Raw genomic sequence first — 71218 nt, 5'->3', positions numbered from 1 at the left:
CTGGGCTCCGGCTTCAGAGATTTGGAGTTGCTTTGTCTGGGGTAGACCTGAAATCAGAATTTTTGAGACCTCCCTCTCCACCCTAACATTTGTTCTCATGTGAAGCTGGCCAAGGCTGGTCAAGTTTTGAGGGGCTTAATCAGTTGGAAATTAGGGTCACTTGGAGAAGATGGCAATCTGTCAAGTCCAGGTTCTGGCGCCAGTTCAAACCTGACTGGGGTTAGTGTCTGCATTGTCATCACGCTCTTAGTTCATGGGGTGCCTGACACATGGTGTGTCCACCCTGCCTGGAGCTTCCTGGACCTTGACCCCTCTGTGTCTGGGACCAGTTTGGACCTGTTGACACCCAGCTATTCCACATCTGCTCTGCCACGAAGGAAAGTCTGCACAGCACTATCACAGCCACCTTGACAGCCTTCCTGCCACATTTGGGGAACATCTGGGAGAAGAAGAGATCCAAAGCAAGCCTGAGTGGAAATTTCATTAGACTCAACTGGCAAAAGATGAACAAATATGCAGAACACAGGGAAAGAACCAATAAAAAGCAATATGAAGACAATGTATTGGGGAGCTAACTTTCAAGGGCAGGATGGTTGGTGGATGGTGGCTCCTATGCATTGCATACTTCCTGAATGTGAGGAGCTGTTATAACTGGGTGGTGCTATGGTTAAGTGCTCAGCTACTAACCAAAAGGTTGGAGGTTCAAATCTACTCAGAGGTGCATTGCAAGAAAGGCCTACTGATGTAGTTCCAAAAGATCACAGCAAAACCCTGTGGAGCACAATTCTACTCTGAAATGCACGGGGTAACCATGAGTTGGAGTTGATACCACAACTGGTTTTATACATAGTCACTTAATCTCACAGCCATAGGATAGGTACTTTGCTCCAGGTTTACAGATTTTATTTATTGTACGTACCATGGCCCAACACTGGTCTAGGTGTTTTACAAAGATTAATCCTCTGACAGCTCTAAGCAGTGGGTATTATTTTGGCTGTCATACCACAGATGAGGAAACCAAGACACTGACAGTCAACATCTGAGCCCAGGTCAGTTGACTTAGGAGCCTCTGCTCTTGACTCAGCACCAAACTGCCTCTGCCACAGTTTGGGCCAAAGCTGGAAGCTAGCAAGTCTGAGTTCAAGTCCCAGCTCTTCCCTTGAGATACATTGGCTTTGAACCCAGCTTTGTGAAAGTTCCAAGTTCTCAGGGGGGTTTCTGTCAATTTGTAGAGGCTCTCACTCTCCTGACCCCTATGTCCCAGCCCTGGGCTGTGTACTGTTTCCAGTTCTGCTCTGCATCCACCCATCTCAGGACCCCTCACATCTGGGCAGCCCTCAAAAGCTTTTAGTGAACAAAGTAGACTATACCAAATTCTACATAAGGCAGGGGTTTCAGGATGAAAAAACTAAGATGTGGCTGGCTTTCCAAAGTCCATTTTGTGCTCCCCGACTCTATATAGCCCCAACATTCTTCTCTTCCCTCCCACATTTTTCGTGGTGAATTTAAGCTCTTCTCTCTGTACTGTGGTGTACATCCACCCCAACTTCTCCCTTGTTGGCCTCCTTGGCCACATTGAGGGAGAAAGAGCCAACCTCTCTTCCTTTCTATCCCTGTACTTGTCAAGGGTTCCTTATCATGAAAGCGTTTTCCACAAAGACACCTGGTGAATAAGCACTCTACTTTGTGCTCAGAAAATGTTGGTTCTTTCTCCACTCTACTGGAGGAGTAAAAGCACAGGATGAGGAATGAGAAGGCTCCATCATCTGCTGCCTGATGGACCTGAAGGAAGTCAAGTTACCTCACCTAGCCCTAGTTACTCATCAGTAAACTTAAGACCAGAGCAACTACTCCACTCTTCTGAAGAATTGTCAGCTTCTGGTTTAGGAGGAGCATTGAAGCCAGTTCTCAGTTTTCCAGCCCTCAAACCCAAGGACAGGAACAAGAAAGGGGTTTAAAAACAAGCAAAGCCAAATAACAGCAACAGCTTTCACTGTTCAAAGGGAAGAAGGAGGAATTCAGCTCACTGCAGCAAAGCAGAACCTGACTTCACTGCCTAGAAACAGCAGAGGGAGAAGACAGAAGTCAGAGCTCAGGAATGCCCTCATCAATATTGTCAACAGGAGAGGGCTGGAGGAGAGGGGTCAGCTGCCCTCATCAAGGAGGTGGGAATTTCAAAAGAAGTTGGAACTTTTGAGGGCAAGATATGAACGGCAGCAACTGCCAGAAATAAATGAAACTGGAAAGGAGCAAACACTCTTGGGCTTGGGGAGGCACCTGAAGCCTAGGGCTCTCTGGCCCTGGACAAGGTAAAGTGAATTCCTGCACTGGACAATGAGCAGAAGCCAGCACCTAGACTTTCCCCTTAGAAGAGCACATAGGCTGGCTTAGTCCTCCCCTTTGTGTTACCCATCATTAAAGGGCTACAGATAAGGCAGGGAGAGAATGGAGAATAATTCACCTGAACTGTATCAGGACAAGGGAAAGGCCTAGCAAAAACTGACCAAGTTACACATAAGCGAAACGGAGGTAAACACAAGCAAACCCAGCATGGATCTCAAAATTACACCATGGTCTTTCTCAGCAGGTGAATGACTAGTACTAGTCCAGATGCAGAGGGAACACATGGATTCATTACCTGCAATTGATACATTAAGATATTAGGGCTTAATATTATCAGGGAACCCAGAGGAAATAATTCGAGAAGCTGGACTATATGAGGAAGAACGTGGGATCAGGATTGGAGGAAGACTCATTAATAACCTGTGATCTGCAGGTAACACAATTTTGCTTGCTGAAAGTGAAGAAGACTTGAAGTGCCTACTGAATGAAGATCAACCTTCAGTATGGGCTACACCTCAATATAGAGAAAAAAAATCCTCACAACTGGACCAGTAAGCAACATCAGTCAAGAAATCAAATGATGCATTGCATTAGGCAAACCTGCTACAAAGGACCTATTCAAAGTGTTAAAAAGCAAAGATGTCACTTTAAGGACTGAGGCGCCCCTGACTCAAGCCATGGTGTTTTCAATAGCTTCATATGCATGTGAAAGCTGGACAATGAATAAGGAAGACCAAGGAAGAACTGACTCCTTTGAATTATGGTGTTGGCGAGGAATATTGAATATTCCATGGACTGCCAGAAGGAAAAACAAATCTGCCTTGGAAGGAGTACAGCCAAAAAGCTCATTAAAAGCAAGGATGGAGAGACTTTGTCTCACATACTTTGGACATGTTATGAGGAGGGAACAGTCCCTGGAAAAGAACATTATGCTTGGTAAAGTAGAAGGTCAGAGAAAAAGAAGAAGACTCCCAACAAGATGAATTGACACAGTGGCTGCAACAATGGGCTCAAGCATAGCAACGATTGTGAGGCTGGCATAGGACTGGGCAGTGTTTCGTTCTGCTGTACATAGAATCGCTATGAGTCAGAACTCATAGAACATAACAATAAAGAGGTCTTTTGCAGCAGATTTGCCCAATGCAATACGTCGTTTGATTTCTTGACTGCTCCTTCCATGGGCATTGATTGTGGACCTAAGCAAAATGAAATTCTTGCAACTTCAATGTTTTCTCCGTTTAACATGATGTTGCTTATTGGTTCGATCGTGAGGATTTTTGTTTTCTTTATGCTGAGGTGCAATCCACAATGAAGGTTGTAGTCTTTGATCTTCATCAGTGCTTTAAATCCTCTTCACTTTCGGTAAGCGAGGTTGTGTCATCTGCATATTGCAGGTTGTTAATGAGCCTTCCTCCAATCCTGATACTGTGTACTTCTTCATATAGTCCAGTTTCTCTGACTATTTGCTCAGCATACAGGTTGAATAAATACGGTGAAAGGATACAACCCTGACACACACCTTTCCGGACTTTAAGCCATACAGTGTCCCCTTGTTCTATTTGAACATCTGCTTCTTGGTCTATGTACAGGTTCTGCACAAGCACAATTAAGTGATCTGGAATTCCCATTTTTTCACAATGTTATCCATAATTTATTATGATCCGCACAGTTGAATGCTTTTGCCTAGTCGATAAACCACAAGTAAACATCTTTCTGGTATTCTCTGCTTTCAGCCAGGATCCACTTGGCATCAGTGATGATATCCATCATTCCACATCCTTTTTTGAATCCTGCTTAATTTCTGGCCCTTCCTTGATGATGTACTGCTGCAACCACAATTCTGCAATCTTTAGCAGAATTTTACTTGTGTGTAATATTAATGATATTGTTTGATAATTTCCGTATTCTGTTGGATCACCTTTCTTTGGAACTGGCAAAAACATGGTTCTCTTCCAGTCAATTGGCCCGGTAGCTGTCTTCCAAATGTCTTGGCACAGATGTGAGTGCTTCCAGTGTTGCATTCATTTGTTGGAACATCTCAATTGCTACTTCGTCAGCTCCTGGAGCCTTGTTTTTCACCAGTGTCTTTAGTGCAGCTGTTACATTTTCCTTCAGTACCACCAGTTCTTGATCATATGCTACCTCCTGAAATGGTTGAAGGTTGAATCTGTTCTTGAGGTGGTCTCTAAATTCAGGTGGGATATACTCAGGGTCATACTTTGGCTCTCCTGAACTTGTTCTAGTTTTCTTCAGTTTCAACTCGAACCCTCTATTGTGATCCCTGTTAGAGTGGTCGGTGGTGGTAGCCAGGCACTATCTAGTTTTTCTGGGTTCAGGCTGGTGGAGGCTGTGGTTCTTCTGGTCCATAAGTCCTTTGGACTAGTATTTTCCTTGTGTCTTTGATTTTTGTCATTCTCCTTTGCTCCGGAACTGATGGGACCAACAGATGTATCTTTGCTAGATGTTTTACCAGGCAAAAACAAGAAATAAAAGACATACAGATTGGAAAGGAAGAAATAAAACTGTGCCTATTTGCTAATGACATGACTGCCCTATGTAGAAGAACCCAAGGAATATACAAAACTATGAGTTCGGCAAGGTCACAGGATACAAGATAAATATTTTTTTAAAAATTGAATTTCTGTATCACAAAACTCACAGGAAAAAAAGACAACAAACAATGCAATTTGGAAATGAGAAAAAGACAAACATTTCACTAAAGAGGATATATAGATGGCACATGAGTATACAAAAAGATGTTCAATGTTATTATCTGTCACAGAAATGCAAATTGAAACCAATATGAGATATCATTACACACCCATCAGGATGGCTAAAATTAAGGATAGTGAGAACACCAAATGCTGACGAGGATATGGGGCAACTGGATCACTCATATATTGCTGGAGGGAATATAAAATCGTATGGGTACTCTAGGAAACAGTTTAGTAGTTTCTTATAAACTAAACATGCAACTACCACAAAACCCAGCAATTGAACTTGAGAGCATTTATCCCCAAAAAATGAAGATGGGATCATACACAAACCTACACACAAATGTTTATACAGCTTAATTTGTAATAGCCCCAAACTGAAACAATCCTGATGTCCTTCCATTGGTGAATGGTTAAAGTATGATTCATTGATACCACGGAATACTATTCAGCAATAAAAGGAATGAACTATTGATACACACACCCTGGATGGGTATCCAGAGAGTTATGCTAGGTGAAAAGAACCAATCACAAAATGTCAAAATCATAAAAATGGAGAACAGATTTGTGGTTACCAGTAGATAAAGAGGTGAGAGTGGAAGGGAAGTGGGTGTGGCTATAAAAGGGAAAAATTGGGGATCCTTGTGGTGATGGAACTGTTCTATATAGAGACTGTATGAATGTCAATGTCTTCGTTGTGACATTGTAGTATAGTATACCGCTGGGTAAACTGGGTAAAGGTACACACGATCTCTGTATTATTTCTTTTCATTTTTAAATTTTATTGCATTTTAGGTGAAAATTTACTGTGCAAATAAGTTTCTCATTCAAAAATTTATACACAAATTGTTTTGTGACGTTGGTTGTAGTCCCCACAATGTGTCAGCACTCTCCCTCTTTCTCTTTCCACCCTGCCTTCTCCATATCATTCGTCCAGCTTTCCTGTCATTTCCTGCCTTCTTGTCTTTGCTTTTGGCCAAGTGTTGCCCATTTGTTTTGGTATATTTGATTGAACTAGAAGCACATTCCTCACGTGTGTTATTGTTTGTTTTATAGGCCTGTCTAATCTTTGACTGGACTTCGGGAGTGGCTTCAGTTTTGAGTTAGCAGGATGTCCAGGGGTCATACACTCGGGGGTTCTTCCAGTCTCTCTCAGACCAGTAAGTCTGGTCTTTTTTTTGTGAATTTGAATTTAATCCCTGTCAGAGTGGTCGGTGGTGGTAGCAGGGCACCATCTAGTTCTTCTGGGCTCAGGCTGGTGGAGGCTGTGGTTCAACTGGTCCACAAGTCCTTTGGACAAATATTTTCCTTGTGTCTTCAATTTTTGTCCTTATCCTTTGCTCTGCTCTGGACATGATGACACCAATAACTATATCTTAGTTAGCCACTCTCAAACTATTAAGACCCCAGAAATTACTCACCAAAGTAGGAAGTAGAACATTTTCTTTATGAACTATGTTATGCCAATTGACCTAGATGTCCCCTGAGACCATGGTCCCTAGCTCTCAGCCCTAGCAACTCAAGGTGTTTGGATGTGTCTAGGAACCTTCTACGACTCTGCCTTGGTCTAGTTGTTCTGTCTCCCCCTGTATTGTGTGTTGTCTTTCCATTCACTGAAGTTACCTTGTCTACTATGTAGTTAGTGATCTCCCCTCTCACCCCTTCCGTCCCTCATAACCATCAAAGATTGTTTTTTTCTGGGTGAAAACCTTTTTGTGGGTTTTTATAATAGTGATCTCACACAATTTTTATCCTGTTGTGATTGAACTAATTTCACTCAGCATAATGCCCTCCAGATTTATGCATGTTGTGAGGTGTTTTGAGGATTCGTCATTGTTCTTTATCATTGCATAGTGTTCCATTGTGTGTATGTACCGTAAGTTATTTATCCATTCATCTGTTGATGGACACTTAGATTGTTTCCACTTTTTGCTATTGCTGCAATGAACATGAGTGTGACAGCTCTTATTTCTCTAGGATATATTCCTAGGATCATATGGTATTTTTAGTTTTTTAAGGAGATTTGATATTGTTTTCCATAGTGGAAGCCGCCAGTGAAGTCGTCTGGGCCAGGGCTTTTTTTTTTCATTATGGCTTCATTCTATTCTCTTGTTGTCTATCTGTTCAGATTTTCTATCTCAGCTTGTGTTAGTTTAGGTAGGTAGTGTGTTCTAGAAATTTGTCCATTTCCTTTAGGTTCTCAAATTTGTTGGAATATTATTTTTTCACAGTATTCTATTTTGATCCTTTTTATTTCAGTCGGGTCTGTTGTAATGTCCCTCAACTCATTTCTTATTTGGGTTATCTGCTTCCTCTCTTGTTTTTCTTTTGTTAATTTGGCCAAAGATTTGTCAATTTTGTTGATCCTTTTTTAAAGAACCAGCTTTTGGTTTTGTTGATGTTTTTCATTTCTTCTGTTCTCTATTTCATTTATTCCTGCCCTAAGCTTTATAATTTCCTTTCTTCTGGTAGCTGTTTCTTATGCTGGACTCTTTCTATTTGTTTGAGTTGTAGGGCTAACATTTTTATTTTGGCCATTCTTTTTTAATGTTTGCATTTATTACTATAAATTGACCTCTGAGCACTGCCATTGCTGTTTACCAAAGGTTTTGGTGTGATGTGTTTTCATTCTCATTTATTTCTAGAAAGTTTTTTATCCCCTCTTTGATTTCTTCTGTTACCTAGTGGTTTTTGAGCAAAGTGTTATTCAGTTTCCACGTACTTTTTTTTTTTTTTTTTCCTTGCTCTTCCTGTTATTAATTTCTACTTTTATGGAGTTTTGATCAGACAGAATGCTTTATATATTTCGATGGTTTGGATTTTATTGAGGGCTGCTTTGTGGCCTAAAATGTGGTCTATTCTGGAGAATGTTCTATGTGTGTTGGAAAAGAATGTATACTTTGTTGCTGTTGGGTGGAGTGTTCTGTATATGTCTATGAGGTCAAGTTGGTTGGTTTTGGTCTTTAGGTCTTCTGTATCTTGTTCAGTTTCTTTCTAGATGTTCTGTCCTTAACCAAGAGAGGTGTGTTGAACTCTCCTACTATTATTATGGAACTGTCAATTTCTCTTTTCCATGCTCTTAGAGTTTGTTTTATGTATTATGGAGCACTGTTGTTCAGAGTGTAGATATTTATTAAGGTTATATCTTCTTGGTGGATTGTCCCTTTAATCATTATATAATGCCTTTCCTTGTATTTTATGGTTGATTTTGCCTTAAAATCTACTTTATCTGATATTAGTATTGCCACTCCTACTCTTTTTTGGTTACTGTTTGCTTGATATGTTTTTTTCCATTCTTTGATTTTTATATATTTATTTCTTTGTCTAAGGTCTGTCTCTTGTAGACAGCATATTGGTGGGTTGTGCTTTTTTTTTTTTTTTAATCCATTCTGCCATTTTCTCTCTCTTTACAGGTGTGTCTAAGCCATTTACATTCCATATGATTATCAATAGGTAGGAGTTTATTGCTGTTATACTGTGGGTTTTTTTTTTTTTTCATTTTTTTGTGGTGCTGATGTTTTCTTTGTTCCTCTTGTTTTCTGTGCTGAGTTCCTTTTTTTGGTGGATTTTCTTCTCTTTCATTATAGATTTTGTGTTTACTGAGACTTCGTTTTTCTTCTTTTTTATTCTGATGAGTAGGTTAACTTTCTTTGTGGTTACCTTAAAATTTATCCTTATCTTCCTAAGCTCAAACCAGCATTTTAGTACTTGATATTGGCTTGACTTTCTCTCCATTTGTAAGTTTTGTACCTATACCGTTTATTCCCCCTTTTATTGTTTTGATGTTGTTGTCATTTACAGATTGATGTCTCTGTTTCCCTGGTTTAAGTCTTTCAGTTTTGTTTTATTAGTGAGAGTTCTTTACGTAGGCTGGTATCTGGCTGATTCTGTCCTGTGTCCTAGACTCCAGTTGTTGTCTGATATTGTTGGTTCTCTAACCAAAGGACTCGCTTTAATATTTCTTGTAGGTTTGGTTTAGTTTTTACAAATTCCCTTAATTTTTGTTTATCTGAAATGTCCTAATTTTGTCACTGTATTGGGACAGAGTTTTGCAGGATATATTATTCTAGGTTGGCAGTTTTTTTCTTTCAAGGTTTTATGTATGTCATCCCATTGTCTTCTTGCCTGCATAGTTTCTTCTGAGTAATCAGAGTTTAGTCTTATTGTTTTCCCTTTGTAAGTGACTTTTCATTTTTCTTGAGTTGCTCTTAGCATTCTTTCCTCATCCTTGGTTTTTGCAAGAGTGACTATGATATGTCTTGGTGACTTTCTCTTGGGGTCTACGCTATATGGACTTTGTTGAGCTTCTTAAATCGCCAACTTTTTGTCTTTCGTGATATTTGGAGAGTGTTCTGTCAAAAAATCTTCAACAGTCTTCTCTGTGTTTTCCATTTTCTCCCCCTGTTCTGGAACTCCGATCCTACAGAAATTTTTGCTCTTGATTGTGTCCCACTGAGTTCTTAGTTTTTCTTCATTTTTTTCTGTCATTTTTCTTCAAACACAGTGGTGTCCATGGATTTGTCTTCAATCTTGCTGATTCTGTCTTCCATTGTTTCAAATTTGCTCCTAAAACCTTCCATTGAGTTGTCCATTTCAGAAATTTTGTTGTTAATCTTTTGGATTTCTAGTTGCTGTATTTGTATGATTTCTAATTATTTATTGTGTTGTTTTGTTCTTGTATTATTTTCCTGAATTGTACTATTGCTTTGTCTGTGTCTTCCTTGATTTGGGCTATATTTTCCCTGGTTTTGTCTGTGTTTTCCTTGATCTCTTTCAGAGTCATAAATATTCGTCTTTTGAATTTAATATGAGGTAGCTTCACTGCCTTTTTTCTACTGGAAGTTTATCTGATTCATTATTTTCCATTTTCTCTGTAGCCATCTTGTCCTGCTTTTTTATATGTTTTTATATTGTCTGCTGTCTCTGAGAGATTAAGGTATTATTTTCTTTATTTATTGATTGTATGTTCATTTGCTTTGTCCTGCTTATTTGTTTTGTTTTGATGTGTCAGGGCAGGGGGAGTGGTATGGGCTCAGTTTGCACCTTTCAGCAGCTGATTGAGTGGCAGGAGGGGAAGAACAGTGCAGGCCTAGTGTGGTGGCAGGGCTGAGCCAGGGACACTCTAAACACGGTGACACTGCAAGGGTCAGTGGGAATGGGGGTGTGGTGTATGGGGCTAGGTGGGAGGAAGAAAGAAAAGAAAACAAGAGGAACAAAGAAAACATCAGCACCACAAAAAAAAGAAAAAAAACCCCACAGTATGACAGCAATAAACTCCTACCTATTGATAATCATATGGAATGTAAATGGCTTAGACACACCTGTAAAGAGAGAGAAAATGGCAGAATGGATTAAAAAAAAAAAAAAAGCACAACCCACCAATATGCTGTCTACAAGAGACAGACCTTAGACAAAGAAATAAATATATAAAAATCAAAGAATGGAAAAAAACATATCAAGCAAACAGTAACCAAAAAAGAGTAGGAGTGGCAATACTAATATCAGATAAAGTAGATTTTAAGGCAAAATCAACCATAAAATACAAGGAAAGGCATTATATAATGATTAAAGGGACAATCCACCAAGAAGATATAACCTTAATAAATATCTACACTCTGAACAACAGTGCTCCATAATACATAAAACAAACTCTAAGAGCATGGAAAAGAGAAATTGACAGTTCCATAATAATAGTAGGAGAGTTCAACACACCTCTCTTGGTTAAGGACAGAACATCTAGAAAGAAACTGAACAAGATACAGAAGACCTAAAGACCAAAACCAACCAACTTGACCTCATAGACATATACAGAACACTCCACCCAACAGCAACAAAGTATACATTCTTTTCCAACACACATAGAACATTCTCCAGAATAGACCACATTTTAGGCCACAAAGCAGCCCTCAATAAAATCCAAACCATCGAAATATATAAAGCATTCTGTCTGATCAAAACTCCATAAAAGTAGAAATTAATAACAGGAAGAGCAAGGAAAAAAAAAAAAAAAAAGTACGTGGAAACTGAATAACACTTTGCTCAAAAACCACTAGGTAATAGAAGAAATCAAAGAGGGGATAAAAAACTTTCTAGAAATAAATGAGAATGAAAACACATCACACCAAAACCTTTGGTAAACAGCAATGGCAGTGCTCAGAGGTCAATTTATAGTAATAAATGCAAACATTAAAAAACTGTAAGACATAGAATGATACTTGTGAAGAGTGTGCTTCTTAGTTCAAATAGATACATGAGACTAAATGGGGAGCTCCTGTCGGGAGGCAAGATGAGCAGACGGAAAGGGATAGGAGCTGGTTGAACGGACATGGGAATCTGGCGTGGCAAGGAGGAACATGTGGTTATATTATAGGGATAGCAATTAGGGTCACATGATTGTGTGTGTATAAATTTTGGTATGAGAAACGAGTTTGAGTTGTAAACTTTCACCTAAAGCATTAAAAAAATAAAAGTGCAAGCAATAAAGATATCACAACAATCGGTAAAAAAAAAAAAAGGTGCAGCAGGAGCCACTGTGTGGGGCAGGGTGGACCTGGGCTGGCAGCAGACCAGTAGCTCTCTAGTCCAGTGGTGCAGCTTGGCCCATAGGGAAGGGGTGAGAGTGGTATACAGTGCAAAAGGGTGAGGAGTGTTTCTCTGGTTACCGGGTGCTCTGTCTCCTGTTGGGAGCTCCATGAAGTTGCCTTCCCATTCTCCCCGACCAGGATCGTTGCTGGCTGTGTTCCAAGATAGCAACACTGTGCCTTGTTAGTTGACAGGGGACCTCCATTCCGTATCCCTCCTCATTCTCTGTTTTCCTTCAGTTTCTACTTCCATTCGGTGTTTGATCTAGTTCTTTATCCTTTCATTTGATGCTTAGGGCGCCAGGACTGATGTTCATATCTTTTTTACTTAGTTTTTTGGTCTTTGCTGCAGACGGACAGCATGGCTCGTCTGTCCAGGGTGCCATATTGGCTCCACCTCCCTCTCTGTATTATTTCTTACAACTGCATATAAATCTACAATTATCTCAAGATAAACTTAAAAAAAATTAAAAATACATGAAACATTATAGGCTTGGTTTAACATTTGAAAATCAATGTAATTCACCATATTAACAAAATAAAAAGAAAAACATCATCATCTGAAAAAATGATTTCATCAAAATTTGAAAGATACTGTTATGAGAATAAAAAGACAAGCCACAGACTGAGAGAAAATATTTTCAAGTCATACATCTAATAAAAGACTTGCATCCAGAATATATAAAGAATGTACAAAACTCAATAATAAGAAAACTAACAGCCCAAAAATAACACTGGCAAAATATTTTAGTAGACACTTCTGCAAAGAACTTGTATGGACAGTAAATAAGCCTATGAAAAGGTTCTCAACATCATTAGTCATTAGGGAAATGCAAATTAAAACCACAATGAGATACCACTACAAACCGATTGTTGTTGTCAGGTGCTGTTGAGTGGGTCCTGACTCATAGAGACCCTACGTACAACAGAATGAAACACTGCCCAGTTCCGTGCCATCCTCATGATCATTGTTACGTTTGAGCCCATTGTTGCAGTCACTGTGTCAAACCATCTTATTGGGGGTCTTCCACTTTTTCAATGTCCCTCTACTTTACCAAGCGTGACATCCTTCTACACATACTGGTCTCTCCTGATAACATGTCCAAAGTATGTGAGATGAACTTTCGCCATCCTTGCTTCTAAGGAGAATTCTGGCTGTACTTCTTCCAAGACAGATTTGTTTATTCTTCTGGCAGTCTGTGGTATATTCAATATTCTTGCCAACACCATAAATCAAAGGCATCAATTCTTCTTCAGTCTTCCTTATTCATTGTCCAGCTTTCACATGCATATGAGGCATTCGAAAATACCATGGCTTGGGTCAGGCACACCTTAGTCCTTAAAGTGACATCTTTGCTTTTTAACACTTTAAAGAGGACTTTTGCAGCAGATTTGCCCAATGCTATGCATCTTTTGATTTCTTGGCTGCTGCTTCCGTGGGTGCTGATTGTACATCCAAGTAAAAAGAAATCCTTGACGATTTCAATCTTTTCTCTGTTTATCACGTTGCTTATTGGTCCAGTTGTGAAAATTTTGTTTTCTTTATGTTGAGACGTAATGCATACTGAAGGTTGTGGTCTTTGATCTTCATCAGTGTTTCAAGCCTTCTTTACTTTCAGCAAGCAAGATTGTGTTATCTGCATAACACAGGTTGTTAATAAGTCTTCCTCCAATCCCGATGCCCCATTCTTCTTCTTATAGTCTAGATTCTCAGATTATTTTTTCAGCATACAGATTAAATAAGTATGGCGAAAGGATACAACTCTGATGCACGTCTTTCCTGACTTTAAACCACGCAGTACACCCTTGTTCTGTTGAATGACTGCTTCTTGGTTTAAGTACAGGTTCCACGGTAATGCAATTAAGTGTTCTGGAATTCCTGTTCTTCACAATGTTATCCATAATTTGTTATGATCCACACAGTCAGATGCCTATAAGACACAGGTAAACATCTTCCTGGTAGTCTCTGCTTTCAGCCAGGATCCATCTGACATCAGCAGTGATATCCTTCGTCACACCCTTATTGTTGTTATTGTTAGGTGCCATTGAATCGGTTCCAACTCTTAGCGACTATATGTACAATAGAATGAAACACTGCCCAGTACTGTGCCATTCTCAAAATCATTGCTACGCTTAAGCCCATTGTTGAAGCCACTGTGTCAATCCATCTCATCGAGGGTCTTCCTCTTTTTCACCGACCATCTACTTTAACAAGCAAGATGTCCTTCTCCAGGGACTGATCCCTCCTGATGACATGTCCAAAGTATGTGAGAGGTAGTCTCCCCATCCTTGTTTCTAAGGAGCATTCTGGTTGTACTTCTTCCAAGACAGATTTGTTCGTTCTTTTAGCAGTCCATGGTATATTATTCAATATTCTTCGCCAACACCACAAATCAAAGGCATCAATTCCTCTTCGGTCTTCTTTATTCATCATCCAGTTTCCACATGCATATGAGGAGGTTGAAAACACCACGGCTTGGGTCAGGTGCACTTTAATCTTCAAGGTGACATCTTTGCTTTTCAACACTTTAAAGAGGTCTTTTGCAGCAGATTTGCCCAATGCAATGCGTCTTTTGATTTCTTGGCTGCTCCTTCCATGGCTGTTGATTGTAGAATCAAGTAAAATGAAATCCTTGATAACATCGATCTTTTCCCCATTTATCATGATGTTGCTTTTCGGCCCAGCTGCGAGGATTTTTATTTTCTTTATGTTGAGGTGTAACCCATACTGAAGGTTGTGGTCTTTGATCTTCATCAGTAAGTGCTTCAACCCTTCTTCACTTTCAGCAAGCAAGGTTGTGTTATCTGCATAATACAGGTTGTTAATAAGTCTACCTTCAATCCTGATGCCCTATTCTTCTTCATGTAGTTCAGCTTCTCAGATTATTTGCTCAGCATACAGATTGAATAGGTATGGTGAAAGAATACAACCCTGATGCACACCTTTCCTGACCTTAAGCCACGCAGTATTCCCTTGTTCTGTTTGAACAACTGCCTCTTGAACTACGTACAGGTTCCTCATGAGCACAATTGTTTTGGAATTCCCATTCTTCGCAATGCTATTCATAATTTGTTATGATCCACACAGTCAAATGCCTTTGCATAGTCAATAAAACACAGATAAACATCTTTCAGGTTTTCTCTGCTTTCAGCCAGGATCCATCTGACATCAGCAATCATATCTTCTGAATCCGGCTTAAATTTGTGAGTTACCTGTCGATATACTGCTACAGCTACTTTTGAATGATCTTCAGCAAAATTTTACTTGCATGCAGCACAATGATAATGTTCAATAATTTCCGCATTTGGTTGGATCACCTTTCTTGGGAGTAGGCATAAATATAAACCTCTTCCAGTCGGTTGGCCAGGTAGCTGTCTTCCAAATTTCTTGGTATAGATGAGTACTTCCAGCACTGCATCCGTTTGTTGAAACATCTCAATTGATAGTCCATGAATTCCTGGAGACTTGTTTTTTTCCAATACCTGCAGTGCAGCTTAGACTTCTTCCGTCAGTACCATTGGTTCCTGCTCATATGTACCTTTTGAAATGGCTGAACATCGACCAACTCTTTTTGGTATAGTGACCCTGTGTATTTTTTCCATCTTCTTTTGTCACACCTATTAGGATGACTACAGTTTAAAAGATTGACTATAGTACGTGTTGGTTAGGTTATAGAGCAACTGGAACTCTCCTATACTGCTGGTGGGAATGTAAAATGGTACTACCTCTTTGAAACAGTTTGGCAGTTTCTTTAAAAATTAAACATATACCTACCATATGACCCAGTCATTTCACTTCCACTTCTAGGTATTTATCCAAGAGAAATGAAAGTATAGTTCACAAAAAGATGTGTACAGAAACGTTCATAGCTGACAGATCTGTGGTGACACGGCCATGCACTGTCAGTAGGATTTAATTTTTACGAACTATCTGGGAGGAAATTTAGCAATATCTATCTTCACCCCCCACCCCAAGAGAAATTTAGTTCCCAGCTTTGTGTGAGGTTGACTCTGTGGGTAACTCCTTCATTTGGAAAATTTTGGGTTAATCTGGATATTCAGAAAGCAATAGAAATACACAACAATATATGTTAGTTATGTGTTTCGTCAGGATTTTCTTTTACACACTGTATTTTCTTTGCTTAATTAATTGTACTAGCAAATTAATTCCAAGTGGAACCCGTGTTGAAAAATTTAGTTGTGCAGTCAGCAGTGGATTTGGAAAAGTTGCTTATTACATTTTCTAAACACTGAGTATATTTGGTATTATTTTTATCCCTAAATACTTCAGTGTCTGTTTCCTAAGATCAAGGGTGTTCTCCTACATAACCACAGTACAAAGATCAAAATCAGAAAATTTGACATTGATACAATGTCATCATATCCAAATTTTGATGATTGTCTCAATAATGTCCTTTATAGCTTCTTCTTTTTTTTTTTTCTGGTACAGGATTCAGGCCAGGGCTACACGTTGAATCTAATTGTCATGTGTCTTTAGTCTCTTTAATCTGAAGCAGTTCTTCAGTCTTCTCAGTGTTTTATGACCATGACACTTTTGAATATTACAAGCCAGTTATACTTCATAATGTTCCTCAATTTGGTCAGTCTGATGTTTCATTATGCTTAGATTTGCTGATACGCTTTGGGCAGGAATACCTCAGAAGTAGTATGTTCTTATTATATCATATCAGGAGGCCTGTGATGTTCATAAAGTTTCTTTTTTTTTTAATGTTTGTTTTTCCTGCACCATTATTTGAAAAGAATTTTCTTTCCCCACCAGCTCAAATCTTTACTTTCTTTCCACCTTCTGTTGCTGTTTTCCTTTGGTGCCCTTGCAGCTTGCTACTATACACCCACCAGAATAGCTAAAATTAGTAAGACTGACTATAAGTGTTGCTAAGTGTTAGTAAGAATGCTGTAGCTGGAAATCTTTTACACATTTTTGGTGGAAATATAAAATGGTACTAGGGCTTTGGAAAACAGTTTCCTAAATTAAACATAAAGGAGCTCTTTTGGCACAACAGTTAAGCATTCAGCTGCTAACCACAAGCTTAGTGATTCAAACCCACTCAGGGTCTCCGTGGGAGAAAGACTTGATGATCTGCTCCCATAAAGATTAAAAAAAAAAAAAATTAAAATCCTAGGGGACCGTTCTACCCTGTTACATGCGGTTGCTATGAGTCCATATTGACTCAATGACACCTAACAACAACAAGTTAAATAGGCCCTTACCATATGTCCTAGTTATCTAGTGCTGCTGTAACAGAAATACCACAAGTGGATGGCTTTAACAGGCAGAAATTTATTCTCTCACAATTTAGGAGGCTAGAATTATGAATTCAGGGGATCAGCTCCAGGAGAAGGGTTTCTCTCTGTGTTGGTTCTCGGGGAAGGTCCTTGTCATCCATCTTCCCCTGGTCTAGGAGTGCCTCAGGGCAGGGACCCCAGATCCAAAGGACACGCTCTGCTCCCAACTCTGCTTTCTTGGTGGTAGGAGGTCCCTCTGTCTCTCTGCTCACTTCTCTCTTTTACATCCCAAAAGAGATTGATTTAAGACACAACCTAATATTGTAGATTCAGTCCTGCCTTATTAACATAACTGCCTCTAATCTTGCCTCATTAACATCATTGAGGTAGAATTTATAACATGTAGGAAAATCACATCGGATAACAAAATGGTGGACAATCACAAAATATTGGATAGTCATGGCCTAACCAGGTTGACACATATTTTGGGGGGATACAATTTAATCTATGGCACTATACAATCCATCAATTCCTTGCTTAGCTATTTATCCAAGAGATATGAAAATATATGTCAAACTTTCCTGTACAAGATTTGTACAGAGAAGTCTATAGCAGCTTTTTCATAATAGCCAAGACCTGGAAACGATTCCAATGACTATTAATGTGGCAAGGATAACCAAACTGTAGCACACCCATACAAGGTAATACTATTCTACTCAGCAATAAAAAAGAATGAACTAACTCCTCATACATGTGACAATATAGATGGGTCTCAAAAACTTTATTATGTTGAGTGAAAAAAGCCGATACAAAAGAGTACATGCTGTATGATTCCACTAATATACAACTCTGCTGTTGTTGTTAGGCACTGTCAAGTTGGTTCTGACTCATAGCAACACCATATACAACAGAACAAAACACTGTCTATGCCTGCACCATCCTCACAATCATGACTGTGTTTGAGCCCATTGCTGCAGCCACTGTGTCAATCTATCTCCTTGTAGGTCCTCCTCTTTTTCAATGACCCACTACTTTACCAAGCTTGATGTCCTTCTCCAGGGACTGATCCTTCCTGATAATATGTCCAAAGTATGTGAGACCAAGTCTCACCATTCTTGCTTCTAAGGAGCCTTCTGGCTGTTCTTCTTCCAAGGCAGATTTGTTCATTCTTCTGGCAGTCCATGGTATATTTAATATTCTTTGCCAACATCATAATTCAAAGGCATCAATTGTTTGGTCTTCTTTATGCATTGTCCAGCTTTCATCTGCCTATGAGGCGATTGAAAATACCATGGCTTGGGTCAGGGGCACTTTAGTCCTCAAAGTGACATCTTTGCTTTTTTAACACCTCAAAGAGGTCTTTTGCAGCAGATTTGCTCAACGCAATGCATCTCTTGAATTCTTTACTGCTGCTTCTATGGGTGTTGAATGCGGATCCAAGTAAAATGAAATCCTTGATGACTTCAATCTTTTCTCTGTTTATCAAGATGTTGCTTATTGGTCCAGTTGTGAGGATTTTTGTTTTCTTTATGTTAAGGTATAATCCATATTGAAGGCTTGGTCTTTGACCTTCATTAGTAAGTGCTTCAAGTCCTGTTCACTTTCAGCAAGCAAGGTTGTGTCATCTGCATATCGCAGGTTGTTAATGAGTCTTCCTCCAATCCTGATGCCCAGTTCTTCTTCATATAGTCCATCTTCTTGGATTATTTGCTCAGCATACAGATTGAATAAGTATGGTGAAAGGATACAACTCTGATGCACAGCTTTCCTGACTTTAAACCATGTAGTACCCTCTTGTTCTGTTCAAATGACTGCCTCTTGGTCTATGTACAGGTTCCTTATGAGCACAAATAAATGTTCACAATGTAATCCATAATTCGTTATGATCCACATAGTTGAATGCATTTGCATAGTCAATGAAACACAGGTAAACATATTTCTGGTATTCTCTGCTTTCAGCCAAGATCCTTCTGACATCAGCATTGATATCCATGGTTCCATGTCCTCTTCTGAATCCAGCCTGAATTTCTGGCAGTTCCCTGTTGATGTATTGCTGCAAATGTTTTTGAATGATCTTCAGAGAAATTTTACTTGTGTGTGATATTAATGATATTGTTCGATATTTCCTTATTCTGTTGGATCACCTTTCTTTGGAATGGGTACAAATATGGATCTCTTACAGTTGATTGGCCAGGTAGAGATGTCTTCCAAATTTCTTAGCACAGATGAGTGAGTGCTTGCAGCTTTGCATTCATTTGTTGAAACATCTCAGTTGGTATTCCGTCAATTCCTGGAAGATTTTTACCAACTTCTGCAGTCTGAAATTGATCAAACATACAATCAAGATGAAGTGAAAATTATTGGTGATTGGAATGCGAAAGTTGGAAACAAAGAAGAAGGATCAGTAGTTAGAAAATATGGCCTTGGTGATAGAAACAATGCTGAAGATCCCATGATACAATTTTGTAAGACTGACACCTTATTCATTACAAATACCTTTCTTCAACATAAATGGCAACTATACGTGTGGACCTGGCCAGATGGAATACACGGGAATCAAATCGACTTAATCTGTGGAAAGAGTCTATGGAGAAGCTCAGTATCATCAGTCAGAATAAGGCCAGGGGCCGACTGTGGAACAGACCATCAATTGCTCATATGGAAGTTCAACCTGACAAAAAAAGAAAAAAAAAGCTGAAGAAAATTAAAACAAGTTCACAAGAGCCAAAACAAAACATTGAGCATATCCCACCTGGATCTACAGACCATCTCAAGAATAGGTTAGATTCATTGAACATTAATGACTGAAGACCAGATGAGTTGTGGGATGACATCATATGTGAAGAAAGAAAAAGGTATGTAACTCTAGAAAAGACAAATCTAATCCATAGTGTCAGAAAGAAATCAGTAGTTACCTGAGACATGGGGGTGATACTTGGGAAGGGAACAAGGAGCATTTTGGGAATTATCAAATGTCCTTGATTGTTGTGGATGGCACATGGGAAGATACGTTTGTTAAAATTCATCTCACTGTGCACGTAAAATGGGCCCATTTTATTCTGTGTAAATTTTATTTCAATAAAATTAATTCAAGAATAAGGATCAGGGGTCGTGACCTTGATGTCATACAAGACAGAATTTGGGCCAAGGAACAATAAATGAAATGAAGAAAGACATCATAGTGTGGGCTAGTCTTCACAATAATTGCATTACAGGGACGCTATTTTAGTACCAGAGTCCTTGGGTGGTGCAAATGAGTAACATGCTCCGATGATAATCAAAAGTTTGGATGTTTGAGTCTACCCAAAGACTCCTCAAAAGAAAGTCCTGGCAATTAAAAAAAGAAAAATTACCTTCTGAAAAATCAGCCACTGAAAACTCTATGGAGCATAGTTCTACTCTGACACACATAGGTACACCATGAGTTGGAATCGACTCGATAGCAACTAGTTTTTGGTATTTATACAGCAAATGACACAACATGAATTATCACAGGGAGAAACTACAAGAGGTAGTCGGAGAAAGGCAATGAAATGCTGGTAAGAGGAGATTTAATACACTGCTATCAGTCCAAGACAGATCAAGGGGACAGAAAACTGAGTTAAAACGTACAACATTCCTGTACAACATAGCAAGGTAGATCTCATGGACTCCTTTGTGTTTAACTTCCAAAAAACAAAAACCAAGCCGTAGCTGTCTAGTTGATTCCGACTCACAGTGACCCTATAGGACAGAGTGGAAGTGCCCCACAGGGTTTCCAAGGAGTGCCTGATTGATTTGAACTGCTCACCTTTTGGTTAGCAGCCGTAGCTCTTAACCATTACACCACCAGGGTTTCCTAAATCTTTATACCATTTTATATTTCCACCAGAAATGTGTGGAAGAGTTCCAGCTACCCCATCTTTGCCAACACTTAGCAACACTTATTTTCAGTCTTACTAATTTTAGCCATTCTGGTAGATGTGTGGTCTGTGCCCTCTTAATAGTGAATACACTTTTTCTTTTCTAGTATATATAGAATATTTATGAAAACCGACCGTGTATTAGGCTACAATGAAAATCTCAATTCCAGGAAGTAAAAGAAATATAAACAACATGATGAGACTAGAAATGAAAACAAAATTTTAAAGTGTCTTTTTGCCTGGATATTGAAAACTCTATTAAAAATTCTTAGATCAAATGGTAAAAGCAAACCAATTTTAGAATGTCTAAAAAATGAGAATGCTTCATATCAGAATCTGTCAGGGTGTAGCTCAGGCAGTGCCCAGAGGAAAATTTATAGCCTTGTGTTTATATCAATAAAATGAAACAGAAAATAAATTAATTAAACATCCAATTCAAAAAGTTAAAGTAAGAACAATCACATAGATTGAAAGAGACCAGCAATAAGGACAATATCAGAAATTAATGATAACAAGAAAACAGTAGAATTAACAAAAATCTCTTTAAAAAATAAACACTTAGCTAATCTAATCCAGAAAAAAAGCAAAATGACAAATACAGATAGCAAAATATGAAAGAGGAAAACAGCCATCAAAATAGAGGAAATTAAACAAATATTAAGAGATTACTATAACTCTGTCAAAACACCCAAAAACTAGATGAAAAAGGAATCTTCTAATGAAAATATAAATTACCAGAACTGATTAACTATAGAACGTCTAAGCAGACAAATTTACTTAGAAAATTTCAAAAGAATTACCTTCTCTCACCTCCTACCTGCATGTCATCAGGCCCAGATGGTTTCAGGAGTGTGGGGAATAGTGATATGATCATCTCCATACATGCATAAGAAGATTCATTGCCTCATTTTCCATTGACAAATAGAAAGAAAGTGCCTTACGTAATGTCACTGGAACTACAACCAAGTAGTGGGCACACTTGAGGCATTCCCACCAAAGTCAGGAACAGATAAGGATTTTCAATGCCATTATCACTGTCAAAGAATGTCCTTTTGAAGGCCGTGGAGTCCCTGGGTGGTGCAGTTAACATGCTCAGATGCTAACCAAAAGGTTAGAGGTTCAAGTCCACCCACAGGTATCTTGGAAGAAAAGCCTGGTGATCTATTTCTGAAATGTCAGCCATTGAAAAACCTATGGCCTGCAGTTCCACTCTGACACGCGTGGGGCTGCCATGAGTAGGAATTGACTCAATGGCAACTGGTAAAAAAAGAATTAGAGGCATTGCTAAATGCAGTTATACACACAGACACAGAGGAATAAGAACAGGAAAGAATATTTGCAGGCTGTAGCTCTGGTAAAACCAAGGCAATCCACTGAGAAACTACTAAAAAATAAGACAATGCAGTAAAGTAAACAAACCAAACCCATTGCCTTAGAGTTAATTCTGGCTCAGAGTGACCCTATAGGACAGAGTAGAACTGCCCCATAGGGTTTTCAAGGTTGCAATCTTCATGGAAGCAGATTGCCACATCTTTCTCCCGTGGAGTGGCTGGTAGGTTCGAACCACTGATCTTTCAGTTAGCAGACAAGCGTTTAACTCCTCTGCAGGCAGGGTTCCTTGCAGTAATGTAGCAGGATATAAAATTAACATAGATAATTAAATCCTCCTTGGAGAAACAGTGACTAAACAATAACAAAAAATAGATAAAATAATCTGGAATAAAAAAAATAGATAAAATAATCTGGAATAAAAAAAAAAGAAATATGCAAAATCTGTATGAAGATGAACTTAAAGTTATCCCAAAAGATACTAGACTTAAACAAATGAAAAGACATGGCATGTCCTTGGACAGAAGATTCAAGATTATAAAAATGTTAAGTCTCGCTAAGTTAATTTATAAATAAAAATACCAAAGGATTCTCCTCCAGGACCTAGACAAATTGATTCTAAAGTTTATATGAAAAAATAAACAAAGGAAGCTGAGCAATGGAATGGGGTATGGGGCTATCTTTAGCAGATGTTAAAAATACTATCAAGTGTCTGTAATTAAAGTGTAGTACTAGTACATAAATAGATCAATCAATGCAACAGATGGGAAAATATAAGAATAGACCTATGTACATATATGGTATTTAAGTAATGATAAAGGCGGCATCTCAAATTGGGAAAAATATGGACTTTTTTTTTTATTGTACTTCAGATTAACCTTTACAGAACAAACTAGCTTCTCATTAAAGAGTTAGTGCACACATTGTTTTATAACATTGGTTAACAAGCCCACAACATGTCAACACTCTCCCTTCTCAACCTTGGGTTCCCTATCACTAGCTTTCCTGTCCCCTCCTGCCTTCTAGTCCTGGCCCCTGGGCTGGTGTGCCCTGTCAGTCTCGTTTTATATTATGCGCCTGCCTTATCTTCAGCTGAAGGCTGAACCTCAGGAGAGACTTCATTACTAAGCTAAAGGGGTGTCCAGGGACCATACTCTCAGGGTTTCTCCAGTCTCTGTCAGGCCAGTAAGTCTGGAAAGATGGACTTTTTAATAAATGGTATTGGATGATTTGGATAGCCATTTGGGAAACTCAAGAGTGGGACCTTATGTCACACCATACGCTGTGGGATAAACTCTGAATATATCAGAGATCTAAATATAATAAATGAAATCATGCAAGTACTAGAAGAAACATGGGAATTGCTTTATTACATGGAGTGGGGAAACACTTTCTAAATATTGTTCAACCTTCAGGATCAATAGAAGAAATGATTGATAATTCAACTACATTAAAATACAAAATATATTTTTTTCGTCTAGCAAAAAAAACTCCAAAACCAAAGTCATAATATCCCAAGGACAAATTGGGAACAAATATTCAAAACTTGTCACAAAAAGCTAATCTACTTAATATACAGAGTTCCCAGCAGGAAAACACTAACATGGGCAAAATGCTGGGTGACAGCTGGAACAGACGGTTTCACAGAAAAGTAGGTCTCGGTGGCCCTCGGCATATACACAAGTGCTCAGCACAATTTGTAGAAAAGAAGTTCAAGTCAGTGCCCTGAGATGCCATTTTTCTCCCATCAGGTTGACAAACACCCAGAGGTCTGGCCACAGCTTCTGTTGTTAAGGCTGTGGGGAGGGCTGTTGACATTGTTGGCTTCGTGCAAAATGGCCCAGCCCTATGGAGGGGAAGTGGCCGGTTCTCACGGAGTCATGGATGTGTTCCCCTTGATTTATCCTAACAATGTACAGATGCGCAAGAGCAGGAAATGACACACATGTGGGGGAATTCTCTGCTGCCTTAAGGATTGGAAACCACCCAAAGGTCCTGGGAGGCGCTGCTTGAAACTCTGGTAGATCTGTGCAATCTCTGTAAAGGACGAAGCTTGCTTGATATGGAGTGATCTATGGCACATTTAGCTAAGTGAAAGAGTAGAGTGTAGATCTGCGAATATACACTATCTTTTGTATAAAAAGATGTCACAAAAAGAAACACGGAAAGAATATGCCAGAAATTAATGGAAACAGGTACCTTAGGGAGCAGAGGGGAGCAGGGTGGAGGCAGCAGGCTTGGAAGCATGGCTTCTTCTTTATTGTTATAAAAATATACATAACACAATGTTTGCCAGTTCAACATTTTTCAGGTGTACCATTTAGTGATATCAATTACATTAACCATGTTGTGTGACCATCTCCCGTAATTGCCACCAAATTTCCCATCACTGTAAGCAGACTCTCATGGAAGCATGGCCTCTTTAGAATACCCTTTAAATTTTATTTTTGAACCAGGTCAATATTTTACATACTTGAAAAATGAAATTAAAAGGGGGGAAAAATCCCTGATATTGAAAACAAGCTGGAAAAAAAATGAACCTAACTCCATAGCTTATTGGTAACATAACCACCCCCCCACACACAAAATATATATATATATTAAAAAAAATAATTTTAGGACATTGTACTTCTATTGGAAATGCTGGTGGAATAGTGGCTAAGTGCTATGGCTGCTAACCAAAAGGATGGTAGTTCAAATGCACCAGGTGCTCCTTGGAAACTCTATGGGGCAGTTCTACTGTATCCTATAGGGTCGCTATGAGTCAGAATCGACTTGATGGCAATGGTTTTTTTTTTTTTTTGGTTTTGGTATTTCTACCATCTATCTGGAAACCCTGGTGGCATAGTCGTTAAGAGCTATGGCTGCTAACCAAGAGGTTGGCAGTTCAAATCCACCAGGCACTCCTTGGAAACTCTATGGGGCAGTTCTACTCTGCCCTATGTGGTCGCTATGAGTCGAAATCAACTAACTGGCAATGGGTAGGGTACCATCTATCTGTCAGGAGGGATCAGTCCATGGAGAAGGACATCATGTTTGGTAAAGTACAGGATCAGCGGAAAAGAGGAAGACCCTCAACGAGATGGATTGACACAGTGGCTGCAACAATGGGCTCAAGTATAAAACACTGCGAGGATGGCACAGGACCAGCCAGGGTTTAGTTCTGTGGTACATAGGGTTGCTATGAGCTGGAACTGACTTGAGGGCTCCTAATAACAACAACAACAACAACACCACCATCTATCTATACTGGGATATAAAACAAAAAGAACCAAAAAGGAGTCTTAGACTTCAAAGTTTGTGTTAAAAAAAAAAAAACTATAAAAGACAGTTTTGGAAAACCAGAAATTGAAATGTGGCCTGGTTATTAGATGAGGCGAAGGAGCCATTTTGAATTAGGTGGGGCAGTAATGGTATTGTGCTTGTGCAGAAAACAGGCTTTGTGTTTTGAGATGAATACTGAAGGCTTTACATGTAACGGGTCATAATGTCCATAATCGATTCTAAAATATTTCAGCCACAATGTCGGTAAAGCAAGTATCGCAACTGGTAACAGCTGTTGCATTAGGAGGTGGGCTTTCACTGTGCTGTTCTCTCAGCTCTCCTGTAGGTTTGAAAATTTTCATAAATGAAGGTTAAAATGCAGATTAAAAAAAGAAAGCAAGGGTATCCAATTTAGACAACGGGGATCAGCAAGGAAGCCGGAAGGGGGCCATTTAAGAGGATCCTTGAGAATGGAGAGGTGAGTGTTCAGAGAGCCAGGGGTCCAGGGTCCTGGGTGGGGGCAGGGGCATGGGGTCCCAGGTGGGAGTGTGAGACTGTGGGCAGGGGGCAGGGCGTGGTGTGTGGGTGTGGTCACAGACAGTGGTGTGGGGCTCTGGGCAGTAATGTCATCCGGGTTGCAAACAGGACTGTGATGTTTCAGGCTAGGGTCAGGGGTGTGGGGTCCCAGGCAGGGGTGTAAGGTGGTGGCCGACAGTAATATGGGGTCTTGGGTAGTGGGGAGGACCATGGATTCCTGGGTAGGTGTGTGGGTAGGATGTTAGGCAGGGGCATGGGGTCTTGGGCAGGGGGCGAGGATATGAGGTTTTAGGCAGGGTATAACGTTATGGGGTCCCAGGTAGTGGGGTATGTGGGGTCATAGTCAGGGCTGTGGAGTTCTGGGCAGGGGTAAGGATGTGGGGTCAGGCCAGGTGAGATGGTATTCCAGTCCCTTATTTTTAGCGTTGTTCCTTTTGCCTGAAAAACAATTCCTTCAAAAAAGTAATAAAGAGGAGCTGCTCTCATAAATCAATTCTCCTACAAAGGCCAAGTTTCAGCCTCTTGCATGAACCAACTCACCCTCGTCTTCAGCCAGCAGCTTTCTGAAAACCAAGAAGGCGGGCCCCGGAGACCAGGCAGCTGCTCCTCTTGGCGCGGACGAGGAGGCCGGGGGGCTGCTGTGCAGCTGCTTCTGATCCTTCGCGGGGCCCGCGGTGTCCGGATGGCGCTGGTCGCCTGCTGCCCTGGGCTGGGGCGGGGGGAGGGTCACGGGCTGGGCCCGTCCCCGTGCTGGTGCCCTGGGGCTGGTGGTGGCTGAAGCTTGGCCTGGCGCACTCTGTGACTTGTAGGGTCCCCTTCTGTGGATCCTTGGATGCCGACTCCAACATCTCCAGAATCGGTCCCGAGGTGTCAGGATCTAACTGGCAGCTCCTTCCTCTCTCGTTTTTGTTGTCAGTTGCCGTCGATTCTGACTCACGGTGACGCCATGTGCACAGAGTGGAACTGCTCCGACGTCTTCGATGACTGATTTTTCAGAAGTAGGTCACCAGGCCTTTCTTCCGAGGCACCTCTGGGTGGACTTGAACTTTCGACCTTTCATTTAGCAGCTGAGCGAGTCCACTGTTTGTACCACCCAGGGACTCTTAGGAGTGTATGTTGTTGTTAGCTGCTGTCAAGTAGATTCCAACTCACGCAGACCCCATGTGTGCTGAGTAGATCTGCCCCAACCCACGCAGACCCCATGTGTGCTGAGCAGATCTACCCCAACTCACGCAGACCCCATGTGCCAAGTAGATCTGCCCCAACTCACGCAGACCCCATGTGTGCTGAGCAGATCTGCCCCAACTCACGCAGACCCCATGTGCCGAGTAGATCTGCCCCAACTCACGCAGACCCCATGTGTGCCGAGTAGATCTGCCCCAACCCACGCAGACCCCATGTGTGCTGAGTAGATCTGCCCCAACTCACGCAGACCCCATGTGTGCTGAGCAGATCTGCCCCAACTCACGCAGACCCCATGTGCCAAGTAGATCTGCCCCAACTCACGCAGACCCCATGTGTGCTGAGCAGATCTGCCCCAACTCACGCAGACCCCATGTGCCGAGTAGATCTGCCCCAACTCACGCAGACCCCATGTGTGCTGAGTAGATCTGCCCCAACTCACGCAGACCCCATGTGTGCTGAGTAGATCTGCCCCAACTCACGCAGACCCCATGTGCCGAGTAGATCTGCCCCAACCCACGCAGACCCCATGTGTGCTGAGTAGATCTGCCCCAACTCACGCAGACCCCATGTGTGCTGAGTAGATCTGCCCCAACTCACGCAGACCCCATGTGCCGAGTAGATCTGCCCCAACCCACGCAGACCCCATGTGTGCTGAGTAGATCTGCCCCAACTCACGCAGACCCCATGTGTGCTGAGCAGATCTGCCCCAACTCACGCAGACCCCATGTGCCGAGTAGATCTGCCCCAACTCACGCAGACCCCATGTGTGCTGAGTAGATCTGCCCCAACTCACGCAGACCCCATGTGTGCTGAGCAGATCTGCCCCAACTCACGCAGACCCCATGTGTGCTGAGTGGATCTGCCCCATAGGGTTTTCAAGCCTGTGACCTTTAGCAAGCAGATTGTCAGACCTGTCTCCTGAGGCATCTCTGGGTGGCATTGAACCACCAGCCTTTTGGTTGGCACCACCCAGGGACTTCTTGCTCTCTTAAACCAAATCCCTTTGCATCGAGTTGATTCCCACGTGAGGGGAACCCAAATAGGACAGGGGAGAACTGCCCCAGAGGGTTTCCAAGGAGCAGCTAGTGGATTTGAACTTTTGGTTAGCCGCTGAGCTCTCAGCTGCCGCAGGGGTGTCTCACAACCGATGACGTCTTTGGTTCTGCTGAACACGTGTCAGTAGAAGACTCTCTTCTGGATGCGCAGGGCTTTGCAGGTGTCTCTTTTTTTATTGTTTCCCTTTTCTGGGGCAGCATCTTGCCTTGGAGCCCATGAGCCCAGCTGAGGGCTGGCAGGTGGCCGGGGTAAGGGTGTGTCCATCATGTTCTTTTGGAGAAGCATTTTTCTGAAGAATTCAAAATTATATAACCTACGAGGAGCCAAAAACAACTCGAACTTCATTTGTAAAAGCACATCAGCTCATTGCTCATGGGCCAGCACCAAACAGCCTGCATGTGCATTTCCAGGTACAGTTGCACAGGCTCCCAGCCGGAGAAGGGAGCTCGACGGCATCCAAGCCCACCCCTGGCTGCATGGAAGAGGCGGCAATGACAGAGAAGCTGTTTCCAGGTGTCAGTTCCAGTTCGTGGCACCCACGGGCATCAGAGCGGAACTATGCTCCGGAGGGTTTTCAGTGGTTGATTTTTTTGGGACGTAGACCACCAGGCCTTTCTTCCAAGGTACCTGTGGTTGGACTCAAACCTCCAACCTCTCAGTTATCGGCCTGGTGCGTTAACCATTTGAAGCAGCCAGGGACTCCACAAGAGAAGTTGTATTTTTCGTAAAAAGTGCTTTCACTTTGAATAAATTTTCTGTGGCTGCTGGAGCAAATGACGAGAAACTCGGTGGCTTAAAACAACACAAATTTATCACCTACAGTTCTGAGTCAGAAGTCAAAAATGGGTCTGTTTCTTCTAGGCTCTCCAGGGGAGAATCTGTCTCCTTGCTCCTTCCAAGTTCTAGAAGCTTCCTGCAATCCTTGGCTTGTACCCTCCCCCTCTGCCTTCCAGGCCAGCAGCTCTGCATCTTCTCTCCTCTTCAGCCTCTTATTCCATTGTCACATCTCCTTCTCTGACTCTGACTCTGACCCTTCTGCCTCCCTTGTATAAGGACCCTGTGAAGGCATTGGGCCCAACTGGATAATCCAGGATTGTCTCCACCTCAAGGGTCTTCACTTAATCCCACCTGCACAGTCCCTTTTGCCATGTGAGGTCACACATTGACAGGCCCCAGGGATAAGGACGTGGACATCTTGAACCAAAAACAAAAAACCGTTGCCGTTGAGTCAATTCCAACTCATAGCAACCCCATAGGACAGAATAGAACTCCCCCATATGGTTTCCAAGGGGCACCTGGTGGATTTGAACTGCTGATCTTTTGGTTAGCAGCCGTAGCTCTTAACCACTACATCACCAGGGTTTCCTGGACGTCTTCAGGGGACAATTATTCCACAGACTACACCTCTCCTCTCATTTGATCCTCACCTATCAGCCTGTTCTCACGAGGAGCTGCCTGCTTTCTGAGGGGTCGGGGCCCAGTGTTTGGAGTGGAATGCTGATGTTGGCTGGGACCACTGAGTGCTTGGACGAGCCCTTCCGTGGGGGAAAGCGTGGTGGCGGCCTGAGCTCCCCGGGGATGAGCCTTGCTGAGGCCCTTCCTGGGAAGGGGTTTTGGAGCAGGCTCTTCTTAGTCACGGGGTCAGTACTGGCACGTAGGCATGAGCTCTGTGAGGAAACTCCAGAGTTACAGAGGGAGTGCTGGAGACCTCCCTTGGGAATCTTGGCTTTGTAAACTCAGAGTTCCCATTTGGGAGGCTGGGGCAGCTGTGGGTGGGGCAGACTGGGGACCAAAGATGCCAGGAGCATTTATTAAGTGCTTACTGTGTACCAGGCTCTGGCCCAGCGCTGCTTATTGCTTGTTTAATCGTATTCTCAATTCTGGGTGTATGTGTGTTGAGGGGGTGGTTATGAAATGACTGCTCTACTAAATGATAACTAACCTGTCAAGATCACGTACTGGACCGTGTGGGAGGAGTAAACTTGACACCTGGAGGTCAGACCACTGGGGAGAACACTAAGAACCCCAGGACCCACCTCCACGTTTGCAAGGGCCTCAGCCAGCAGGTGGATGGCAGGCCAGAGGGCAAAGCTGGGTCTTCCAGACACACTTAGGTGTGAATGGCCACGCTAAAGCTGTGGTACCCAGAGACGGGGCTGCACACCTCGGCTGGTCCCGGCCCTCTGAGCCCCTGATAGGGCTCTCACACATAGTGCCTTAGTCATCTAGTGCTGCTATAACAGAAATATCACAAGTGGGTGGTTTCAACAAACAAAAGTTTATTCTCTCAGTCTAGTAGGCTACAAGTCCAAATTCAAGGCACCAGCTCCAGCAGAAGGCTTTCTTTCTGCCAGCTCTGGAAGAAGGTCCTTGTCATAAATCTTCCCCTCATCTAAGAGTTTCTTGGGCACAGGGACCCTGGGTCCAAAGGACGCGCTCTGCTCCTGGCACTGCTTTCTTACTGGTATGAGGTCTCCATATGACGCTGCTTGCTTCTCTGTTTTATATTTCAAAAGAGATTGGATTAAGACACAATCTAATCTTATGGATCTCATCAATATAACTGCCACTAATCCATCTCATTAACATCATAGTGATAGGATTTACAACACGTAGGAAAATCACATCAGGTGACGAAATGGTGGACAATCACAAAATACTGGGAATCATGACCCAGTCAAATTAATACACATATTTTTGGGGGATACAATTCAATCCACGACACATGGGGATTTGTGCTGGGACCAGAAGCCTCAGGTGTCTTACTGAGTCTAGGAAACCTGAGGGCACAGCATGGGTCCCAGTCTTCAGGGTGAAGCTCTGTCCAGGTGCAGCTTGTTCTAATCGTGCTGCAGTACCTCCCACATGGTTGCAGGTCAGACCAACATCCTTCAGCCAACATGAGGAGCTTTTGTAAAGAAACGACACTGGTGGATTTTCCAACTGGCAGGTGGGCAAAAGGCATGAACAGGCAATTCATGAAGAACTACAAAGAAAGAGAAGGTGAAAAAGAGGAGAAAGGAGAGAAGGAGAAGGAAGAGGAGAAGGGTCGGGGAGGAAAAAGGAGGAGAGGAAAGAGGAAAAGAGCCCTTCTCCATGGCGATGGCAGAAAGGCTCTGCTGTCTGATGGTGAGGTCCTGTTTTTTTTGTTTTGTTTTTTAATTTTATTGTGTTTTAGGTGAAAGTTTATAGCACAAATTAGTTTCTCATTCAAAATTTATACACGAATTCTTTTGTGGGCATTGGTTGCGATCCCCACCACGTGTCAGCCCTCTCTCCATTTCCCACTCCACGCTGGGTTTCCCCTGTCCACTCATCCAGGTTTCCTGTCCCTTCCTACCTTCTTTGTTTTGGGGCAGGCGTTGCCCATTTGGTCTCATATACTTGATTGAACTAAGAAGTGCATTTCTCACCTGTTATTGTTTGTTTCATAGGCCTGCCTAATCCATGGCTGAAAGGTGGACTTTAGGAGTGGCTTCAGCTCTGAGTTAGCAGGGTGTCTGGGGGCGAGGTCCTGGTCTTGATGCAGGATGGGAAGAAGGCCACGGGAGGTGTGGCAACGTGCATCTAAAACTGAAAAGGTGTGGGCTGTTGGAAATTCCACTTGGAATTTTATTTTAAGGCCCAGGCAGAGGTGTGATCTGGGCTCTTTGAGAGTTATGACCTGGATCTAACCTAAATGTGAGGGGGTGAAGTAGAGAAAACATATTTTCTTTAGTGTTTTAGTATTGAAGTAGACAGAATATATTTTCTAATGTTTTAGTATAACTGTATACTAGTCTTTGAAACGCAATTACTTGCTCTGAAATCTGTCCCACGATTGTTCCTTTAAAGAAAAATTAGGTAATCAATTTTTAGTTGCTGATTAAACTATGTTCCTCTCCCAAGGGAAAAAAAATACACAAAACGGAGGTGGCTGAACAAAGCTTAGATCCATCTTGTGACAGAAACCAGGACGACATGAAGAGACTTGCAGGAATCCAGGATGGCATGAAGATACCTGCAGGACTACAATAATAGATCACTTTATCACCTTGTTCACCTCAAAGAAAAACAAACATTCCTGAAAACCTCTAAACCCTGACCTTCCTCCCTGTAAAAACTCTCCAATTAGTCCTCTAGGTTTAGGCAGAATTTGAGAGAAATTTAACCGTCTCTGTCTCTTGAATACCAGTTTTCAATAAAGCCCTCTTGCTGCTTACCTCCACCTGTCTCAGTATTGGCTTTGCGGCAGGTGTACAGTCGGCGTAGAGCCTGGGGCAGTGAGAGGAGTGAGATGCGGCTGGAATTCAGTAGAATGGACTCCAAGTCAACAGGTTCTCTGAGAGCATGAGGGCACAGGAGGGCTGGCAGCTCCCCAAGTCCATCTCTGACTGTGGTCACAGGAGACTTAGAATGAGCAGTGGGGACTGCAGGTGTCCTCTAGAGCCCTGGCTGTGGAGGAGAAAGGGCAGGGTTACACAGTCTCGGTGTGGCCAGTCCAAATAGGACCAGGATTGTGAAGCCCCAGGGTGAGGTCCCGGAGACCACTGAGCACAGCAGGGGAATCTTTCCAGCAGTGCTTGGAGCAAGGAGGGGAAGCCGGCTGCTGCTCGGACATGTGGGGGTGTCAGTGGGTGAGACTAACCCTGTCCTACCTCTCTCTTCCCAGAACGGACTCAGATTATTAAGGGAGGAAGAAATCACTTGGCATGAGGACACTGAGGCTCAAGATGGGGATGGAAGTGAGGGGATCAGGGCCAGTGCGCTGTGTCAGCCTGACCCCAGAGCTCCTCCTGCTCAGGGACTTTGCAGGGTGGCTATGCAGTGTTGAGGGGGTAGGTGGTCTCAGGGGCCCTGACAAAAGGAAGGGAAGGAGAAGTGCAGAAGGAGATTAGCCGTCTGTGAAATCCGAGGGGCACAGGTTGCCCCCACTACTCATAGGAGAGAGAAAGTGTGTGTACACCTTGGGCTAACGGTTGCTCTATTCTAGGAGGAAGGCACAAGACAGAGGAAAAAGCCATTACAAATATGATAAGATTTTACATGTATCTGGACTTCATTTTTCTTTTTGGCTGAGTGGCAATCCATTGTGTGTATGTACCACATTTTATTTACCCACTCATCCGTTGATGGACATTTAGGCTGTTTTCCACCTTTTCAGTATTGTGAATAGCACCGCAATGAACATTGGTGTACACGTGTCTGTTCACGTTCTTGCTTTTAAGTCTCTTGGGTATATACCTAGGAGTGGAATTGCTGGGTTATATGGTAGTTTTACTTTTTGTTTTTTGAGGAATCACATGTTTTCTGCAAGGGCTGCACCGTTTTCATTCCCACCAGCGATGGATAAGGGTTTCAATTTCCCCACATCCTCGCCAACAATTATTATTTATTTATTTTATCTTAGCCGTCCTACTGGGAGTGAAGTGGTATCTCACTGTGGTTTTGATTCTCATCTGTCTGATGGCTAAAGATGTTGAGCATCTTTTCATGTGTTTGTTGGCCATTTGAATATCCTTTTTGGTGAAATATTGGTCCTCATTTTCTGGCTGTTAGCCAGGAACGACTCACAGCTCCTAGCGGCCGTGGGGCTTCCGCCATAGGCAGTTCACAGCACAGTTTTTTGCTTCTTCAAGGTCAGCAAGATAAGTGTCTTTTGGCTTCAGATCTCCCTGACATCTTTTAAGGGGTTACCTGATTAGATCAGACCCACTCAGGGTAATCTCCTATTTGGTTAACTCATAGTCAATTGGTTAGGGACCTTAATTACATCTGCAAGATCCCATGTGACACATAGGTAGCATAATCAAGGGAGTGATACCGACCTTATTCACATTCAAAGGGAAGGGATGACATAGGGTGTGTGTATGAGGGTGGGAACCATGGAGGCTCTCTCAACACGAATAAATAGAGTGTTCCACCTGTGAAAAGAGTGAGTGTGTCTGGATTAATAAGACATTAATGGAAATGTAGGGAAGGTTGTTCATAGCGGATTTCCTACCTTGGGAGGTTGACTCAAGCACTGGGGTGAGGGCCCATGACCACAGGGAGTCCCAGCCCAAAAGGAACAAAACCAGGTGTGGGGTTGTGAGTCCCTAAGACTTGGAGAATAGCGAAAAAGGGGAATTCAAGAGCTCGTGGAAACTGGAGGTCAGATAGGCAAATGGGTATATTAATGGTAGAAATCCTGGTTCTGTTGTTCTTTTTTAGGTAAAGATACAAAGAATGCACAGGCCTTAGCTATAGTCAAAGGGTTTTGGCATATGTGCATCCACGTAACCCACATCCCCTTAAAACAGACATTTCCATTACTCCAGAAAGTTTTCTGGGGCCCTTCCAGCCAATCCCCACCCACAGAAATGATCACTGCTCTGACTTTTACCACCATTCATCAGTTTTGCCTATTCTTGAATTTCCTTTAAATAGAATGACACATTACGGACTCCTTTGTGTCTGCCTTCTTTAACTTTGAGATTGACCCTTGCTGTGTGTGTATTAATTGTTCGTTCCTTTTTGTGGCCCAGTAGTCTGGGAGGCAAGGAGCCCTGGTGGTGCAGTGCTTAAGCACTTGGCTGCTAACTGAAATGTCGGTGGTTCCAACCCACCAGCTGCTCTGCAGGAGAAAGACATGGTAGTCTGCTTCCATAAAGATTTATAGCCTTGGAAACCCTATAGGGCGGTTCTACTCTGTCCTATGCAGTCATTATGATTTGGAACCAACTTGATGGCAGTGGTTTAAAGCCATCCACTTGTATTTCTGTTACAGCAGCACTAAGAAACTAAGACACTTGGCATATCTTCCTTTTGAAATTGAGTCAAAATCTGCTTCTCCATAAACCTTCACCCTCCCACAAAACCTTTCCTTCACCGGGGCCACGCTGATGAGGCAACCTAAGCTTGGCTCATTGGGGGCTGCCACATTCACTGCCGAATCCTCCAGGAAGTCTTCCTCTGGAACCGGTTGGATCCTGATTCCCCTTGTGGAACTCCTGAGGGTAATTTTGGTACCAGAATGTAGGGCTTGACACTGGTTCTTTTGGGGTTTACTCTTGTTGCATCCGGCCAGTTGTCCCAACCCTCTCAAGACCTAATTAGCTTCTGATTCTGCAACCTGGGCTGTCGGGGGCCTCCCTTCCAGCTCCTCCCCTCTATAGATGTGGTCTTCATGTCACCAGTGCCATCCTCTAAGACACAGGTAAGGAATGTGGATGGACAGTTGTATGGACAGCACACAGCCCATGGCATGATCTGGTCCTGGAGAGGAGTGGGAGATGAGCATTCTACTGGGCACCACCAATCACCTTCAGATTTCTGTCATGTTAGTGCATGTTTGAACCCACCCAGAGGCTGGGGGAGAGGAAGGTCTGGTGATCTGCTTCCGCAAAGAAAACTCTATGGGACAGTTCTACTCTGTCACATGGGGTCACTATGAGTTGAAATGATTCGAAGGCACCCAACAACAACAACAGTGTGTGAAATAGAAACAACAAGTGGGATTTTAACTCACTGGAAAGATAACTATAGACAGGAGACGGAAAAACTTTATTTGGAAGAACTGTTGACATGAACATGGTTGAGAAAAAACACTGGAAGGAGTAAAAATAAAACTCTAACATCTAAAGAGGATCTTCACTAAAATATAGAACAGATCACTATTTTGAGGGAAAAGAGCCTTGGATTGTTTTTAATTAAACACATTGCTCATGCCTCCGTGGAAATGACTCAGTGTGCTCAGTCAAGACCCAGGTCTTGAATGTGCAACGTGAGGAGGAAGACCCCTTAGCAGGGGTAGCACCTTTATTCTTAGAATCTGAAAGGATATGAGGTGAATGAGTTGCTCCTCTCTGATCTGCCTTGAGCCATGGAGCTCCCCAGGGGCTGAGGACATCAAGGTCCAGAGTCAGTTAGGGGCAAGAACCTTAAAAAAGTGTTGACTCATCAAGATTTTTGTTTTTTAAAAAACAATCCTCTCAATTTTGGTTTCCCAAAAATGAAACACAGCCCGACAGCTCATGAGAATTAAGTAGTAAAGTTTGCTTTAAGTGTAAATGAAATGTTAAATGAAGACTTAAGTACAGTCAGTGAAAAAATTAAGCTATGCGGAAGGTGGGGGAGAGAATGCCATGTGCAACTAACATCCCAGAAAAAAAAAAAAACAAAAAACTAGACTTCAGGGCCTTCTGGCTCAGGTTGGTCGGAGTAGAAAGGAGATCCAAGGGATGCTAAGTCACAGAGGGAGCTGTTTCGATTTGCAGGGGAGGAAGGCTGGGGCAGATCCAGGTGAGAGAGAAGATGTAAACACAGGAAGAAGGGGCAAGAGGAGGGGGCGGGTTATGCAGAACACATCCCATTGTGTGGCTGTTCAAACTTTTCCTTTTAGAAAATCTAGGTCGATGAGGAAAATTCACATCACGAGTTTACTTGTATTGTAGTGAGGGGCGGGGAAGACGTGGGAAAGGAGCTGATGGTTGTGCCCATGGCTGGACACTAGCCCAGCGCCACTTTCCTGGAGACAGTCTGGTAGAAGACACCCCGAAGCAGGGCCTCGTAGCTGGGCACGCGGAACAGGTGCCGCTCGCCAAAGGCCACGTCATATTCCGCCGTCTTGCCAGTGACCAGTACACGGATGTTGGGCTCGTTCACCTGGCGACCCACCACCACCACGAAGATCTCAATGCCTGCCTGCTGGGCCTCCTGCACAGCCTTCTCAATGGCTGCGGCCGTGACGCCCTGTGAGTTGCCGTCTGAGAACAACAGCAGCTGCTTCTTGGCAGCGCCCGAAGAGGCCTCTCTGTAGAAGCGAGTGACGTAGCGCAGGGCGTCGGTGACATCGGTGGCATCATTGAGGAAGCTCATGCTGTCTACGTTGCTGGCAACCACCGTGTAGTTCTGCAGGAACTGCAGGGCTGCCCGGTCGGGCCTCTGCTGGCCCGTGCCGCTGTACTGCACCACGGACACGCGCACGTCGTGGGGAGGGTCCCCGCGCTGCGCTGTGAGGAAGCGCTCAGCCAGGCGCTTGGCAAAACGCTTAGTGGTCTCGAAGTTGTGGCTGCCCACACTGGCCGAGCCGTCCAACAGGATGGTGATGTCGGCCGGGGAGGAGAACGTGACTGCGGGGAGGCAGGGAGCCATTAGCGTGGCCATGGGGCTATGCCACCGCCGTGGGACTTCAGAGCTGCAGTGGACAGGCCAGAGGCCACCAGGGCCTCGGAGATCCCACCCAGCCTCACAGGGGGATGTGAGCCTGAGTAACCCTGCCACAGCTGACCAGGGCCAAGCCTTGCCTGTGTTTTGCTTTGTCCCTCAGACCCTCCTCCCTCAGCAAGTGCCCTGCCATTATGCCCCTCCACACACTCCAGCCACCCCAGGACACATGCAACTCACTTGGGCAGGTGTAATCTGGACATTTCTTATCTGTGAAAGAAAAACACCACATGACGTGAGCCTGTGATTGCACAGGGCTCTCTGCCTGTCACCCCCACAATGTCACAATGCTGAGGTGTCACCAGGTGAAACATGGGTATGGCACGTGTTCAGGTGACTCTCGTGCTCAGGCCAACCTGTCTCTCCAGGAACAGCACGTCTTGGGGTGCTGAGCCGTCACCTGGTCAGAACCCCCTTACCAAAGAGGACCTCTGGAGGTGACAGAATGGTGCCCCAGGCTGTGCTTCATGGCCCTAACACCATGTGGTGAGTTGGGCGGGATGGAGCATGATGGCCCTTTCCATGAATGGAGAAACCGAGGCTCAGAGGGAACAATGGCCTGCAGGTCACACAGCACCAATAAGGGGACCACTCGGGCCTTGGGACAAAAGTCCAGGGCCGCATCCAGTGCCATGCTGTCCCCAGCAATGCTGACCACCTGCCTGTTGGTAGAGTGGCCCGAGTGAGACCCCAGTGGCTTTCTTTGGCTGCTGGCTGGCTGCCTGTGCAGGTCTGCTGCTGCGCTGGCCCTGGGTGGCCACAGTGAGCATGCACAAACACATGTCTGAGCAAGCCCAGGCTCCAGCTGACATTACACATGTGTGAGCGTGCCTGCCCTTGCTTGTGGGTCATAGGCCCCAGGACAGAGGGAAGGGACGCAGAACAGACCCACAGTTCTGGGACCACCTGTGTGCTCAACACATCCTCAGAGAAGCTTCCAGATACCTCATCTCTCCAGGTGAGAGTTCGAGGTGGCTCGAGGTAGCGAGGCCATTCCTTGGGCTGGGATGTCTGACTCCCATGGCCGTGGGTCACAGTGTTGTCTGAGAGCAAATGGACTCAGACTTGCTGCTGTGAGGTGCTGTTTTCCAGCACAGCCATATGGGGGCTTCCGACCCCTGACCCTGACGACCAACCCTGGTGCCCACCTATGCAGATCTCAGCAGTCACATTCTTCAGGAAGCTGTCTTCCAGCAGCTCTGCGAAGTTATTCTTGACGATTGAGATGCTTGGCCGGGGTTGGGATGACAGGCCTTGGCAGGAGATGACGTTCAGCTGGTCAGAGCTCGGAGAGGAGCCGAACAGGTCCATGATGCCTACGGAGACCACCTATGGGGGCAGGGGTGCTCAAACCAGGACCTGGATACACTCACACCAGAGGAGGGCTGCTCACACTGGGGCCCCATCACACTCACATCAGGGCCCAGCCACGTTCACACCAGGACCGGGCCAAGCTAACACCATGGGAGGGGTGCTCACACCAGAACCCGGGCCACGGTCACACCATGGGAGGGCTGCTCACACCAGGGCCAGGCCAAGCTCATACCAAGGAAGGGCTGCTCACACCAGGACTGGGCCACTCTCACACTATGGGAGGGCTGCTCACACCAGGACCTGGGCCACGCTCACGGCATGGGAGGGTCACACTCATACTAGCACCCAGACATGCTCACACCCAAGCCTGGCCAAACTCACACCAGGACCAGGCTGTGCTCACACCATGGGAGGGCCACTCACTCCATGGGAAGGCTCCTCACACCAGGGCCCAGCTGCACTCACACCTGGGGCCTGGAGGCACTCACACCAGGGTCCACACACTCCTCCTCCCCGGCAGGCGCAGGGGCCCCTCCCACAGGCAGGCCCCCACCTGGATGCCAGGGCTGCAGAGCACGTTGAGGGGTGTGGTGTCCCTCTGGGTGTCTGAGCGGCCGTCCGTGATGACCAGGGCAATGCGGTTGTTTGAGGAGGGTGGTAGCAGCCGGTCCCGGGTGTACTGTAGGGCCTCGCCTGTGAACGTGCCCCCCGCCATCCACTGCAACTTCTTGATGGCTCTGTGTGGATGGGTGGCCAGGGGTCAGAGTGGGGCCCATGAGGAGGGGTAGCTCAGATGGCTGGGCGGCCATGCCACATGGACTCACTCCTTCAGTTCCTGTGTGTTCCTGATGTTGGGGCTGCTCAGGTCCACATGCTCCTGCATCTGGTTGTGGCTGTACTGCACCACACCCGCGTGCGACTGCCCCGGCTCAAACTGCACGGTCATGGAGGAGAGGGGAGGAGTGGGTGCCATGGTCAGACCTCACCTCTCCCTGTGGGCGCACCCTGCCCAGCCCCTGCCCTGGGTGCACGCGCATCCCCAATGACTCTCGCACTCGTGGGTCTGGGGTCAGGGTTTTGGGACACCTCACCGTGGGTCTCCAGTGGCCATGGGTGACAGGGAGTGCTGTGGCCCTGCCAGGAGCCGAGGGAGGACCAGGCTGATGTCTGCAGGCCCCAGCTCCCTGTTCTAGCGTCACTCCCTTGGGTCCCGCCCTGGCCCCAGCCTGAGGTGGGGGGCCGGCAGCAGCTGGGCCAAGAGGCAGTTAGATGGGGAAGCACAGCTATCGCAGACTGCCTAGTGCGTCAGGTGAGGGCCACTAAAGTGCATGTCCCCCTCTAATGACGAAGGGCCCTGAGCCACGTGGTGTCTGCAAAGACTCCCCTGTTTTCCAGGCTTCCTTAAATGTGTCTGTCCCCACGATCTCCCATCACCTCCCTTTGCTGTGAAGGGCAGCACTGGGTGCTGGGGAGGGGTGGCCTGTCCTCACTCAGTGGAGCCTGGGGCCATGCCTCCCAGAGTTCCCACCAGCTACTCTAACACTGATTGGCTATTGGCTCTGACATGTGCTCCTCCAGGGGGCACCAGTGTGTCCCCCGCCCATGCTCATGGGTGTCCTGACCCGACCTATGGATATGGCACCCAGCGTGGGCTGCCTCACCTTCACCAGCTCATCTCGGCTCAGCCGGTCGATGACCTTGACAATGAAGTCCTTGGCAATCTCAAAGTTCTGCAGGCCGATGCTCTCAGAGCTGTCCAGCACGAAGAGGATGTCGATGGGGCCACACTTGCACTCTGCCAGGCAGGGCGGGCAACAGTCAGCCCTCGGCCTCTCTGGCACCCAGAGCAGGAGCAGCCTTGCCCCTCCTCCGATGGTGAGGCCTGGCCCCCATCCCGCCCACATGGCCCCTGCTCCAGGAGAGGTGGGACTGCCTCTCTCAGCTTGGATCAGCCCTCACCACTGCCAGCCCCTCTACAGACCCAGCTGGGAGCTGGTGCTGGAGAAGGGTCAGGAACAGGTCCCGGGGCTGGTGTCTGGCCCCTGCCTGTCACTGGGTGTTAGAGGTCCTGGGAAAGAGGATGTGGGGACAGCCCTGTACCCCAGGTGTGCAGGAGCATGGGGGGACATTCACTGGTGGAAGTGAGGGAGGGAGGAAGTGGTGGGTGTGTGGGCAGATGGGTGAGTGGGTGGGTAGATGGGCAGGTGGGTGAGTGAGGGAGCAAGTGGTTGGGGAGGGGAGCTCATGGCTGGGTGGGTGAGTGGGTGAATGGGTGGGCGAATAGGTAAATGAGTGATTGAGAGTGAGTGAGTGGGTTGGTGAGTTGGTGGGTGCATGGATGAGTGGGTTGGTGAGTTGGTAGGTGAGTGGATGAGTGGGTTGGTGAGTTGGTGGGTGAGTGGATGGGTGGATGGGCAAGTTGGTGGGTAAATGGATGGATGGATAGGTGAGTTGGTGGTTGAATGGAAGAGTGGATGGGCGAGTTGGTGGTGAATGGATGAGTGGGTTGGTGAGTTGGTGGGTGAGTGGATGAGAGGGTTAGTGAGTTGGTGGGTGAATGGATAAGTGGATGGGTGAGTTGGTGGGTGAGTAGATGAGTGGGTTGATGAGTTGGTGGGTGAATGGATGAGTGGATGGGCGAGTTGGTGGGTGAACGGATGAGTGGATGGATTAGTTGGTGGGTGAATGTATGACTGTGTTGGTGAGTTGGTGGGTGAGTGGATGAGGGGGTTGGTGAGTTGGTGGGTGAGTGGGTGGTGGGTGGATGTTAGCTGCAATGCTGTTTGAACACATACTGAGACAAGTGGGAGCTGGCCCCCGCCACCCACTGTGGTTCTTCTACTAAAAAGGTAAAAACATCAGAGGAATTTTCTAGTGAGTTAGAGTAAAATACTCACCACAGCAAGCTAGGAAAAAGAGGAAAAAGCAGAAATTAAACTAGAGTCAAGGCCCCACACCGTTTTCACAATCGGGGGACTGAACCCCTTTGGATCAGTACCCCACACCTCCCTGGCCTGCCCTGGCCACTGAACAGGCTGCCCAGGGTGGGTGTTGAGGGGTGAATGTGAGAATAGCCTGTGGGTGGAGCCCATGACTACCTGTCACAGTGACATGTGACTGCTCCGCCCCCAGTGGAAGTTGAGGGGGCCTCTACCTCCCACTCCCTCCCTTGGAGTGACCAGTGGCCCCTTCCTCCTGCTCCCCTCCTGACACACCCTCTAAAAAGAGGTCATGGGGGTGAAGGGAGTGTGTTCTGTCTAATTAAGACCGTTATGCAAAGAGTCAACGATACTCACAGCACATTTTCATGATGATGTCCAAAATCTCGCACTCCTGGGGAGGGAAGAGCCACATGTCTGGATGGCAAGCTACCCTTCTCCCCACCAGGCTGCCCCAGCAGCCCTCTGAGACCTCGTGCAGGGTGAGTTGGGCCTGTTTTCACTTCCTAGGTGCACCCTGCCCTGACATTACATGCTGGCTGCGTCGGGGCGCGTGGTCACCACCCACCCCTTCCCTGTGGGTCCTGACGCAGGACCAGGCTCAGCTAAGGGGATGTCCGATACCCTGAAACCTGCCTGGGGAGGCCAGGCTCCGCACCACCCTCACCTCCCACTAGAGGCGCGGCAGAGACCAGGGCACAGGAGCTCCCAGACATCCCGTAGTCCCTTCACTCCTGCACAGACACCAGCATCGCCTGATCGGGGGGCGGGGGAGGCGGCTGGAAGGGCACAAGCTGCCTGAGCTCCAGAGCGAGCACTCCGAGCGGCCTTGCTTCACCCATGCTTACAGGGACACGTGAGGAACCAAGCGACCTGCAGAGCCACCCAGTGGGGTGACACCCTCCACTTCCCAGTCTCCATGTGCTTTCACATGCGGGGCCCCGGGGTTCCCAGTCAGTGTGGGACCCTAGGTTGGCTTCCAAGTAACCACTTACGTCGGGTCCCGGTGGTCCTGTATGTCCTGGGGGTCCCTGTTGAAGAAGGGACAAGAGAGGGGCTCTGAGGCAAGAACTCCTACCCTGACCCCCATTGCTCCAGCCTGCTACCACCCCCAACCTAGGATCCACTCCCTGTGGGGGCATATCACAGGGACCCTGGGATCCCCATACTGGACAATAGCTGGTCAGGTATGAAACTGCCAATGAACATAGACCCCCATCCAGGGACAAGTGGATGCTTTGGCTAGGCTACCATCCGCCCATCACCCACCCAGGGCCTAGAATTTTCCACAGGTCTCTGAGTGCTGCTGACCCATGACCCACAGCTGCCTGGGTGTTACTCCCAAGCTGTGCCACAGCTTTGCCCCCCACTTGGTCCCTACCCTAGTGGGCACCCCCTCCCCTGCTCTGACCCTGCTGCTCCTCATGCTGGGCCCTCTGCCCCCTCTCCCCCCACCGGCTCCCCTCTCAAGGACAGCCCCCTTCCCTCCTGTCCTGCAGTGTCCAAGGCCTTCCAGTGGCTTCCCCACCACTGTTTCCCCTCTGCCCCTTCCTCTAGGCCTCTCCTTGTACCGCATCCCTCATCACGGCCCTGGGTACAGCCCCTGCCCCGCCCCTCCCCCAGGTTGTACCTAGCTGAGGCCTCACCTGTGGGCCTTCAGGGCCCCGGTACCCTTTGGCTCCTTTGGCACCTCGGGGTGAAAGATCATTGTTCTGGAAGAAAATAGCATCCCTTCACACCATGCCTGGATGCCCAGGCTTCCACCCAGAAAGGCCCTCAGCAGTCCCGGTCACATGGCTGCCCCTAGCAGCACCCCCGCACTGTTCACGTGAACTGCAGACCCCACTCTGTGTTCACGGCGGACTCAAGGTTCATGCCTCTCACTCCCCACCCCACCTCCCAGGACCAGCACTTACGTCCTCTCCTGGGTCCCCAGCATCACCTTCATCCCCCTTGAGGCCAGGGTAGCCTTTAGTGCCCTGAGGGTGACAGGAAGCCATGCAGGTCAGTCCACTGACCCAGGGAGCTCCGACCTTTGGGGTGGACAGCGGCCGGAGTGCACACCGCCGAGGCGTTTGACTAAACTCTCTCGGAGCAGGGTGTATGCCCGGCAGGGCTGTGCTGTTTCCTGGGGGTGGGGGAGGGTTTGCCGCGACCACTGAGGGTGTTAGGGGACAGCGGTGAGTCGTGCTCAAGCCTCATGTGATGTGGGGCTGTCTCGAGGCTCAGCCCCCTCTGTTCCGTGTCATGTGCACGTGTGTGTGAATGTGCATGTGCACGAATGTGCACGTGTGAATGTGCACGTGTGTGTCGACTGCACGTGTGTGCGTGCACATGGGCCTGTGAGTGTGTGTGTTTGTGCGCGCAGAGTGTCGGGCATGTACTCACGTTAATCCCAGGAGGGCCTCTGTTGCCTGGATACCCCTGCAGGTGGAAAGACAGGACAGTCACACCAGGCTCTAACAGGGAGGCCAGTGAGAGAAACACAGGCATGAGGGGCCCAGAGCTGGGAAGAATCCTGTCATCAGATTTTTTGGCCCATTCTCCCAGCCTGCCTGAGCGCCTGGTTGGTCAACGGGGGTGGTGTGGGCATCACAGGGTGGGCATTGCAGGGCGGATGTCTCAAGTAACTTACAGGAAAGCCGGGGAAGCCTTCGGTGCCATTTCCTGGGGGGCCATCTTCACCCTGGGGAAAGAGCAAGCAGGGTCAATGGTCACTCTGGGAGCCACCCAGGCCTGGGGCCACATCCCACACCCTTGCCATTCCAGGCCATCCGGACAGGCACAACCAGCCCACCAGTCCTCCAGGCCTGCGTGCCAGCCCCCCCACGTCAGGAACGTGTGCCTCAGTGGATGTCTACCTGCCGACATCCGGCCACACATTGTTCTTGGGTGGATGGTCACTCACCCTGTCGCCCATCAACCCAGGGTCACCAGGGGGGCCTGCAGGTCCTGGAACACCTCTGGTACCCTAAAGAGAGAGGAGGGTTTCTCTGGAAAACTAAGCTGAATCCAGGGCAAGCTTCAGGCACAGGGCCACATCAAGTGGATAAAAGGTGGATTAAACAAAACAGAGCATCTCAGGCATCAGCTAGGCAGAGATTAACAGAAGGTTCTAAGAAGGACAGTCCCTGGTGCTGGTATGGACACAGTAGGACAGGGCCTCTGATACGCTGCACCTTTGGTCCGGTATTCCAGGGACCTGGGAACACGGATAGAGAGCCAGGGGGGGCTACTGCAGAATTCGCTACCTGTAGGGAGGTTCAAACGGCCTGCCAGCCCAACAACAGTTTGGAGAAACACACGTATGACCGCAGGTGTGGCCACTGTAAGTGCATATTGATGATGTTTTTAAAAATCCTTAAGGTTTTAGGAAAGTGCTCATAATGGAAAAAAAAAAAATTCTTGCGAAGCCCAAATTTTAAGAATGATATACAAAGGGGTGGGGGAAGACACTGTTAAGAAATGAACCAAATGTTCCGGTTTGCAATCACTGGGTGATGGAATTTTAGAAGGTTTTAATTTTATTTTTAAAATTTTGGGTTTTCTAAATTTTCTAAAATGGACACATGCTGTAAAATAAAAGAGGACATGAATAATGTAAATGGAACAGGGCAGCTTCTTCCCAGGCCTAAGGGCCCTCCCAGGGTGTGGGATGAAAGAATGGGAGTGGAGGATGCCACGGTGCGGGGCGGGGGGGGGGGGGCAGAGAGGCCTGGGATGGGGAGGGGTCAGGATCAGGCAGAGGGGGCAAGGCTCGAGGACAGGCAGGAGGCAAGGAGGGCTACTCACCTCAGGCCCTGGGGGTCCCTCGTCACCTCGGTACCCTTTAGGCCCGATAGGGCCAGCCTCGCCCTGGAAAGAAATGGACACACCCTGTTGGACCCTCTGAGTGCGAATGGGGCCGAGTGCAGTCAGGTCTCCCCACTCCCTGCCCAGGGTCTCTCCGTGGCGTTCTTTGTTCCCACCACGAGGTGGGTGCTTCTCAAGCAGGCCTTTATTGCTGGCCTCCTCTCAGGAATCGCTCCAAGTCACACATTTTTATGATGTCCAGATGAACAGACTTGTTCAGATAACAGTCATGTGCCTGCGGCCTCTGCAGTCAGACGGGAGACTTCTAGTACACAGCTGCCCTGACTAGTGCACGGCTGCCCTTACCAGTACACCACTGCCCTGACTAGTACACTGCTGCCCTGACTAGTACACCGCTGCCCTGACTACTGTACAGCTGCCTCGACTAGGGCACTGCTGCCTCGACTAGGGCACGGTTGCCCTGACTAGTACACGGCTGCCCTGACTAGTACACTGGTGCCCTGAGTAGTACACTGCTGCCCTGACTAGCATACCGATGCCCTGACTAGTACACCGCTGCCTCGCCCTGACTCACCACGTCATCTCTGCCGGCACACCCCTGCACCGGGTGCTTTAACACGCGACGGTGAACATGCACACTTAGCCCAGGGTTTTGTACCCGTCCACCAGAGGTGCGGCAGCAGCCCTTTCTTCCTGAGGTGCACAGAGGCCCTGAGACCCTGCCTCAGGAACATGAGAAGAGGGGCAGGAGGGAGGCCACAGGGGTGGGAGACAGAGGGCAATGGGTGGCATGAGGTCCTCAGCTGATGGGCACCTCTGCTCCCACGACACCTCTGGGAATGCCTGGGACCACAGTGCCCCAGCCAAGAAGGCAAAGCCTAAACTCTGGGCCAAGCATCTAAGAGTTGCCTTGGCAGAGCACCTGGATGGGTGTCTCCTTGGGCCCAGCACCATGGGTGCCACTGTTCCTGGCACCCAAACAGGGATGTGGGGTAGTACCTATGGATGGAGGTAGAGAGGAGAGAAAGGGTGGGGCCTAACAGGAGCAGAGCAAGAGCCCGACCTACAACAGGAGAATGGTGGTACCTTCCCCCATTTTCTGGATTTCTCAACTTCTTTTTCTGGGGACCTGGGAAACATACATTTGCCAAGACATCGTCTGCATGGAAACACAAGTGCGGACCCCAGAGCTGAGCTGCGTGTTTAGTCTGCAGTTGCTGGGTCATTACACACATGCACATGGTGGTGTCAGGAGGGAGGGAGCTGGGCTCTGGAGGCAGAAACAGCATGGATTCCAGGGAGGCTGCCGGCCAGCGTGGATGAGTGCTGCTCCAGGACCACCAAGCCCCCTCTCCCAGGGAGAGTCAGGTGAACAACAGCCCATCTCACTGGGGCGCCATGGGTCACGAGTGGTTTGTCTTGGGTTGGGCCATAGATATGGAGGAAGGCAGGGATTCTTCAGAGCAGAAGCTGAGCCTCTGGGACTTGGCAGGTCCCCGTGGAGGCATGAGCTTCCCAAAGGGTGGGGAGACCCAGAGGAAGCAGCCCACCCTGCGGCACCAGGAGTCTCTACAGCCTGGGCAGGTGGTGGGATTCCCTCTCGTCCTTACACTGACACTCTTCTTACAGTGCATATTACTTACTTTGCAAACAGGAAACCTAAAACAATCAGATGCTGTAAGAACGTGTAACACAAGCCCAGTCCCCGAGCACGCATACTCAGTGTTTAGTCTCCCAGGCTAGTGATGTCTCAGAACAATTTACTAAATGTTTCTGCAGGGAAAGAAGTGAAGGTATTCTAGCAGCCAGGAGCAAATGTGCTCTGAAAGCCAGCGTGTGTCCCAACAACACTGACATGTGGTGAGGCAGTTCCATCTACATCCCTTCATCTGCATTTGGGAACCTGGATCCTGCCACCATTTTTGCTCTGGTTTATGCTCCTCTGAACACAGGAAAGAACCAGCTTTGGGGGACCCAGAGCGCAATAGGGATGTTCAGGTGGGCTTGGCTGCCTGGCAGATGTGATGCAGCAGGACCCCAAAGCTAACTCTGACAGTCTCTTCCCCCTACTGACCTGCTGTGGGGTTGTATGCTTCCAAATCCTACTTCCCTGTTGGCTTTGTCCTACCCCAGGAGAGACCATGTGGAGACTGGCTCTGAGGGCCAGGAGCACCAGGAGTTAGAGCAGAAGCAGTAAGATCAGAAGTCAGGGACACGTGCTTCTCCGGGAATATGTCGGGTTCCTCCGTCCTTGGCCAAAAGCAGTACACTGGGGTCAGGCCTGGGTGTGGCCAGCCCAGCACAGACTCCACCTGCCAAGCCCTGTCCTGGTCCAGAACCCTGTACACCGATATTTTTAATTTAGCAACATAGAAGCATGCTTGGAAATAAAAATGTGGCTTCAACTGTTATAGTCCCTTGTATCTTCCCAGAGATTGAGGTCCACTCCTGCTGGGTGACCAGTGAATTAAAACAGCTGCCCTTGTTCAGAATCTGACCTCATTTGCCACGAGTTAGGAGCCCCAAACATTTGGTGTAAAGGTTGTTTTGATCCCAAAAGCAGAGACTCTCCTGTGTCCCTGAGTGACTACCGGGAGGCTTTGAAGCCCAAGAAGAGCAGAGAAGCCTCAAAGCAACCAGGAAGCAGGGCCGGCTGGCCTGGTAAAACCAAAACCAAACCAAACCCAGTGCCATCGAGTTGATTTCGACTCATAGCGACCCCATATATTAAGGCATAATTTTACCGGTTGTCATCAAGTTAACCCCAATTCGTGGCAACCCCATTTGTGTCAGGGTAGAACTGCGCTCCACAGGAGTTTTCAATGGCTGAATTTTCAGAAGTAGATCACCAGGCCTTTCTTCAAAGGACTTGAACCACCAACCTTTCAGTTAGCAGCTGAGCACGTTTAACTGTTTGCACTACCCGGGAACTCCATTAAAGCACACTCTGAAGCCACAGTAATTACAATCATTGGAACTGGGGGGGAAAAAGATCAAGAGTTTCCAAGAGCAATTCCAGATGAGACTTAGGCAAGGAAACGAAATTTAGAGCTTGACAAACGTGCATTTTAACCACTGGGAGGAAGAGGGCTTACATGATAAATTGTGACAACTGGCTCACCGTTGGCAGAAAAAGTCAAGCTAGATTTCATTTCACTTCTAACCCAACAACATGTGTTTTAAACTAATCAAAGCCTAAAGGATAAAAATACAACAAAAATAAGTGGATGTGCTTGGAGCCTTGTAAATGAGCAGAGATGCTAAATAAAAGCCACAGAGAAAAGGATGGATGCATTTAATGACATAGTATAACTTCCTGCACTTTGAAAGTACCACAAAGTCAGAACACAGATGCGAAATTTGAAAAAAAAAAAAAAAAGATCTCCGTGTGGATAAGAACCTCACACAGACCAACATGAGGAACACGTGGAATCCATTGGGAAAATGAACACGCTGAGTGAACAGACAGAAAGAAAAACACCGAAGGCCTGGAGACTGAAAGGCATAAGCAGAAGTCATCCAAACCAAGGCAGGACATGCATCTTCACCTGAGAGGCAGAAATGTACTTTTGACGCTTGATCATACCTAGTGTTGATGAAGGCGTGGGGTACAGTCACTCTTTTCTACTCTTGGGAGACTGTAAGTTGGGGCTACTTTTTTGTAGAATTATTTGGCAAACACCAATACCCATACACATACATACAGGACTTGGCCAAGAAATTCTGCTGCTATGAATTTATCCTCTGGATATAGTCTTGGAAGTATTTCCAGATAGATAGATTATAGATGGATAGATGGCAGATAAGTAGAGAAAGATCGATTGATAGATCGATAGATTGATAGATAAGATAGATGGATGATGGGTGGGTGGAAGGGTAGATGAATGGATGTGTGAGTGTGTGGACGGATGAATGGATGAGTGGGTGGATGGAGAGCTAGACCAATGATAGGTGGATAGATGAATGGATGGATGGATAAATAGATGAATAAATAGATAAGAGCTGGATGAGTGGGCTGCAGATAGATGGCTAGACAGGTAAATAGGTGATGAATGGCTGGATATATGGATAGACAGATAGGCTGACAAGACAAACAGAGAGACATTTATCACAATATTTTTCTGTAAAGCAAATTGCTGGAGACCATCTCTATGCATTAATAGAAAACTGCCCCCCAAAACCAAACTCATTGCCATCGAGTCAATTCCGACTCATAGTGACCCTATGGGATAGAGTAGAACTGCCCCATAGGATTTCCAAGGAGCACCTGGTAGATTTGAACTGCCATCCTGTTGGTTAGCAGCTGAACTCTTAACCACTATGCCACCAGGGTTTCCCATATTTGTAGAAAAAAAATAAGAGCTTTCCCATATTCGTAGAGGACCGCGTAAATACACTCGGCAAGGTTACACACAGTGGAATACTCTGAAACCGTAAAGAAGGCTGAGCTGAGCCTGTGGGTTCCACATGGAAAATATCTGAGATGAATTAGAGGAGACAAGTATCACAACGTGCTTCTGTTTGTACACATAATAGATACACGCTCACACCTGCACATACGTAATACTTTTTCTAGAAGAATTCACAAGAAACTAAAAAATAATACCTTTGGGGGGTTGGGGACGGGAGAGAGAAGGAAAAGGAAACTCCTATTTTTCGTTTTGTGTCTTTCTCCTGTTGGAGCTAGTCATTAATTTTAGCCCTGTGAATGTATTTCTTCTATTTGAAACAAACGAAAACCTGGTGGGATCCCTTTCTGTTCATAGAGAAGTCTCTGTCTAAGTGCTCAAAGCACTTCTAAGCCTTGTTTTATTTGAGACACGTTATCCCCCTTTTACTGCCAAGAAGACAGAGAACCAGCAACAGTCACGCGCTGGTCTCATTAGAGGGCAGCCCGGGCCAGGGCAGCTGCAGCCCCAGAGCCCAGAGATGCCGCCTCTGCACACACGTGGCCCCAGGCTGGGGAGCAGACACGTTCCTCGGGCAGATGGCTTCAACAATTTTTACTGTGTGAGGCAAGTTTTCCACCGAGCTCTCCTGGCCACCTTGAATAGTATCCATATTTATCTCATAAACAGGTCCATGTCCCCCTCTCCCCTCTCCCGGGAATGAACCCAAGGTGTGATCATAACACTCCATCAGGATTCCCCAACTGCTCTGCGCTGCCATGGCACGGCTGCTGTGGCTTACTTTTTTTTTTTAAAGCTTACAATTCCTAATTTCTGTCCATAAGAAAAGTAACCAAAAAACATGAAGACAAGGACCAAGTCCCCTCGTGTCCTGTGGCCACCCTCTCTGGCCCTCACCCAGCTTCGGGCCCATGCCCATACCCACTCCCTCCAGCCACCGGCCACTAAGGTCATCTTCATCTCTCCAACCCACAGCTCTGTGCTTCCCAGCCCCCATGCCATGGCAGCAAGAGTCTCCTCCTCACCTCACTCTCTGAGCCCAGCTCAAAGGCCACCTCCTCCACACTCTCCACACCCCATGTCCCCCACCCTATGTCCCCCATCCCAGGTCAAGCAGCGTACTTTATCCTGCAGGTGGTTTGAGCAGAAGGGTGTGGGAACCCCAAACAATGACCTTCACAGAAACCCCATCTTTGGTGAGTGTCTGTGTGGCCTGATGCTTTGTGCCCCAGGTTAAGGGACAAAGGGTGGGCAGGCACTTGAGGGCAGCAGGCACCACAAAACCAAAGGTTGCACAAAGGGAGAAATCTTAGCGCACAGGACTACCTGATGCTCTCAAGATGGTGGAAGCAGCTGGCTCTGGGAGGTGGGCACCTGGAGAGTTGCTCTGCGCTCTCAGTAGCAGGCGGGGAGACCCTCAGCGTGCAGGAGTGTGTAAGTACCACCCAGACATTGTCACTGGGCCTCCAGAGTGGGGGATCAAGTGAAGGGCAAAGATCAGAGCCCACGGCTGGTGGGTTCCATTCAACAAACACATGTTCCCACCAGCCTCAAATCAAACCAAACCAGACCCGTTGCCATTGAGTCGATTCCAACTCATAGTGACCCTATAGGACAGAGCAGAACTGCCCCATAGGGTTTCCAAGGAGTGGCTGGTGGATTGGAACTGCCAACCTTAGCAGCCGAGCTCTTAACCACTGTGCCACCAGGGCTCCCCACTTGCATCAGGGGTGGGAAATACCACAGCTTTCCCATATTTTAAAAAAAAATTGTCCAGGCCTAACTAGCTGTGAGATGATACAAATGGACGTTACACCAGACAGTCCCCCATCGGTACGGCAGTCACACACTAAGTCCTCACCCCAGCTGGGCAGGGTGGACAGGGAAGGGGGTCCTCAGAGCCAGGAATGCAGGTAAGGCCGCAAGAATGGCAAGCAGAGCCCATTGGAGTCTGGCCTCCTGGTGCCTGGTCCCAGCCCCAGGCAAGCTCCATGTGCTGCTAAGCTGTATGTTCTGTATTATGGGCTGAATTGTGTCCCCCAAAAGATGTGTTGAAGTCCTCAACCCTGTACCTGTGAATGTCACTTTGTTTGGAAATACGGCCTTTGCAGAAGTGAGGTCATACTGGAGCAGGGTAGGTCCTAATCCTATCTGAGTAGCGTTCTCAGGGAGAGGCATAGAGAGAAGACACCATGGAAAAACACATCTAGACTCCAAGGAACCCTAAGAGACGCCTATGGCTACAGAAGCTGGGAGAGACGAAGAAGGATCCTCCCCTGGAGTGGACAGAGGGAGCATGGCCTGGCTGTCACCCTAAACTTAGACTTTTAGCCTCAAGAACTTCGAGAAAATAAATTTCTGTCCTATAAGTCACCCGGTTTGCGGTGAGTTGTGACTGCAGCCAAGGGAAACTGAGACGCCCCCCTTTCAATGCTCCCTCGAAAGATCCAGGCTACAGGAGTGATGGGCTCACAGGACCCCTGGCCCGGGGCATTGAGGGAGATTTAGGAGAGGGAGCTGGCCAATAAGGGGGCCCGGAAGCCACCCCCAGCCCCAGAGCAAGGCCCAGGAACAGCAGTGGGTCTATGGAGACCACTCCTCACTTCTACAGCCACCGCCAAGAAGCCCACACATCCAGTCTCACACCTGCTCATTGAGTTTCACACATCATATTGACCATATGCTCCAGCAGTCTCCTCTATGCCATTCACTTTTTCATCCTCCCACCCAGCCCTCACCTCCCCTCACCTGTGCATGGCATTTCAGACCTGTGGTACCTGGGCAGGTGCTCAAGAGGGCAATGATGAGCCTGCATTCTCTGAGGGCAGGGCAGTCACCGCTTCTCTGACGGGTGGCTCCCTTGTCTCCCCTCCTCCACCCCCTCTCCCCCCGGAGTCAGGGACTGGGACCCCAACTCCTCCTCCCGCCAGTCTGCTCCCCCAGGTCAGGCTCTCTTCTTTTTTCAGGTTGGCACTTTCTTCCCCTCCCCGGCACCATCACTGGGAGGACTCATCCATACCTGGGGATTCTAGAACCTTCCATGTACTGACACTCCCAAATTGACCTCTAGCCAGGATCTCACACCTGTTTCCTAACCCATCAACAAGCAGCACAGAGCGGTCCCTTGCCTGAGAACACATCTCTCATGCAGAGTGCCATGCCCATGTGCCTCCCGTGTCGGGGTCCCAGGGACCCAGTGCTCTTCCACGGAGGTCTCCTGTCTCCTTGTCCACCAGGGACAGTGCAAGAGCCCATGGGTTCTGCTTCTGAGCACTGCACAGGCTCAGTGGACAGTCTGCCAATGGCCCCTTCCACCCTGTCCCCACCTGAACCCAGCTCCCCAGCTCTCACCCTGTCTCTACACCCCTCACTGCACCCCTCAGGCTGCTGACCCCTCCCCACAAGCCCTGCAGAGGGGGTGGGGGGAATGGCTGCAGGGCTGGGTTTGGCCACCATCAGGCTGACCCCCAGGCTGCTACCCCTCCTCCAAACTCTCCGTATTTTACCAGAAGTGATGAGCACTTTTGCAGAGAACGCCTCATGGGCACCTTCTAGGCTTAGGCTGCCCTCTTGGTTCAGGACTCTGGGGAGGGCGATGTCCTGCTGACTTGAAGGTCTGGGTCCTGCCGCTGAACATCTGGTGCCATAGGAACCACGCCCTTCCAACACAGCTTCCAGCCCACCCCAGCCTTCTGTGGCTGGCCCCAGACCTCGGCCACCTCAGCCACCAAGAACCCCCTGCAGGAGACACCCTGAGGCAGGTGGAGAGGGACAAACTCACTGGAGCCTTTCTGCCTGCAGGGCCTGTACTGGCCAACTCAGCTTGTCCACCTAATAGGCAGGGTCCTTACCGGGTCCCCAGGGACGCCGACCGGGCCTTCTCTTCCCTGGTCACCTTGGGGTCCAGCTTCGCCCTGGGGAGAAACACCCTGTGAGTGTGAGCTCCAGCTGCATGGCCACCATCAGACTGACCACCAGGCTGCTGCGCCTCCTCTCGACTCTCCACATTTTACCAGAAGTAACGAGCTCTTTTTCAGGGCACCTGAGGGGCAGCTTCATCAGTTTACTACTTTGTCCCCTGGACCCCTGCTTTCTCATTTTCCGGGGTTCGGGAAGTGGCCTAGTGTTGGGTGCCCCGCCCCGCCCCTCCCCTGGTCCAGGACTAACTTCCAGCTCCTGATCTCAGAGGGGGCATAGCTGGGGGGCTCAAAGGCCTCGTTACTGGTGTTCTGGGACGTCTCCCCTGACAGGAGGTTCTGGGGACCTCCAGGGAGCAGGAAGGGGTCACAAAGCCTCTACCTAGCCTTGAGCTAAGTCCCCTCCCTGGGTCTTGGTCTTGGTTGGGCTCACCATCCATCAATCAGTGATTTGCTCTATACCCTCCTGTACCCCGCCCCCCGCCCCCAGCATGGGCCCAGGGAGACTTTCCACCCAGTCCAAGGGGTCCTGGTGAGAGGGACCCCATGGCCCAACCTGAGCACTCTGCAAGTCCAGGAGGTCCTGTTCTCAGGGACCCTGGTGGGATGGGGGACTTGCTGGGGTCTGTGGTGGATGCATGAGGGGGACACGAGAGGGCCTGGCACTGCCACTGCAGCCCTGTGACTCAGCCTTGCAGGCAGGACATTCTCTCCCTCTGACTCCCAGCCACCGTGGGGCATGGCACTCCCAGTGCGGGCGAGGTGGGGGGATTTGGGGGTCTGCCTGGCTGCCCACCCTCTGGGCCCAGCAAAGCTTTCCTCTTGAATCACGAGCAGAGAGAGCCGGGCTGTGCTTCCAGGCTTTGGGGCTGGGCTGTGGGGCTGCTCTGCATGGTGACGGCCCCCATTCCTGGTGGTGCCTCTGCCTCAGGGTTTCCTGTGGCCAGGCACCTTGCTGGTCTATTCTCCCATTTGGGGTTTGACCCCAACATCCCCACTCTTGAAATTTCAACAAAGGAAAGAATGCAGGCTCTGTCTGCAGAAGGAGGGTTTACAGTGTTGCAGGGATGGGAATGCAAACGCTGAGAAAATTCTAAACAGGTGGTGGTTGCGGGACCTGCGGAGTAAACCGTGCTGCGTCCTGCGTGTAAGCTCATGCGGCCGGATAAGCGATAAACACAGAGGCTTTGTAGCTTGATGAGAAAGCTTGGACTTGGAGACACTGAACAGGTGGGTGCACATACAACAATCACAACTTTGTTGGACGGTGTTTTACACACAGACAAGGGGTCATAAAGTATACCCAGCTGTTATGTCTAGGTATAATTTTTTAAAAGTGAACTTAAAAAAATTAAATGCAATAATTCTTTTAAAATTAGGTTATTGGTCTCCTTGGTTCAGTTTGGAAATAGGGTCTTTGCTGGCAAGGAGGGTTGGTGCTGGGCATGAAGCAGGCTCCTGGTGGGTATCTGCAGAGGACTGGGGGTCAGTCCCCTCTCTCTGTGTTAACCTTTGATCTCTGAGTTTTGGCCAAAACCGTCTCCCTACTCCTTCAAAACCAGGCAGACCTCTGAGATGGTCGGGGCCAGGAGAGTCACTCAGACTCAGAGGTCTGACCCTGAGCTCCCTGTCCAGGGGGAACTGCCTTTGTTTGGGGAAGGAGAAGGTGAGCACGTGGTCAGCTGGAACCTGGGGGTAAGGGGGCTAGGAGCATGTACCCTGCAGCTCTGATGGCCCATTCTCTGCCCAGTGCCCCCAGGATGGAGCCCTGCTTAAGAAACGTGACTCACCGGGTCTCCTCTGGGGCCCCTCAGGCCAGGTGTCCCCCGTGGTCCTGTTTCTCCAGGGCCACCCTGCATGGAGAGAAGGGGGGTTTGCAGCACGTGCTGGGGCTCCCAGGCCTGGAGACCCTGGGCCAACCTCCCCCACTCCACAGGACACCCCAGGATTGGTGCCACCTCTCTACCTCATACCCCATAATTTCAGAGACCAGGGTCACCCTTTTCATTGGAGTCCACCTACTACCAGAGCCCCTGAGACTATGTGTGCCCAGAAGAATCCATAAGCCAGTCCACACTGCTGGCTCATCGCATTAAACCACCCAGGTGCTGTCGATTAGACTCCATAGGGTAATTTTTTTGGGAAGTACATCATCAGGCCTTTCTTCCGAGGCACCTTTGGGTGGATTCGAACCTCCAACCTTTCGGTTAGCAGCCGAGTGTGTTAACCGTTTGCACCTCCAGGAACTCCTCATAGGATTAAAACTACCCAATTATTAGCCGGAGGTTTTTGCCATCCAGCCAGTCCCTGTAAATGCAGCCCTGGGAGGGAGCTTTTGAACACAGAGAAGAAAGCCTCATAGCTTGGAACTTGTGTAATGGAAGCTCTGTGGGGTTTGTCAGCCCCAGATGAATGAGTCTAGTGGTTTCGGCCTCTTGTGCGGCTCAACGGTAAAGACAGACTGTGCAGCACAGCGCCACCCCCACCCGGCACTCACCCTCTCCCCGGGGGGTCCGTCTGGTCCTGGGTTCCCCTGTGAAGAAGATGAACAGACAAGCATCAGTTTGCAGGCGGAGGCTGTGTGCCGTCTTGGGGGTCTGGAGCAGGAGACACAAGCTTTGGGATGCTGCTTACCTCATCCCCAGCTTCTCCTTTCTCTCCTGGGGGACCTGGCTCTCCTGGCTCGCCCTAGGGTGGGAACATGGATAGGACTGTTTACCTCTCTGACCCCTGGCCTGGTGCATGGGCTTACACACTGTCTGTCTCGTGGGGACCGGGCTTTTGGGCTGTTCACTCCTCACCTCATCTCCAGGGGGCCCCGTGCTCCCCTGCTTCCCAGGTTCTCCATCCGTGCCAGGCTCTCCCTGGGAAAGAGCAGAGAGGTTCAAGGTTATAGACACTCACCCCAGGGTGCGACCGGTGGTGTTTATGAGGCTCTGACGGCAGGTGTACAGCCTTCAGTGGGTGGGGGCTGTCTCACCTCCAAGAGGCCACATCCAGGGTTGTCCTGAGCGGCTGGGGGTTCCGTGCTGCCCCTGGGGGCTCTGGCCCCCTCGCCCCAGCTTCAGGCCACTCCGTCTGAGCAGCGGTCACCTGAACCTTTGGCTCCCAAAGACCCCACCCACCCATCTCTACACAGAAACCTGCTTGAATACTCTAACTTTGCTAACCATTAACTTTGTTAACTATTAACCAGCTGCCATGGAGTCAACCCCAACTCGCGGTGACCCCACCTCATGGTGACCTTATGTGTCTCAGAGTAGAACAGTGCTCCATAGAATTTTCAGTGGCTGATTTTTTGGAAGCAGATCCCCAGGCTTTTCTTCCAAGGCGTCTCTGGATGGGTTCAAACTGCCAACCTTTCAGTCAGTAGCCAAGAGCTTACCTGTTTGCCAAATACTCCTTATAACTGGGCGGTGCAATCAGTTAATATTCTCGGCTGCTAGTCAACAGATTGGAGGTTCAAGTCCACCCAGAGGCACCTCAGAAGAAATACTTGGCAATTTCCTTCCCAAAAATCAGCCATTGAAAACCCTCTGGAGCACAGTTCTGCTCTGACACACATGGGTCACTGTGAGTTGGGGTCAACTCCATGGCAACTGCTTTTTTTTTAAGAAGTAAAACTCAGTTTTTATTAGTGAAGGCACAGTTTTGCCAAAGCGGTGAACTGGCAAGTTCAAGTTCAGGACCACGGGGTAACCTACGCACAGTAAGATGGGATTCGGGAGCCATTTTGCTGGATCCCGGGAAATCTGTGTCAGCAAATTTGGGGAAGAGCCAACTTGACTTTTCCTTCATCTTCCCGGAAACTTTCAGTTGTGATAGGGAATTCCGGAAGAAAACACCAGCAACAAGGACCCAGCTTTGGACCAGACTCGTAAGTGATCTCTTCAGGCTGAGCCTTTCTGCCTACTGCAGCCACCAGCGTCACGCTCTCCTTAAGCAGTTTTAGGATGGGCATGCTGAGCTGCTGGCCTGTGCAGAAATCCCTTGGGCAACTGGGAAGGGGTTTCTCGCGGCTGTCTCCCCTTCGCCTTCGGACTGATCAGAGTGATGGAGGACAGAGAACATTTGGGGCTTAAACAACGTGGACGACCACGGTCTGCTCCTACCATGGCCCCAAAGCCACTCGCCTCGCCTCGCCCACATGAAGGGCCGTGACCTCTGCTGCTTCCTCCTCCAGAGGCCACGTGGTGCCGCCAGGCTGATGGGCTGGTGCCCATTCCTTCAACTATGGGCACAGAATCTGCTTCCAGGGAGAAGCCCTGATGAACTACTTGGTGGCCAAAAGCGGCCCCCTTCCCCTCCCAGCTCCGAGGCGCACAGATCACCGACCTTATTTCCTTTCAGTCCGAATGCGCCAGGATCTCCCTTGGGCCCCGGGGGTCCTTGGATGCCCTGTGAAAAGACAGCATCACGCACTGTCACACCAGCAGAAGCTGGCACAACCTCCCAGGGCATCCTAGCAGGCGCACACAAATGCAAACCAAATTTAAACGCAAGTCTATGGGGTGTGGGGGCGGGGGAGGGGGAGTACGATGCATGCTCCGAGGCCTGTGGGGCGACCTCTCAGTGTTAGAAGAAGCATGCGAGTCAGTTATCAACCCTGAAAGCGTGCAGGAGAGCAAGGACTTACGTCAAATCCGGGTGAGCCCTTACAGCCTGGCAGTCCTGGGTACCCAGTTTCCCCCTGGGAGAAGGAAAGAAACAACAGGATCATGAAGCCTCAAGCTAAGGGGGATTCCCCTTCAAACCCTTCGGTTCTGCTCGTTCATCCCTCTGCAGTGTCCCTCTCCTAAAAGCCTACCAGCCCAGAAGATGCTCTGAGCTTAGGTGGGGAGCTTGGGGTCCACTGGGACCTGGGGATTTGCAGGAAATGTCCACAAGAAACACCTCCTGCCCTTCATGCCATCCTCATGATCCCATGCCTGCCCACCCTGGGGCTGGATCTGGTATTGTCCACAGTCCCTGTGTGTGTATGGTCGACGCTTCTGCCAGCCGGGGGTTACCTTCATGCCGTCCACACCATCGATGCCTCGCTTGCCCTTCTCACCCTGTGGGGCACGGAGATGAAAGGGAAGGTTAGACAAGGGTGTATACCACCCATCCGAGGGCAATAACCCATGTCTTCAACCCGTACACTCGTGTCCCCAACCTGAAACTCACCTTGTAGCCCTTGGGTCCCCTCGAGCCCTGTGGACACAGGAAGGACAGTGAGGCAGGCCTGGACCCACGAGCAGACCCCCCACCTTGGGTTGGCCAAGTTTGGGGCAAGTAAAGAAGCCCTGCTCAGATCACAGAGGGGCAGTTCCCAATGACAGGGTGCCCATGTGGGAGGAGTCAAAACTGCCCCCAGACCAGGGAAGGAGAGAGGGAGGGAAGGTACAACTCTGCAAAGTGCCTGTGCTTGAGTGTTTTCCAGGAACCACTGGGTGGTGGCCTCGATGCCTCAGAGCCACGGTGACCCCAAAGATGGTGGCAGCAAAGCTCGGGGCAAAATTCACCAGGTAACTGGCCTGGTTCCCCCAGAGATGCAAGAAGGGAGGAATGGCGAGAGGCGGTCTGCCACCACACCCCTTTATGATGGGGACGTTGGCTGTCCTCTGCACCTGTGTTAGGGCCTCACAGTGACAGGGTCATGGGCACTGGCATTGCTGTTCAGGTGAGAAGGCACCTGGTGTGCTGGCAGCTCCGTGCAGGGCAGCCTGCACGGAGCCCATGGCCGCAGACCTGCCTGTGCTGGGAGGACACAAGCCCCAGAGACCAGAGGGAGGCTTTGGACCCTGCGTCTTGCTCACCTTCTCCCCACGGCTTCCTTTTTCTCCCTAGACACCAAAATAGAGGAGAGGGGAGGTCGTGAGGGCTGGCCTTGGAGCTCGGCCCCAGGGAGTTCCTCCGGTAGGGGCGGGGGGACTCACCTTCATTCCCTGGTAGCCGACAGGTCCCAGGTCCCCCGGCCTTCCCTGGAACAGAGAGGATGGGCACATCAGGCACCTCAGAGGGGCAGGCAGACCCTGTGCCTCAGCCCACCTGTCCTCTTGCTCTGGTTCAAGAAAGTCCCCTCCTCAGGACTGGCCGGGCCTTCCCCAGGCCTCCTCCTGGGGCTGGGGGGACTCTGGTCAGCTGAGGGGACACACGGCAGTGGGCCAGAGTGCTGGCTCTGTGATCTGGGAGCCATCATTGAAGGAAAGGCCACCACGGGACTGGGGGGTGCTGGTGGGTCAGGCCAAAGGGATACCCTGAAGGAGCTGGGGGCGGGGTGGGGGGTTAAGGGCACCGTGGAAGAGCTGAGGGACAGTCTGTGGGGAGACTTGTATGGGCCTGCAGAAGAGGTCCCAGTGACTTTGTTTCTCTGTGGTGGACCCTACCTGGCCACATCCCCCACCTGAGTGCAGGCAGGCCCTGTCTGGAGGCCTGTGGAGTTTTGGAAGGAGGGGTCCGTGCCTGTGCCCTGGCCCTCTTCCACCCACAATGGCAGAGCTGCACCCAGAAGCCAGCCATCCATCCAGAAGGTTCCTCTGCCCACCCTGCCTGCCTGGTTCACCTCGCCCCAGGCCCCTCATCCCCACTCCTGGTTGGCACTCACGGGGTCTCCAGCGTCTCCCTTCTCTCCTGGCAGCCCCGGCTTCCCACGCTCTCCCTGGAACACAAAACAGGTGGAGCCGGTGAGGGAACCCCAACTTCCTCACACAGGAAGGCTCTTTACACGATACTCCTTCAGTCTCCGGGGTTTCTGTGGCTCAAGTGCCGTTTCCACCAGTCTTGCCCTGTGCTGGGGTCAGAGCTCAGGGCCCTGTGTCTTCACCCCCCACCCCCAGGTCCCCAGACCACACGGCTATCCCCCTACTAGCCAGACCCGGCCCCTGGGGTGACTCCGGCCATGCAGACCGAGCACCCAGAAACCTGGACTTGGATGTGCCGTCTCCCAAGCTGTGAACATAGGACCCAGGTTTCCACGCTATTACACAGAGGGCCCTGGCCGGAGACGGGGTGCAGGTCCATGGTACGTGGAGAGTTCCCTTCAGAAGGACATGGCCTCTACCACAGACCCCACACTTCTCCTGCTCCCAGACCACCGGGAAGGGGGCTGGGTGGGTCAGACCTCCGGGCAGGTCTGGGAGCTGCCGTATTCCATACAGCCACAGCTGCTGCCCTGGCCCCACCACATCCGGCTGTTAACCACCCCTGGTTCAGGGGCATCCCCCCGATGTCAGGTTCCTTCACTGCCCTCTGTGCACAGCCCGGCATGGGGCAGGCACCAGGGGCTGGCTTCCCGCCTTGTCCTTAAACCCTAGACCTGAGTCTTCAGGGACCTTTCTCCCACCAGCTTTGCTAGACAAAAGCACAGAGCCAGTGTGGCCACTCACCTCGTACCCAGGATCACCCCTTGGTCCAGGAGGTCCCCTGGCAGGCTGCAAGACACAAGAGACAGTCAGTCCGAGACAGCGTCAGGATGGCCCCAGGCCCAAGGGCAGCTGCACCCACACTCACCTGGCACTCGAAGGAGCAGCACTGTGCGGGAAACAGAAGCCATGAGTCAGACACTGGGGAGCACAGATGGCCCCCCAACACCTGGCCCACTCCGGTAGGCTTGGCGAGACATGAATGGTGACCCCAGCAGCACCCAGGTCATGGGTGGGGGTGGGGGGTAAGGGGTAGGGTAAGACCCAGGGCAGCTGAAGGGGCAGGCGACACCCTGCTGACGGGGGACGAGGACGGGCTTCTTACCACTTGCTCCACGTTATCTTTCTGGAAAGTGAAAAGGAAAAGCCGAGTTAATTTTTACTGGTGGCCACAGAACTTTCCAGCCTTCCAGACAAACGGCATGGGGGTGTGCAGCCCTCACAATCATGTCGATGATGGTGTCAATGGTCTGTCTGATGGCCTCCTCCGCATCCCTCGTCTGGTCCCAGTCGGCCGCTGTGAAGTTGCGCCGGTATGTGTGGTCGGTGGCGATGATACTCAGCCGGGGCTCCTGAGCCGGGGACGACCCAAACAAGGAGGGGACGTTAGGGCCACAGCCTGGGAGTGGACCTGCCACCTAGGACAGCCCACCAGCCCAGCCCAACCGCCCAACCCAACCTGCACCCTGACCCTCTGAGGGTCTCATGGTCCTGATGCATGGAGCCCAAGCACCAGGTCTGTGAGGGCTTGGCCTGTTCGAGGGTGTCCCCACCTCAAGGGGGCTACACGAGAGTCCTGGGGAGGTGGGGGCCCTTGAGACAGACCCTGAACTTGCACCTGGGAGGGGGCATAGAGGGTGGCAGAGCCTGCTGTCAGTGCAGCGTCATGCAGATGAGGGACCCCTGACCCCTCTGCAGACCTTGTCTTGGGTGCCCCCCACCCCCAGCCTCAGCTTTGTGGGGACGCATGCACGGGAGTGCAGTAGGGTCCTACCAGGTGGTCAGGCGTGATGGCCACTGAGAAGACTTTGATGCCCAGGTGCTTGGCCTCATTGACGGCATCCTCCAGGCCACCACATGGCTCCTTATAACCTTCCAGGGGGTGCCCGTCTGTCACCACGATCAGGTACTTGTTCTCCTTCAGGTGGGAGCCCCTGGAAAGGGTGGGGCACAGTCAGACCTGCCCTTTACACCAGGCTCTCCCCACAAGACTGATCGTGGGGGTTCAGGGCACGCCCCTCCACCCCCGTGCAGAGTCCTGAAAGTAAACCACAGGGCAGAGATCCCCAGGGAGGGGGGTGATAGGCAGCAGGGGAGACGTGTGTGGCTTTGCAACATGGCTTTTAATCTGTTCCATATGGACACTCCGTTTCTCTTTTTGATCCTGGCTACGTACCGAAGATTATAAAAAGGGTTTTAAAACAGAAGATAAAGATTTTGTGGGCTCACATGTCTCTACAAATGATTTGAAAGATGCATGCACACCAGGCAAAAGAGGCACGGGCCCTCGCAGCAGAGACGAACCGGTGAGGACGATTACTTCCAAGGCACCTAGTAACCCTGATTTACAGACTATGAACTGATGGCTTAATTAACCAGCAAATGCGTGACGATGGCTGGGCTGGTTTGGCTGATTGTATCAGTACGTGGCTGCAAATGATGGTTGCTTGGCCACTATTTATTTTTGTGGGAAATGGATGTGATAAAAAAAAATAACAGGATAACCCACAGATAGCCTCAAACACAAAGCATCCCCAAACACAAAATAGGGGCTCTTCTCAAGAAAAAAAGGTTTAAAGTAAGGGGAGAGGATGAAAATTGAAAATACAGATGGCACGTAGCCTCTTCCTGGACCACCTGGAAACGCTCTAAGAGTATTTTCAGAATAAATGGATGTGTGTCTATTTAGGGTGGCCAGTGTTTCTCTCCATGGCTCCACATGTGACCGTGCTCTCAGGTTCTGCCACATCCCTAAACCCAGCAGCCTAGATCTAGTTCCACCACACCTCTGTAAAGACAAGAACAGACAGGGGGACTTGGACTCAGCACTCCTGCCTCTGTGGTTCCTTGTTAACTTGGAAGCGACAAGGACTCACTGAGCCACAAAGGAAGCTTGTCCCCTCCAGCCCCATGCTGGACACATGAGGGCTTCTTCTGGACCAAATAGGGGAAAAGAAAAAGGGGAGTAGAGGCCGACACCTCCTCCCGCACCTCCTCCTCCTTCTCCTCCACCCCCTGTGCCTGCATCTCTTGGGTCTCTTCTTCCTGCACCCACTCCTCCTGGCACCTCCCCCTGCCACTGTTGAGCGGTGGTCAGAGCAGCTCAGGGGTCTACCTCATCTTGCCCTTAAAGCTCCCTTGGTGTTACTTTGCCATTTCTGCAGTGGGCGCAGGCTTGGGGATGCCACACTCTCTTCTAGGTGACTCACCCATAAGAGGCGTGGTTTTGACCATCAACTCCCCCCACCCCCACCCTCCCACCCCCCCACTCCCATTGCTATTGTAGAGAAAGAATTCGGGACATTCTGAAAAATAACCCCTCAGCCTGGAAAACGCATTTGAAAAACGAAACAAATCAAACCAGCTATTCTGGCTTTGTCATGATTTTGCACTGAACTGTGTTTCCTTGTGGGCAGCTGAGGGCCTGGGCTGAGCCTGGTCAGGGATCCCCAACCTCCCTCTTCATGAGCACAAGCACCAGGCTGGCCTTCCTCCAATGTCACTTCAGTTCAGAGGAAGGCACTCTCCCAGCAGCTGGGTGTCGTCCCTGTCATGGGGGCGCTGATACTTAGCCATGTCTTCCCATCTTTGGGTGGACATAAGGGTGCAAGTACACCCCATGAGAATGCTCCCTGTTATGGTCTGAATTGCGTCCCCCCAAAATATGTGTCTTATATCCTAGCCCCTATACCTGTGGATGGAATCCCATTTGGGAACAGGGTTTTCTCTGTTATGTTAATGAGACTCTCGTGATAGAAAAGGAGCCAATCAGGCACAGAGAGAAGGAAGTACAGACAGGGGAAGTTAGATGCCACCCAATGGGAAGATCGGTGAAGGTCACCAAGGAGCTGAGGAACAGAAGCTCAAAAGAGACAAGGACGTTCACCCAAAGCAGACAGAGAAAGAATGCCTTCTTCTAGAGCCAGTGCCCTGAATTCAGACTTCTAGCCTCCTAAACTGAGAGAATAAATTGTGGTCTGTGAAAGCCACCCACTTGTGGTGTTTCTGTTACAGCAGGCACTGAGAGAGTAAAACTTAGCACCCAAGCTTCAACTTCTGGAATCTCTTCCCAATAGGAAAGATGCCGCGAAGGCACCTCCTCCAGCCTCTAACCCAGACCAGGTCAGCCAGCTGCCTGGTGACGCAGCCCGTGGGCCCCAACCCCTGCGTCACGAGAGGGAACCACGTGATCAGGTTAACTGCAGACGAACTGCCAGCACTTGGCGACTGTCTGCCTGAGAGCTCAGAGCCTTCAGCCAGGCTGTGGGGCATGAAGACTATGGCCCACCTAAGGCCATAATCCTGAGAACCATAGGGCCCCCACCACCACAGGGCGGATGGAGCAGACGTCTGGAAATCTGTGCACCACAGGGGAGGGGGGACACTGGGGACAGTGACTGGGGTGAACTGTATAGCCACAGATTAAGCCTCTGGTTGGACTAACCACTCTGTCCACCCTGACTGTTATCTGCCTGTCACCACTACCAGCTGAATACACTGACCGTGCTGAAGCACCGACAGCGCCGACCCACAGGCTGCCTTCTTCAGCAAACACTCATCTCGCAGCCTCTCTTCTCTCTGTCTGGCTATGTCTCCTTCTCTCTGTCTCTATCTCTCTGTCTCTCTGTGTATCTCCATCTCTGTGTCTCTGTCTCTCTCTGCCTCTATTTTGTCTCTCTGCCCCTATTTCTGTCTCTCTCTGTACCACTTGGTGTGCCCACAGGCAGTCACTTGGCCCTGCCCTGGCCACAGTTCACTCAGGAAACAGGTCAAGGGAAGCCAGAGACTGGGCAGCCTCTCAAAGCAGGGAGGAGGGCCTGTGCCTTTCAGGAAAGGGCCAGGGCTGCGCAGGGCCGTTGATACAGCCACCTGTGGCCGCGGCCCACTCACCCGACAAGCAGCTCCTCCAGCCCCTTCTTGATGGCGCAGTCAGTGTAGGTGCCCTTGCCGAAGTACTTGACGGCATCCACGCTGCTCTTGAGCTCATCGCGGCCGCTTGGCATGCGGGTAAGTCCCTTGATGATCTCCACCTCGTCACTGTAGTGCAGTGCGCCTGCGTTCCACACCAGGTTGCGGTCACACCGGTAGTACCTGTGAGACACAGAGGGGGTGGGGGTGGGATGAGGGAGAGGAGGAGTGGGGCCTTCTGAGACCCCCAGGACAGACAAGTGTGGTGCCCAGGATTCACTGTGCGGTGCTCCCTTGAGCAGACCACGGACTTCACCACCACCGCCTCAGTGCTCAGAGTAAGAGCCACACACTCGCTGGTCCAGGGAAGGACCAGCCGGCGTGAGCCCCCAAGAAGGCCTGGCCCTGGGAGATGACACGGGCAGTGGGGGTCCAGTGCCAGGAGGCGTCACAGAAGGGGGGGTCACAGAAGGGGGAGCAGAAGGAACAGACCCTGCACGGCCAAATGTTTAAGCCGTGACACAGACAGGAGGCAGGCGAGCGCTAAGTGGGACCCTGATACGGCAGTATTGGGTATGAGCCCTTGACTCCCAGGAAGAGGCCCAGGGTCCCTCCCCTACTGTAGGTCCAGGTGCAGCCAATCCCTCCCCCGAGCCTCCCAGGCATCTATCTGCTCTTTCCGGGGCCTGCAGGTGATCCTGCCCCACCTGCCTACTCGGCAGACTAACAGCACCGATAGCAGATGGCCAGACCCCATTTCACAGATGGGGAAACTGAGGGCCAGAAACGCCAATAACGGGCCAAGGGCATCTGGAGAGAGTTGCTGTGGGAGGACCACACAGCCACCGCACAGCCTCCTGACCTCTATCTGCCAGGCCCGGCCATATCCGGGCCCTCGCCCCATCCCCATCTCTGCACCAGCTCATCCCGTGAGGCCTTCATGGACGTGGGCATTTCAGGTCAATCGAGACTTCTGGTCCCATAAGAGTTCTGAGCAGGACATCCCTCAGGCGTGGAAGGGATGATTGAATGGTCTGTGTGGCCCTTCCTGGGGGGCAGGAGGCTCAGGGTCCCCTCATGGCTCCAGTCAGAGGTGATGGACTGGGCAAGAAATAGGAGGGCCTGTACTGGCCAAGCCCTTGTGTGTGCCGCCCCCCTCCATCGCCTGCAGTGTAGTGGGGGCTCCCCCCTCACAGGTCAGGGAGTCTAATGCACCCTTCCGCATGGCCCAGGATGGGCATGTCCATGTTCCCAGTTGCACCCACTGCCCACCACCCGGAGCTCCATGCCTCCCTGTACCCCTCAGCTTGACGTACACCTGGGGCTTGTGTGGGTCCACTGGATGAACGGATGAGCAAGTAAATGAATGAATGGATGAGTGAATGTGCCACACCCCAAACCCCAGAACCAAGCCCTATCTAGTTTCGGTTCCGGAAGCCTAGAGCTTCTGCCTCTCACAGCGCTAAGTGAGGCGGGCCAGTGCCTCCAGCCCCTCCAGCCCCTCAGCTGGTGGCATCTGATGGGGAAGGAGATCAAACCCATGCACTTGGGCATCCCGTCCAGGTGTTAAAGAGGGGCGCCCTCTGCAGCCAGCAGGCTGAACTGCACGCTCCCCTGGGTTCTTGCCAATTCACTGAACCCACTCCATTTGTGGAAACCCTGGTGGTGTAGTGCTTGAGAGCTGTAGCTGCTACCCAAGAGGCTGGCAGTTCAAATCCACCAGGCACTCCTTGGAAACTCTATGGGGCAGTTCTACTCTGTCCTTTAGGGTAGGTATAAGTCAGAATTGACTCAATGGCAATGGGTTTGGTTTTTGGTTTTTTTGCTCCATTTGTTGAGGGAAAGCCACCTTTTCTGGCCACGCGTTGGGGATACTGTGAACCCCAGTCTCAGCACAGTCCTCACCGGTCCCCACTGAGTGACACCGTCAAGCCTGCTCTGCGGCCTCACAGGGCTGTGTGGAACTCAGCATCACTCTCACCCCTCTGAAACACTTTGAACCTAAGGAGGGTACTTGGAGCTGTATGGCCAACATGCTCTCTCCTCAGATGGGGAAGCTGAGGCCCAGGCTTGCCCCTCCGGGTAGTGTTGGGCTGACACCAGGCCAAAGGTCTTCTGGGTCCCTGCCTCCTCTCTGAGAGTCCTGGTAGCAATGCAGAAGGAGAGATTGTCAAGGTGTGCTCCATTCTTACCTGTCTCTCAGGTTGTCGATGAAACGCTTGGTGAAGGCCTTCACCCTATCCACCAGGGCCCCATAGGGCTTCAGCCTCAAGGCCACACTTTCCGAAGTATCCAGGACAAAAAACAGGTCCACTGGGCAGTCTGGGCACAGGTGGGAATAAGACGTCCTTCAGGTTCATGCCCCTGTGCCTTCGCCCAGGTGAGTCCCCTCCCATCCGCCACCTACCACAGCGCTGTTCAGGCTCCCTGGGCAGGTGAGTTACTGTCACCCCTCCCCGCCGCACAATCACACCCTCAACAGCAAAAGTGCTCACCTCGAGCAGAGGGGACAGAGGGGCTGACAATGAGAGACCCCTGCTATGTCTCTGAAATCACACCTGGCTTGGCGTTAGAATGTCTGTCTTATAACCGACCCTCCAGAAGGGTAGGAATGCCCCCGTTCCCACGGGCTTGACAAATAGAACCATTTCTTCCCAGAAAGTTTTCAAATCAAATTCAGAACTACTGGGGGCATGATCTTCAGAATAAAGGTGTGATCTGAACAGGTGACCATGTTCCACGGTCAACTGTCAGGCATGGAATCAAATGGAATTAATTGAGCTAGGAAAAACAGTACTTGGCCATCACAGTGACCTTTGGGATAAAAGATTAGGCCATGTCCACACAAAATGGAAAAAAAAAAAACTGGGAGCAGAAAGATCTTGCTGCTTCTTGCTGGTGGTTCCCCCCATCCCGTCCAGCCTCACCTCCCTTCAGCAGCAGAGACATTAGAGGTGACACAGCCCAGAGGCCTTCCTGGGGATGGGGAGATACCTTCAGCACCCCCACAAGGCCCCCTCATCTGCAGCTCTTAAGAAATGGGAGAGCGTGGGGCCCTGCTCGCCCGGCAACAGCCAGGCTGTGTCTGGTCCCGGACTTCGGCTCTCCGGCAGCAGAAAGCACTGAGACAGAGATAGGGTAAGCCCACTCACCCTGGAACGCAATGGCCTTCGAGTTGGCTGGGACGTCTACGTCCTGGGCGGTGGCCCAGCAGGCCTGCAGCAGCAGGGGGAGTAGAGTGCGAGCCAGCCTCATGTCGCTGGCCGCGGATCCCCGCTAACAAGAGAAGGTAGGGTCGGCCCAGAGAGGGGACAGGGAGAGCAGAGAGGCAGGCAAGAGAGAGGTGGTCTTCTGCTCTCCGGCAGCTGGCTGGAGTTACAGCCCAGGAAGGGAGGGAGGCAGGGAGGGGCGAGGGAGAAGGAGGGGGCAGAGGCAGGGAGGGGCTGGGCCGGGCTGGGGGTGCGGCTGCAACTTGGGAGTGAGTCACAGGAGCCTGGTTTAGGGTCCTTTCCCTCTAGAACCATCCTGAAAAAGAAAGCCAGTATTCCCTGGAATAGCTTTGACACAGCATCCTACTCAGCTAAAGAAGAATTCGATTTTTCCTATTTTTTCACAAGTTCTGGAGTATTTTTATTTGTTTACAGTGGACCGTAGTTCTCACCATAGAACAAAACAGCAGCAGAGTTGGAAATGTCGGAAAAAGAAAGTCTAACTCAAAACAAATTTCCTTGAAATATTTCTTGGTGGTTGCCAATCCCAACGCCTTCATGTGGAATTGATGGCGGTGTTTACCCTGATGGCCACGCTACTTGCTTTCCACAACTGATGTTCGTATTTGTCTAAATGTTTCAAACCCATTGCTTTGTCGAATTTCCAAGTTATTTTCCATGCAAATATTTCTCCACGGTTCAGTTAAATACATAGTTTCAGAAGCTAATTCCTTTTTTCACTATGTGAAGCAGTGTGAACAAAAAATATACATTTTAAGAACATGTACTGTAGACTCCACACTGGGGGAGGGGGGACCCAGATGTGGCCAGACCCACCCCGTCCCAGAGAAGGTTCCAGAAGACCTTTCCCAGAACTGGAGTTCTTGACACTGGTCTAAGAGTTGAAATGTTTTATCACTTGAAAACATGGGAAAGCTGTATCACCATATTAAAGAGAACTTTGAGAGAAAATTTTTAAGTCATACTTCATTCCGTTACCCACTATTATTGCTCTGGAATTTCACCTGATATTTTCCCCGTATCTACTTCATGGGATTAAAAGCTTATTGTGCGTGTAATTCCGTTGCTGTTGTCAGTTGTCATTGAGTCGGCCCCAACTCATGACGACCTGGTGTGTGACAGAAGGAAAGGTAGACCAGTCCTGCACCATCTTCGTGATCCTTGGTATATCTGAGTCCACTGCAGGGGCTATTGCGTCAGTCAGTCCATCTTATGGAGGGTTTCCCTCATTTTCGATGACCTTCAGCTTTACCAGCCATGATGTCCTTTTCTAGCGATTGGCCTTTCCTGATGATGTATTCAAAGTACATGAGCTGAAGTCTCGCCACCCTTTCTTCTAAGGAGGATTCTGGTTGTATTTCTTCTAAAACTGGTTTGTTCGTTCTTCGGACAGTCTATGGTACATTCAGTATTCTTTGCCAACACCGCAGTTCGAACGCATCTATTCTTCTCTCTTCCGTTTTCATGGTCCAGCTTTCCTTGCGGGCCACGTATTTCATCCAGACTGTGGAGTGACCATCTCTCTGCTGCTCCTAGGGTTTTGGTGCTGCCTGCTTGGTGCTGAGTGACACTGGTTTATGGGCTTCGATCCAATCACGCTGGTCACTTGGCCTCTCCATGTCTGCAAAGAGTGGTAACTCTACTGAGCTTGTAGGTTTGGGAGGAGAAAGGGAGATACCACCAGCTTCAGAAAGAGGCCCCGGCTCATCCTTGCCCAGACACCTAGATCACAGGAACGGTGAGATAACAAGTGTGTGTGTATGTGTGTGCACACGCGCGCGTGTGTGTTGAGCTGCTAAGTTTGGGGATGGTTTGTTATGTGGCAAGCGATAACCAACATATTATCTACACAGATGGAAAGAAATACTGCCCATCCCATCACACAGAACATCTTCCCCAGCTTGAGCACCCTACCCGGTGGCTTTTGGTGGCAGTTCACGAGTACCACTGTCTCTGCATTAGTGAGTCTGTGGCTGTGGCGTGTGAACGTGTAGTGACGAGCTTTGGTGTGACAGTGAGGACAACAGGACGCACCAACATCACCGCTGTCTTGTCTGGCAGACACCTTGGGCTCAAACATGTCATGATCGACTCTTGGCCTCTCTGCACCCCACTTCACTCTTGGCAGGGCTGGGGGTGCGTGAGGGTGCACAGTTTAAGACAGTGTTGCAAATGGTGAACAAACCCGGCTGCTAACCAAAAGGTTGAAGGTTCAAGTCCACCCAGAGTGCCTCAGAAGAAAGGCCTGGCAATCTACTTCTAAGAACTCAGCTATTGAAAGCCCTGTGGAGCACAGTTCTACTCTGACACACATGGGGTTGCCATGAGGAGGGGTCGACTTCATGGCAACTGGCTCCGTCTCAGGGTGGTGCCAATGTGGGCGTCCCCACACCACTGCAGCCTGGTGGTGCCCTCACTTCACAGCTCAGTGACGACGGCCTAAAACACCCTTTTCTGTTTCTCTTATGGTGCTCATTATGGAAAATTTGAAAAATACCACCCCAGAGGTCACCAGGCTCAGTATTTGCCTGCATTTCTTGTGGTCTTTTCTCTCCCCTAACATTTTTGTAGAAGTGTGATCACTTTGCATACATCTGTTGACACGCCTCCATCGGTAGTCTTTGCTGACTTTAAAAGTGTGGCTGCTCCTGGGGCAAAAGATGAAAAGTACAGAAAATATCAAAAAGAAAATACAGTGCTACTGAATTGGACATGGAGAAA

General features: G+C 48.7%; 1 protein-coding gene across 1 annotated transcript; it reads right to left on the bottom strand.

Annotated features, from left to right (window-relative positions):
* Positions 1 to 35663: 35663 nt before the first annotated feature.
* Positions 35664 to 68650, bottom strand: COL6A1 (collagen type VI alpha 1 chain). The gene is made up of 35 exons (XM_064279591.1): positions 68420 to 68650; positions 67460 to 67589; positions 65250 to 65450; positions 62134 to 62293; positions 61583 to 61711; positions 61465 to 61485; positions 61228 to 61248; positions 61104 to 61148; positions 60323 to 60376; positions 59655 to 59699; positions 59535 to 59561; positions 58903 to 58929; positions 58746 to 58790; positions 58373 to 58426; positions 58072 to 58134; positions 56538 to 56600; positions 56371 to 56424; positions 56234 to 56269; positions 55527 to 55589; positions 53671 to 53733; positions 45390 to 45452; positions 44506 to 44568; positions 44233 to 44283; positions 43986 to 44021; positions 43514 to 43576; positions 43244 to 43309; positions 42593 to 42628; positions 41955 to 41991; positions 41556 to 41564; positions 40320 to 40453; positions 39483 to 39592; positions 39212 to 39395; positions 38493 to 38673; positions 37525 to 37554; positions 35664 to 37250 (listed from the first exon to the last, which is right to left on the bottom strand). The coding sequence occupies exons 1-35, from the start codon at positions 68520 to 68522 to the stop codon at positions 36628 to 36630; spliced, it is 3090 nt and encodes a 1029-aa protein (XP_064135661.1). The 5' UTR covers positions 68523 to 68650; the 3' UTR covers positions 35664 to 36627.
* Positions 68651 to 71218: the final 2568 nt, after the last annotated feature.

The sequence above is a fragment of the Loxodonta africana genome, chromosome 2 (genome assembly GCF_030014295.1).
Source record: "Loxodonta africana isolate mLoxAfr1 chromosome 2, mLoxAfr1.hap2, whole genome shotgun sequence".
In the NCBI taxonomy this organism is placed as follows: domain Eukaryota; kingdom Metazoa; phylum Chordata; class Mammalia; order Proboscidea; family Elephantidae; genus Loxodonta; species Loxodonta africana.
This window is presented reverse-complemented; position numbering and strand designations above follow the sequence as displayed.

Coding starts and splice junctions, on each gene's coding strand:
- COL6A1 (XM_064279591.1), bottom strand. CDS start 68,522: ATGAGGCTGGCTCGCACTCTACTCCCCCTGCTGCTGCAGGCCTGCTGG. Junction 58,930..59,534: donor AAGGAAGCCGTGGGGAGAAG/GTGAGCAAGACG, acceptor CTGTGTCCACAG/GGCTCGAGGGGACCCAAGGG. Junction 38,674..39,211: donor TCTGCAGCCCTGGCATCCAG/GTGGGGGCCTGC, acceptor CTGCCCCCATAG/GTGGTCTCCGTAGGCATCAT.